The following is a 72,089-nucleotide window of genomic DNA, read 5'->3' on the forward strand; positions in this document are numbered from 1 at the left end:
AACAGAGAATAATTAAGCATTTGAAAGGTAAAGGCAAACTACATGGAGCTGACTGACCTCACTCATACAAACTTAACAATGCTTTTTTACCCATTATAGTTAAACCTAGGGTAGCTAGCTAGTCAGCCAGCTGACACGCTGTAACCTATCTATTTAGAGACGCTGAGGTGATTATCGAAATGATCAAAAACAGTATATACTAAAATGAATGTGGCTAGAAATTTCGCCAAGCAAAAAAACAGAAATAGGTTGCAGCAGTTTATCTCTACTACAGTTTAAAATCCGCGATGGGACTGAATTTAACCCTTCGTAGGTTCGGCGACTTTTCATAGTCCAAATAGCTGTCAATCAAAAGGAGATGCAGTCTTTCGACACACCCTCCAATCATCATGCAGAAGCCTAGGCTTCTGGCAGAAGCCAGAAGCCTAGGGTCATGATTAATCCACGCATGCCATCTCTCAATACTTGACACTGCTTGAATGCCATGTAAATCACACATATATCGGGCTGGACTAACAACGTCTCTATCGCTCCCGTACTGGAAGCTAGATTACCCATACTGAATTACAATGTATCTGAATACAAAGTATCTGTAACAAATCTCATAACTGTAGGCTATGTAGCCAACTATTTTGATTTACTGCAGCAAGAATCACACAGCACTTTAGAATATCTTCACAAAATCACATAGCACTGTAGAACAGTCGCACAATCTCATAACACTGTAAAACGGTCACAATATTGAAGAATAAAAGAACTACAATATCATGTGGTAGTGAACTACAAATATGGCCCAATTTTTTTAATTTTTTTTTTCAAGCCAAGTTATCCTTGCCCTCCGGGCGCTCCATCATGGGACACGCCTACAAAGACCCAACTCTTTGGGAACGCGCATACAATAATTTCCACAACTCCGTTACCTCATAAGTAACAAAAAAACACAATTCGTGCTTAAAAGAGACGAGTTAATTCATAAACTGCCAGTCTATCTTTCCCTTAGTATTTGATTGTGTCCCTCGCTGATCATTAAATGCCAAGCTTGTCGTTATAAACCTAACTGTCCCTTTACATTGTCAAAGTATCCCTAAAACCACTTTACCCTTAAAAGTTGGTCTCTCGCATAAAGCCTTTGACCCTAATAAATTATGACCGCCCACCTACTGTGCTTGGTCTTAAGAAAAGCCCAAAACAAAACTTAATACAGTTACAATTCAAACAAAAATAAAAGTCCCAATAATATCTCTGTTCAAAAGAGAAAAGCCCAACACAAAACTTAATACAATCCAGTTCAACTTACAGTAATACAATTCAAACCAACAAAATATATCTCTGTTCAACTAAAATGTTCAGCTGTAAACATGCATAAAAAAAAAAAACACATACCTTTCCTTGTTTGGTTCACCCCTGGTCTGTATCTGTAAAACCATACTCTCTGTCAACAGATCCTTTACCTCAGATCAAGAGTATGGTTCGTATTCTCTATTAACAGATCCTTTGCCTCAGATCAAGAATACAGATTATATTACATACTTTTTCAATACTTCACGCAACCAGGGTTCTTATACGCTATCAGAGTTTGCCAACTCTGACCTAGACAAAGTAAAAATAGCAAATCAATTAATGACCCAAATTTACTAAACCAAAACTCTACCTAAACTAAACCTAATATTATCTTCCTCCTGTTGAGGCCTAGCAGACTCTGGTCTGCTAAGACCAGGCTCCCAACTGAACGTCACAATATAAGGTTCTCAAATCGTTTACGTTACCAGAGGGACAGCAGGCACACCAAGCATAAAGCAGTCCATGAATGGGGTTCAGGCAGGAGGACTCAGTATAGTATGTACTTGATACTTTATTCACACGGTACAACACATCATTGTAACATTTAATTTGGCATTATGGTTCTGCTTGCATCGGCTCCCTGCCGCACCCAACGGAGACACCGTCTCAACCTCCGAGCAGAGAGCAGCGGCGCATTCCCCCTACGACAGTAAACACAGAACCAAGGGTGGAGGCCGGGGAGGCGGAGGCAGCAGATTAAACAGAAAGCACCCTGTGACGCACTAGCAAAGCAGAGTGCAGCGATTAAATAGAAGGCGTGCCCCTACTGCGTGATATGACGCACTGCCAGTGACACGCTGCTAATGAGGCGCTATGTCTTGCGTCCCCCTGCATGAACCAGCTCCGCTTGTTTTTGGAAAAGGATCCCCTTACCATTTTGTTTTGTGCACCACGGGTTCTGCTTTATACTGGTGCCGCCGTGGGTCTCTCCTTGATCTGGTTTAGCAATCCTGCTGCTCGACAACGCCAATTGAAGAAAGTGTTTTGTCTGTCTCTTCATAAACGGAGTGACTAAGTTCAGTTGAGTTCTGGATTTTTATAAGTATTTATCAATCTGCAGATTGGGAGAGAAAACCAGACCTGTTACAATAAATGACAACACAACACCAGGCTTAGGTCTCAATCAAGTCTCTCTCCGCTCTGAAGGCCGGAGGACCATCTTTTATAGGGCACAAGAATGTAAACATAGATAGTGACAGTCAGGCAGTAATGACGTTACAACAGTCTCAGAGAAAGAGATTCACAGCTCCCAACACATGACCACTCAAACTACAGAGTTCATAGTTGGAGCTCTCCTTGTAGTCATGACAAGGACCATTTAGCCAGTACTTTCTACTGATCTCAAACATCTATTAACCCAGACACATAGACACAATCTACTCTTATTAATAGCAAGCTTACATGAGAACATACTAACTAGTATCCAATGACTAGTTCTCTTGATTAATGAATAATGTAAGCACACAGGAAATTGAAATTTCTTCCACAGCACCCAACGTTAGAAAAAGTGAAACATTGTCTTTGCTCACATTTCCATGAAAGCTGTACACCACTAGGGTACAACAATTGTCTTAGGGGTCATTTTTGACCCGGCAGTTATAAAACCATTATACACACCACAAAAAAAAATTTTTGACACACATACACACACACACACACACATACACACATACAATAAGATAATTACGTTATTTGTGCTACTGATTGAACTCAGACAAAGCTAAAACTTCTGTGTGCAGGTGCAGCATCTCCCCTCCCTACATGACTCAAGCTCACAGACAAAATAAAAACAATTTCAGACAGACTAAACCAAATTTCAGACTAAATAAAAATGTCTTCAAAGCATTGTTTACTAATGGGGAATGCAGTCAGAGGCTACAAAGGTCCTGCAAATGACAGTACTCCCAGTATTCTTTGCTGAAGCCATGACTGCATATTTCAGTGCCCAACAGTGTTAGGGTCTCAGCTCTCAGATCTACAGGTTGTAGATCTGATATTTTCAGATGTCCAGAAGAAACAAGAGTACAATGATTTAGAAGAGGAGGTATTTGAAGAAGAACATGGGGAATAATACAACCCGGAGCATGAAGCAATAATACACCTCTACTTTAGTAAAGAAAACACTTATGACAGGTCTGCTGTAATGAAAACGAAATAGTTGTCCACTGATTAAATGTAGTCTTTCTGCAATGTGAAGAGGTAAAACCTGCATATTCACAAATGTTGTGATAAAGTTTCTTCATGCAAAAAAGATTAGGAGATAAAAATTCAATTGAGCTGCTTTATTTTAGGGGTTTGGTGAAGGTGGGTCATTTTTGACCCTTAGGATAAAGGGAGTACACAGAATGTTAAGACAACACAAGGGTTAACTGTTATAACATGTTTCTGTGGGTGTTTATACATGGTAAAGGTGTTTTGTGAAGATATTTAGCCATTAGAGCCCGTTTCTGAGACTTTCATTTTTGTAATGCTTTAAAGTGCTTTTCAGCTCCTGAATAGCATTTTCAATGCATTTGCATGGTTTTGTTTAAAACTTTTCTTGATGTTTTAACTGTTATAACATGTTTCTGTTGGTGTTTATACATGGTAAAGGTGTTTAGTGAAGATGTTTGGCCATTAGATTCAGTTTTTGAGACTTTAGTGTTTTTTTTGCTTTAAAGTGCTTTTCATCTCCTGAATAGCGTTTCCAATGCATTTACAATGTTTGGCATGTAACTTCTGACTGAATGCTTTTCTTGATGTTTTAACTGTTATAACATGTTTCTGTTGGTGTTTATACATGGTAAAGGAGTTTAGTGAAGATGTTTGGCCATTAGATTCCGTTTTTGAGACTTTAGTGTTTTTTTTGCTTTAAAGTGCTTTTCATCTCCTGAATAGCGTTTCCAATGCATTTACAATGTTTGGCATGTAACTTGAATGGTTTTCTTGATGTTTTAACTGTTATAACATGTTTCTGTTGGTGTTTATACATGGTAAAGGTGTTTAGTGAAGATGTTTGGCCATTAGATTCCGTTTTTGAGACTTTAGTGTTTTTTTTTGCTTTAAAGTGCTTTTCATCTCCTGAATAGCGTTTCCAATGCATTTACAATGTTTGGCATGTAACTTGAATGGTTTTCTTGATGTTTTAACTGTTATAACATGTTTCTGTGGTTGTTTATACATGGTTAAGATGTTTTGTGAAGATGTTTAGCCATTAGATTCCGTTTTTGAGACTTTAATGTTATAATGGCTTTAAAGTTGCTTTAAAGCTCCTGAATAGCGTTTTCAATGCATTTATAATGTTTGGCATGTAACTTGAATGGTTTTCTTGATGTGTTAACATGTTTCTGTTGGTGTCAATACATGGTAAAGGTGTTTTGTGAATATGTTTAGCCATTAAATTCAGTTTTTGAGACTTTCATGTTTTTATGGCTTTAAAGTGCTTTTCAGCTCTTGAATAGCGTTTTCAATGCATTTACAATGTTAGGCATGTAATTTGAATGGTTTTCTTGATGTTTTAACTGTTATAACATGTTTCTGTGGGTGTTATACATGGTAAAGGTGTTTTGTGAAGATGTTTACCCATTAAATTCCTTTTTTTAGACTTTTGTGTTTTTATGGCTTTAAGTGCTTCTCAGCTCCTCAATAGCGTTTTCAATGCGTTTACAATGTTTTGCATGTAACTTCTGGCTGAATGGTTTTCTTGATGTTTTAATTGTCATAACATGTTTCTCTGGGTATTTATACATGGTAAAGGTGTTTTGTGAAGATGTTTAGCCATTAGATTCCGTTTTTGAGACTTTCATGTTTTTATGGCTTTAAAGTGCTTTTCAGCTCCTGAATAGCATTTTCAATGCATTTACAATGTTTGGCAAGTAACTTCTGGCTGAAGGGTTTTCTTGATGTTTTAACTGTTATAACATGTTTCTGTGGGTGTTATATATGGTAAAGGTGTTTTGTGAAGATGTTTAGCCATTAGATTCAGTTTTTGAGACTTTCATGTTTTTATGGCTTTAAAGTGCTTTTCAGCTCCTGATTAGCGTTTTCAATGCATTTACAATGTTTGGCATGAAACTTCTGGCTGAATAGTTTTAGTGATGTTTTAACTGTTATAACATGTTTCTGTTGGTGTTTATACATGGTAAAGGTGTTTAGTGAAGAAGTTTGGCCATTAAATTCCTTTTTTGAGACTTTCATGTTTTTATGGCTTTAAAGTGCTTTTCAGCTCCTGAATAGCGTTTTCAATGCATTTACAATGTTTGGCTTGTAATTTGAATGGTTTTCTTGATGTTTTAACTGTTATAACATGTTTCCGTGGGTGTTATACATGGTAAAAGTGTTTAGTGAAGATGTTTGGCCATTAAATTTCGTTTTTTGAGACTTTCATGTTTTTATGGTTATAAAGTACTTTTCAGCTCCAGAATAGCGTTTTCAATGCATTTACATTGTTTGGCATGTAACCTCTGGCTGAAGGGTTTTCTTGATGCTTTAACTGTTATAACATGTTTCTTTGGGTGATATGGTAAAGGTGTTTAGTGAAGATGTTTGGCCATTAGATTCAGTTTTTGAGACTTTAGTGTTTTTTTTGCTTTAAAGTGCTTTTCATCTCCTGAATAGCGTTTCCAATGCATTTACAATGTTTGGCATGTAACTTCTGACTGAATGGTTTTCTTGATGTTTTAACTGTTATAACATGTTTCTGTTGGTGTTTGTACATGGTAAAGGTGTTTAGTGAAGATGTTTGGCCATTAGATTCCGTTTTTGAGACTTTAGTGTTTTTTTTTGCTTTAAAGTGCTTTTCATCTCCTGAATAGCGTTTCCAATGCATTTACAATGTTTGGCATGTAACTTGAATGGTTTTCTTGATGTTTTAACTGTTATAACATGTTTCTGTGGTTGTTTATACATGGTTAAGATGTTTTGTGAAGATGTTTAGCCATTAGATTCCGTTTTTGAGACTTTAATGTTATAATGGCTTTAAAGTTGCTTTAAAGCTCCTGAATAGCGTTTTCAATGCATTTATAATGTTTGGCATGTAACTTGAATGGTTTTCTTGATGTGTTAACATGTTTCTGTTGGTGTCAATACATGGTAAAGGTGTTTTGTGAATATGTTTAGCCATTAAATTCAGTTTTTGAGACTTTCATGTTTTTATGGCTTTAAAGTGCTTTTCAGCTCTTGAATAGCGTTTTCAATGCATTTACAATGTTAGGCATGTCATTTGAATGGTTTTCTTGATGTTTTAACTGTTATAACATGTTTCTGTTGGTGTTTATACATGGTAAAGGTGTTTAGTGAAGATGTTTGGCCATTAGATTCCGTTTTTGAGACTTTAGTGTTTTTTTTGCTTTAAAGTGCTTTTCATCTCCTGAATAGCGTTTCCAATGCATTTACAATGTTTGGCATGTAACTTGAATGGTTTTCTTGATGTTTTAACTGTTATAACATGTTTCTGTGGTTGTTTATACATGGTTAAGATGTTTTGTGAAGATGTTTAGCCATTAGATTCCGTTTTTGAGACTTTAATGTTATAATGGCTTTAAAGTTGCTTTAAAGCTCCTGAATAGCGTTTTCAATGCATTTATAATGTTTGGCATGTAACTTGAATGGTTTTCTTGATGTGTTAACATGTTTCTGTGGGTGTTTATACATGGTAAAGGTGTTTTGTGAAGATGTTTAGCCATTAAATTCCTTTTTTGAGACTTTCATGTTTTTATGGCTTTAACCCAGATAGCAGGGAGGAATCGGGCCGATTCCGGCAGAATGTTGGGACAATCGGCTGAGAATCGGACTCGGCCGACGGCATTGGCCCGAGTCTGGTCCGATTTCGGTGGTATGAGACATTTACAATGTTTGGCATGTAACTTCTGGCTGAATAGTTTTATTGATGTTTTAACTGTTATAACATATTTCTGTGGTTGTTTATACATGGTAAAGGTGTTTTGTGAAGATGTCTAGCCTTTAAATTCTTTTTTTGAGACCTTCGTGGTTTTATGGCTTTAGTGCTTCTCAGCTCCTCAATAGCGTTTTCAATGCATTTACAATGTTTTGCATGTAACTTCTGGCTGAATGGTTTTCTTGATGTTTTAACTGTTATAACATGTTTCTGTTGGTGTTTATACATGATAAAGGTGTTTAGTGAAGATGTTTGGCCATTAAATTGAACTATCAGCGCCATTGACTACCGGGGGGGGGGGGTTACTTTCACGGAAAGCGGACTTCAATTCCACTTATATTTTAGACAAATATCCATTGTAATTTTTTGCTTGTGTGGGGTTTAAATGGTATGAACTCAGGAAAGGGTTTCACTACTGGGTAGGGATTTGGGATCGGAATAAATTCTAACTGTGGCCTGACAGACCCCGGTGCCTGGCCTGCGGCCCACCCTGCGCGGAGAGCGTGAAGTGTGGACATTGGTGTTAACGTGTGCGCACGACAGCGGTGCCGTGATATATTCTAGTCTTCAATTGAGTGCTGTGAGCTCCTTAGTCTAGTCCTTGGGTGGATGTGGCAGTTTGCAGTGCGATTTGAGAGTTTAAATGTGGACGCGCACTTTGTGGGCAGCAGGTAGCTAAGGGCAGCTCGGCTCCTTTGGGCTGGTTCCATCTCAAACCCCGGTCCTATTGTCACATTTGTGTCTACCCCAGTGTTGCATGCCGCCTGAAGTTTTACTGTGTCAATACCTTTTTATTATGAACTTGTTGTACCCAATAAAGTGTAGTGATTTTGCTACTCCTGTGTGTTCATCTGAATTGTTGGGGATTACACCGAGAGCCCAGTGTTGCGTCATAGAAGGTTGTTGAAATTACTTCTCGAAACCTTACCTCTCTGCGCGACATTGGGTCTTTTTCTGGCGTTGTCGGCAGGATCCCCAACGGTCAGAGGATATGACAGAGAAGCAAAATCCAGGCCCAAGCCAACAAACTGTGTCGGGGGCCCTAGGGATCAGTAATGAGCAGCCACCCCCTGGCCCTTTAACAATGAGTCACGTTATGTTACCTTGGTTTGTTGGTGCCCCCTGGATCCTCAAGTTTAGTGGGGAGGGAAATGTTATCAAGTTTTGTAAGTGGAAGGCTCAGGTTGAAGCATTTTTGCGTGCCCAGGATCTTAATTCCCCACAAAAAGTTGATTTCCTTTTTCATGCTTTAGATGGTCGAGCCCATAGGGAGGCAATGCTGCTGCCACACAATGATGCAGACTCTGACGTGAAGATCCTCCAAGCTCTGTCCAAAACGTATGACGACCACCGCTCCCCTGATAGCTTACGGGCCGAATTCTTTGAGTGTAGGCAGACGGTGGGGGAAGGGGTAGAATAATTTATTCTTCGTCTTCGTGAGTTCTTTTCCAGATGGCAACAGGTTGACTCCCGCCATGCTAGTCCAGTGGAAAGGATCCTCCAGACTCAGTTGGCCCGGGGGCTTCAGGAAGGACCAGTGAAAAGGGAGATCATGAGGCTTTTTAGACGTGCTTCACCTGGACTGACGTTTGAAGAGGCATGCAAGGAGGCAATGGCCGTGGAGCGGGAAGCCGGCCGTGAAGACGAAGCGTTAGCCTGTCAGACCCGCACAGAACCCTCAGAACGGGCCACCTTACAACCACTGGTCCCGGCTAGGGATTTACATCACCTCCGTAAATTCTTACGGGCAGAGTTAAAACTAGAAGTACAAGAACAAATGGCCATTTTAAGTAAGACCCTGGTGGAGGAACTGAGAGGTCAATGCCGGCCAACGGAACCCAGCCGAGACCCCCCTTTGCAGAGGTATCCGCAGGGTGGTGACCGCCCAACCAACCCCGGACGACCTCAAAACCCAGAACATTTTCGGTGGGATGCTGAAGGACGACCAATTTGCAGAGACTGTGGAGTGGTAGGTCACATCCAATGCTACTGCCCTCGTCGGCCTGCTGCCGCGGGTTTTCATCTGCCTCGGCCACTGCAGGGCGAGTGACTGAGGCAGGGCCCTGTATGGCGGTCCCTGACAGGGCCGCGGTAGTGGGTCGGTGCCCTGAAGTAGAAGTTACCATCCGGGGGAAGAAGATCCCCTGCCTTTTAGACACAGGTTCCCAGGTAACCCTTTTTAGCCACACTCTGTTTCAGAAATATTTTGGGGAAGAGGCACTATGTGAGGCAAGAGACCTTCCCTGACTAACACTCAAGGCTGCAAATGGCCTAAAGATTCCATATGTAGGTAATGCAGTGTTGGATTTCATAGTGGGGGGTTTAGAGATACCAGCCAGGGGTGTCGTCATAGTCCAGGATGCTTGCCTGAATACAGAATATGGATTATTGGGCATGAATGTAATCTCGGAATGTTGGGAGGCTTTGTTTCAGAAGGGCCATCCGGGCGAGGTGGCTTTCAAGTCCATGGTTCCCCCATCAGCCGAGAAAGCATGGGAGAAAGCCTTTACCCTCTGCAGGCGAGTGCAAGTTGAGCCCGGTGACGAACAGGGGTGGGGAGCGGCAAAACTCCAGCGACAAGCCCCTGTTTCCGTGCCGGCGGAGTCCGAGATCGTGATCTGGGCCAGTATCCCCCAAAGACTCGATCGGAGTGATTGTCCAGTGCTCATCAAAGACCTCGGGGGTGATGCGGGGGAACAGGAGTGGCGTGTGGCCCGGACGCTAAGTTGGACTCGAGGAGGTAAAGTAATGCTGCGCATTTGTAATCCCCATGCTCACCCTGTGACACTCCCACAGAGACAGGCACTAGCCAGTGTGACCCAAATCAGCTCCAAGGACGTGCGGGCACGTCACTGTCTGGTGCTTAGGGCCACGGCACCACATGAAGTGGAGATGGACATACAACTGGTACCAGAGACACCACCGGTGCCCGAGAACCAACGGGCTGACCACCCAGCACTCGATCTCCGGGGTGAAGGGCTGACGACACCCCAGCAGCGGCAGCTGGCGGCACTCCTACACAAATGGACAGGGATTTTTGCGGCTAACGAAGATGACTTTGGCCACACTGCGGTAGTACAGCACCAAATCCCAACTGGCGCTGCACCCCCGATGAGAGAGCGGTATCGGCCCATCCCACCCAATTTGTATTCTGAACTGCAAACCCTACTACAAGGTATGTTGGATAGTGGGGTGGTGACTGAAAGCTCCAGTCCCTGGGCAGCCCCGGTGGTCTTGGTACGTAAGAAAGATGGCTCATGGCGGTTTTGTGTAGATTACCGCAAACTTAATGCAGTCACCCATAAGGACGCGTTCCCCCTGCCCAGGATTGAGGAGACCTTGACTGGGTTGAAGCAGGCAGAGTGGTATTCAACGCTGGATATGGCAAGTGGCTACTGGCAGGTCGAGGTTGCCCCTGCAGACCAGGAAAAAACTGCATTTGCTACACCAGTGGGACTTTACCAGTTTTCACGGATGCCGTTTGGGTTGTGTAACGCCCCAGCTACATTCCAGCGTTTAATGCAGCGCTGCCTAGGGACACATGTACACGACCACCTCCTAATCTATCTGGACAATGTGATTGTGTATTCACCAGATTTCGAAAGTCACCTGCGACACCTGGAGATGGTATTCACCCGTCTAAGAGACCACGGCCTTAAACTTCAGCCCCGGAAATGCAGGCTGTTTCAACGGGAGGTGAAGTATCTCGGACATGTGGTCAGTGGTCAGGGGGTCTCGACGGATCCAGGCAAGACTGCCGCGGTGCAAGACTGGCCCACGCCCACCACGGTGAAACAGGTTCGCTCCTTTTTGGGGTTTGCCGGCTACTACAGACGCTTCGTCCCAGCCTTCGCCAGAGTGGCAAGCCCTTTACACCGCTTACTACAGGGTAAAACGGGGCATGGGGCGGCGCCTGTGGCTTGGACACAGGAATGCCAGGAGGCCTTTGACAAGCTAAAACAAGCATTACTCTCTACCCCAATACTTGCCTTTGCAGATTTTGCCCAGCCGTTTAAGGTATACACAGATGCCAGCTTGGAGGGCCTAGGGGCCGTTCTAGCCCAAATCCAAGGGGGTAGTGAGAGGGTCATTGCCTACGCCAGCCGCAGCCTTCTCCCTTCCGAGCGTAATGACCAGAATTACAGCTCCTTCAAACTGGAGCTATTGGCCCTTAAGTGGGCTGTGACTGAGAAATTTAAAGATTATTTGTGGGGGGCCCAGTTCACAGTGATTACGGACAATAATCCATTGGTGCACCTGGACACTGCTCGCCTGGGGGCAGTTGAACAGAGGTGGGTAGCGCAACTGGCTAATTACGCATTTGATATAAAGTACAGGCCTGGGTCTTCAAATCAGAATGCAGACTTGTTGTCCAGACTCCCGGGCACACAGACGGCAGATGCCCTGGCTGTTCAAGAGTTACAAGAGGAAGATGTGAGCCTGGAACTAGAGGAGCAAGGTATGGAACCTTCGAAAGACTCATGGCGGGCACGGCAAATGCAGGACCCTGACCTCTGCCTACTGCGGAACTGGCTACGAGAGGGTGAGTTACCCACGAAAGAGTTAAGGCGGAACTTCTCACCTGTACTTTGCCGGTTATTGCAGGAATGGGACCGTCTGAAGGAACAAGACGGCCTCCTGGTAAGATGTATTGAGGAACCTGATACCCAGACACAAGCTGATCAACTCCTGGTCCCTAAAGCCTATACTCGTGAGCTGTGGAAGGATTACCATCAGATGACTGGGCATTCCAGTGCAGAAAAGGTCCTTTCTGTCCTGCGCCGCCGCTTTTTCTGGGCTGGTATGGGTAAGGAGGTGCAAGTTTGGACCCGGGGTTGCACTATATGTGCGGCCAGCAAGCTGGGAAGGGAGCCTCATGCTCCTCTCAAATCCATCAAGACCAGTTACCCGTTCTAAGTAGTGGGTTTAGACTATTTGGCTTTAGGTCGACCAACCGATCAGTATCCATATGTGCTGGTCATCACTGATCTCTTTTCCAGATATGCCCTGGCCATACCAACCAAAGACCAGACTGCAATAACGACCGTGAAAGCCCTTTGGACGTCCTTGATCCAGTCCTTTGGATGCCCGGAACGTTTCCTGACCGATCAAGGGGCAGCATTTGAGTCGGGATTGTTACTTCAGTTGTGCAATTTGTATGGCTGTGTTTAAAGCCCGTACCACCCCCTATCACCCTCAGGGAAATGGTGCCTGCGAACGGTTCAATAAGACGCTGTTGGGGATTCTAAGCTCGTTGGAGCCGGAGATGCATTCGCAATGGCACACACGGGTACCTTTTCTTGTCCAGGCATACAATAACACTACACATTCCAGTACGGGGATGACCCCGCATTATGTGCTATTTGGGCGTCACGCCCGCCTGCCTTTGGACATGTTACATGAGGTCACTCCCCCGCAACAAAAGGAAACTCTGGAAGGGTGGGTTCACTACCATCACCGGTCCCTATGTGATGCTTATACAAGGGTTAAAGAACAGGCATCCCGCCGGCAGGCTTGGGATCAAGCTCGCTACAACAAAGGCCCTCAAGCCCTCCCCTTGCTTCCAGGTGAACGCGTGTTGACCCGAAACTTTAGACGAAGGGCCCAAGGGAAGCTTGATGGTTTCCCAAGCCATTTGTAGTTATCTCCCAGGTACGTCCAGATCAACCAGTATACGTAATCCGGCCCGAAGGCAGGGAGGGCCCCACCCGTACCCTGCACCGGAACAATCTCAGGCCTTGTCCGGCCGACATGTTTCCGTCCCCAGGCCCCTCGGAGACCGAGACTTTTCCGTCACCATGGCCCCCAGAGCGAGTGGGTTTCCCACTGGACTTCTTGCTGTCGTCTCCATCCATTCCCCAGTCAAAAGAAACCCAGCGGAGTGATCCAGATTCCCCCTTTGAGCGGCAAGAAGCTGATGTGGTTAACCCTGTTTCTGACAGCGAGACTCGCCACACTAGTCCTGAGCCCCGGCCAGTATCAACTTCTGTCCTCGGTGCACCTGCCTCCTTGCTATTACCTGAGCCTCGGACCCTAGACCTAGACCCTTTCATCCTCGAGCAGCAGGAAGCTGACATTGTTACCCCTGACCTAGAGAGTGAGTCTCAAGACACTAGTCCGGAGCCCCGGCCAGTATCAACCTCAGCCCTCGGTGCACCTGCAACTGCTTCCTTGTTATCACCTGAGCCTTCCACCCTAGACACTGATGGGGGCAGCCTAGGGGAGGGAACTCAACCGGTAGTTCCTACTACTGCTAGCTTGCGGCATTCCAACCGTAGTAACTTTGGGAGGCGGCCTATCCGCTTTAGGCAATTGTAGTGGTCGGGACGACCACTGGTAAAGTGGGGGGGTAATGTCGCGGGTCATAGGGTGTAAAGGTAATCATTGGGGGAGGGAGTGTTGGGTTGGATAATTGTCACCAGGTGCTGACTCCGGAGGGGGCGTGGTCGCTCGGCGCACAAGCCCAGAAAAGAGGGACGCCGCATGAAGATGGGGGCCGGTAGACGAAGCAGCCACCACACCTGTTGTAACGAGGACTGCGGGACGTTTCCATTGAGTAAAGCTGGTGTAAAGCATATTAGTTGAGTGGCCTGTATTACCAAGCTCTGCTTGTATTTTGCTAGTTCCAAAGAGCGACGCGCAGCAGACCGAACCACGTCGGAGGTTCCAGCTGTCGGCTTGGATTATAGTGGACAGATCGATCCACAAACTGGTGTGGGAGTGCCGACCGGGTGCGGATTACACAGACGCATTATTGGTGACCGACTGCCGGTGCGGGGACAAGGACGCTGGGTCTGAGGTTGGAGGTTGTATCGCAATCGAACTATCAGCGCCATTGACTACCGGGGGGGGGGGGGGGTTACTTTCACGGAAAGCGGACTTCAATTCCACTTATATTTTAGACAAATATCCATTGTAATTTCTTGCTTGTGTGGGGTTTAAATGGTATGAACTCAGGAAAGGGTTTCACTACTGGGTAGAGATTTGGGATCGGAATAAATTCTAACTGTGGCCTGACAGACCCCGGTGCCTGGCCTGCGGCCCACCCTGCGCGGAGAGCGTGAAGTGTGGACATTGGTGTTAACGTGTGCGCACGACAGCGGTGCCGTGATATATTCTAGTCTTCAATTGAGTGCTGTGAGCTCCTTAGTCTAGTCCTTAGGAGGGTGTGGCAGTTTGCAGTGCGATTTGAGAGTTTAAATGTGGACGCGCACTTTGTGGGCAGCAGGTGGCTAAGGGCTGCTCGGCTCCTTTGGGCTGGTTCCATCTCAAACCCCGGTCCTATTGTCACATTTGTGTCTACCCCAGTGTTGCATGCCGCCTGAAGTTTTACTGTGTCAATACCTTTTTATTATGAACTTGTTGTACCCAATAAAGTGTAGTGATTTTGCTACTCCTGTGTGTTCATCTGAATTGTTGGGGATTACACCGAGAGCCCAGTGTTGCGTCAGAGAAGGTTGTTGAAATTACTTCTCGAAACCTTACCTCTCTGCGCGACATTTATACATGGTAAAGGTGTTTTGTGAAGATGTTTAGCCATTAAATTCGTTTTTTTTAGACTTTCATGTTTTTATGGCTTTAAGTGCTTCTCAGCTCCTCAATAGCGTTTTCAATTCATTTACAATGTTTGGCATGTAACTTCTGGCTGAATGGTTTTCTTGATGTTTTAACTGTTATAACATATTTCTGTGGTTGTTTATACATGGTAAAGGTGTTTTTTGAAGATGTTTAGCCATTAAATTCCTTTTTTTGAGACCTTCGTGTTTTTATGGCTTTAAGTGCTTCTCAGCTCCTCAATAGCTTTTTCAATGGATTTACAATGTTTTGCATGTAACTTCTGGCTGAATGATTTTCTTGATGTTTTAACTGTTATAACATGTTTCTGTTGGTGTTTATACATGGTAAAGGTGTTTAGTGAAGATGTTTGGCCGTTAGATTCCGTTTTTGAGACTTTAGTGTTTTTTTTGCTTTAAAGTGCTTTTCATCTCCTGAATAGCGTTTCCAATGCATTTACAAATATTCGGCATGTAACTTGAATGGTTTTCTTGATGTTTTAACTGTTATAACATGTTTCTGTGGTTGTTTATACATGGTTAAGATGTTTTGTGAAGATGTTTAGCCATTAGATTCCGTTTTTGAGACTTTCATGTTTTTATGGCTTTAAAGTGCTTTTCAGCTCTTGAATAGCGTTTTCAATGCATTTACAATGTTAGGCATGTAACTTCTGGCTGAATAGTTTTCTTGATGTTTTAACTTTCATAACATGTTTCTGTGGGTGTTATATATGGTAAAGGTGTTTTGTGAAGATGTTTAGCCATTAGATTCCGTTTTTTGAGACTTTCATGTTTTTATGGCTTTAAAGTGCTTTTCAGCTCCTGATTAGCGTTTTCAATGCATTTACAATGTTTGGCATGTAACTTCTGGCTGAATAGTTTTGTTGATGTTTTAACTGTTATAACATGTTTCTGTTGGTGTTTATACATGGTAAAGGTGTTTAGTGAAGATGTTTGGCCATTAAATTCCTTTTTTGAGACTTTCATGTTTTTATGGCTTTAACCCAGATAGCAGGGAGGAATCGGGCCGATTCCGGCAGAATGTCGGGACAATCGGCTGAGAATCGGACTCGGCCGACGGCATTGGCCCGAGTCTGGTCCGATTTCGGTGGTATGAGTTCTGGCTAAGATGCGGGTATTGAGTTTGGGCCGATTCCGGTGAGAGTTAACTGGCCCGACTGTTATTCAAATAAGAGGGGATGCGTCATGATGCACATGTGCTGCAGTGGTAAATTTGTCAAAACTTTTTGAGACGTACGTGTTGCTGCCATCACATTCAAAACGGCCTTATCTACTTAAAATGATAAATGTCATCAGTTTAAACATTCTATGTTCTGTAAATAACATATAGGTTTATTACATTTGCTAATCATTGTATTCTGTTTACTTTATTTTACATAACGTTCCAACTTTTTGGGAAATGTGGTTGAATACCATTGCTATTTCCAATTCTGCCCCATCATGTCATAGCCATCAATGTTCTCATCTGCAGAAAAATGTGTAGATTTAATAAATGAGACACTGAACTAAAATATAATTCTTTATTTACTATCAACAAGAACAGAAGCAATCATTGGTGATGTGTAATATTAAGCAGACATTCTCTGTATAGCAGACCAACGCTGTGTAATCACACACAATGCAAATGTGTGTTTTAATTATTTTGTTAAGTGTTAATGTGATCCAAATGTGTTGCATTTACTAAGACAATTCATCAAAGAATCTCAGTTCTTCCTTAATGACGCCAATTGTCATTTTGACAAAGAATACATCAGAATCCTCATATAAAGCCACTATAGAAATTGCTGAATAATATTTATACAGTACATTTTCATGCAGAGTTTGCAGCTCAAAGTGCTGTCCATAAACAAACAGATAAGAAAGTATGTGCAGATATGGTTTCAACATGATCTATGCAAGCCCCCCACTGAAGCGTCACAGCTGGCAGTGGACACATCTAGGACTTCAGGCTCCTGGCCATGAACATTCCCTGCTAGCCTACATAATCCAGTTTTACATTCTGGACCAGTGGGTTCTTTCCTGTCCATACCATCTATTTCAAGGAGCTTGGTGCTCTCCCCCTACTGCTCAGAGACCAGGTAAAAGCATGAACCACACAAATGATCATATTCAGCCAATTCTACATACATGAATTTTGTGTATTCTAATACAAGATCATTTCTCATAGGCTTGCTTTCTACAACCATGGCATCAAGTTTCTACAACTTGACTGAAGGAGAGAGAATATGAACAAGTGAGTAATTATGATAGCTTGCTCCATTAATAAAGTACCAAAACATTAAATAACTAATTAAGTAATTCAGACCAGAATTGCATAGATGTTACGGTATGTGCAGTATTATACATATGGTTTGTATTAGGGGTGGAACGGTACATGTATTCGTACTGAACCGTATGGTAGTCACGGTTCGGTGCATGAAATTACACGGAGAATACGGTACATGGTATAAAAATAAATAAAACTTGCATGCAAAGTAATTAATGTAATGCGGAACTACTGTCAGATACTCGTGTTCTTTAGGGACATCTAATCTGTAGCTCTGAAGCACCAATTGGTGCCACCGCGAGTCAGAGATAGGCTTGCTAGCAGCACTAAGGACGAGTATGGCGAGTGGTGGTGACCCACGAGAGATAGAGGACCCGTCGGCCTTTGGTATGAACCGAACCGTGACTTCAGTTTACCGTTCCACCCCTAGTTTGCATACCAATATACATATACTGTAAGTACACAACTATGTGCTGTGAAGAATATTCGTATAATTTACAAGTAAATAAAAAGTGACTAGGGATGTGGTTTGGGTGTAATTTTGTGTGTGGCAGGTCTGTGACTGTTGGTGAAGGAGCAAAGAGTCCTGTACTGCCTCCCAAGATTAGGTGGCAACCAGTCAGTGGTTAGGACCTCAGGAAGACCAGGAGAGCTCCTCAGAGATGTGGACACCCAGGAACTTGAAACATAAATGTAAATTTTATTAGGCTAATACTAGTTTTACAGTAGATCAATATCTCTACATTAAGAATTATTGTGGTCCAAAGTACTTGAGAACACATGTAAACATTATAGGCTATTAGTGACAGAGGCCATGAGTGGAAAACAAATACTTGTATATTTTAAATGCGTTTGTAAAATATCCCCTGTGCTACTTGTGACACAGTACTGGATCATATAACACGTATGGCATTAAAATACGGGCCTAAAATATAGATTTTCCCAATGTAAAATACACTGCAGTGCCAACATGTAAATAAAACCATCATAACAGCAATGGGCACATCATAATCCCTCTTAGTTACAAAACAAGTGTTATATATCTTGTAAATCCTGAACAGTTGTAGGCTCTTACAATCTTAATTGACTGATTCATCCTACTCAGTGTTGTTTTCTCTTATCTGATATATTTGGTTATTGTATACATACATTAGATCACTTGTTTTAATGTCTCTGTTCATATTGGGTAGGCTACTGAAGTTTAACACACCGAAAAATATAGCAGATCGCACCACCACAGCCAAAGCCGGAGCTCACGGGCCGGGACGTCTCGTGGATGGTTTACCAACAAATTCACAATGCTAACGTCTTTCTTTGCAGTTGTTGGTGGTTTTTAACGAGATAAGACAGAAAGATTAAGGCATTGTTAGAATTGTAGTTTTACTGTAGTATAGTCGTTAATTTAATTTAATAAATAATAATTTATATAGCTGTTAAGTTTTTGATAGTTCTTGTTAAGCTAGTGTTCCGACATAGCTCTACTGTAGGTTTGTTGTGTAACCTTTAGCGTAGCTTATAGTAGTGAAGTTTACAGTAGTGTTTTGTATATTTAGCGTAGACTCATCAATTGTATTATAGTATCAGTGTTGTGTAGATTTATTGTAGGTTTTGTATTTAGGTTGAGTATACTCAATATTTTAGCTAGTCCAAGTTAGTTGCTAGGGCCTAGCTAGCAATTCCTGTACAGCAGCTACCAGTACAGTGACCAACTGACAACTGACCAACACCAATCGACAACAATTGCCAGATGAGTAGAGATGGCCTGGGTGTATGCCATGTTATTACGTGAAGTATTTACGGTTAATGTGGAAATTAACTTAAGTTAGGAATTATTTTTCTTATTATAACCATTTGGTAAGGTCGGGTTCCCTATGCTAAGAGTACAGTAAACAATTGTCGCATTGTTTACGTAATTAACCTCTTCCGATCCATGATGGCTGTGTTCACGCACAAAAACAGAATATTCACTGCATTTACGTTTAACTACTGTTTAATTCAAATTACTTAATGATTACATGAAAGTAAAATAAATAAAAATAATTATCTTGTATGAAAGTATTATACACTTAACCAAAGATCACTTTTCATGTGCTATTAAATTACTTTTCTCAGAGCTTACTGTTGTATAAAAAACGCAATTGCGAGATATAATGCAGCCTACTAGTAATGTATTTACAAACTGTTATTACTTTTACTTATAATTAATTGAATGTTAGTGCTAATGCATTTACTTTGATATCTGCTGTTTCTCTAGAGTCTAGACTGTCAACTTTCTGTAATATCAGGAGACGTCCCACTCTTCCTCCTGCAGCCACACAGCTATTCACTCAATTAAGGTGATAAAGGTTCCATAAAAACAAAAGTTATACATAGTTAAATGTTTAAATGTGAAGGCTTCTTAGTGTCCAATCAAATGACTTGGTCAGCTAAACTATACATGTCACTGCCCTTTAGTGATTCACTTCCACTGTGTGTTTTAGAACTCTTGGCATTTGTCAATAATGGCTGAGGAGTATTCAGAATATAGCGTGACTTCAAATATCCAGCGAAGGTGTACTGCAAACGTGGCAAGACTTCTGACATCCATCCAACACGAGCAGTCTACATTAGAAGATACCGTTATTCTTCAATCTAATGAGGCCTCAGAGGAAATGTCCAGTGATCAAGACTTTGAAAATGAACTGTTTGTTGATGCATCAATGGACAGTGCCGGTTTAGAAGGTGGACTGCAGGGTGAAGTTGATGATGATGAGATTGACAATGAGGGTGAAGATGTTGAGGAGATGGTTAATGATGAGGTTGAAGATGTTGAGGAGATGGTTGATGATGAGGTTGAAGATGTTGAGGAGATGGTTGACGAGGAGGTTGAAAGTCCAACAGACCGTTTCAAAGGCTACTTGGTCAATTGGGCTCTTGAATATGGAATTACATTAGTTGCATTAACAGCCCTGCTTTCAATTCTGAGGTTGCATCATCCAACCTTGCCAAAAGATGCAAGGACTCTCCTTAATACCAATAGAGGCTACATAATTGACAGGATTGCTGGTGGCACTTTTTTTTACTTTGGTATTCTAAGTTCAATATCTAGCACACTCGACAAACTTTGGCTGAAACTCCCAAATAGGTATACGTTGAAATTACAACTACATTTTGATGGGCTTCCTCTTTTTAAAAGTTCCTCTATGCAACTGTGGCCCATATTGGGACGGATCCAAGGATTTAACATTAAGAAACCCTTTCTGATTGCACTTTTTGGTGGAACATCTAAACCTAATTCATTGGCAGAGTATCTTAAAGATTTAGTGAAAGAAGCTAAACAACTGCACTCTGGCTTTACATTTAAAGGGAAACAACTCTTTATTACAATCAGTTTTGTAATGTGTGATGCCCCTGCACGGGCTTTCATCAAAGGCATCAAGTCACACTCAGGCTATGCTGGGTGTGATAAATGTACAGTATACGGTGTGCATTTTCAAGGTAGAATGACTTTTCCTGAGACCAAATGTCCCCTAAGAACCGATAGTAGCTTCAATGCACAGTCAGATGAGGAACATCACAAGGAGACATCCCCACTAAGCACACTTAATTTAGGTATGGTAACAGCATTTCCCCATGACTACATGCACCTTGTATGTCTTGGAGTGACAAGAAAACTGTTAGAGTTATGGACTGGCAGCATTGGTCCACTTCAATCCCGGTTATCATCTCAGAGGGTCACTCAGTTGTCTCAACATCTACTTTCTTTAAAAAGCTATATTCCCTCTGAGTTTGCAAGAAAGCCTAGGGTTGTTGCTGAAAGACACAGGTGGAAGGCTACTGAATTCAGACAATTTTTGTTATACACTGGGCCGGTTGTGCTGTACAACCTATTGAGTGAACCAGTGTACAATAATTTCATGCTACTTTCAGTCGCAGTATCAATTCTTGCTAGTCCTTCGCTATCTGTTAAGATGTGCTGTTTTGCTAAAACTTTGCTAGTGTCTTTTGTAGAACACTTTGGCCAGCTTTATGGGGACAAGAATTTGGTATACAATGTGCATGGTCGGATACATCTAAGTGATGATGTGCAACAACACGGTCATCTTGATAATATCTCGGGTTTCCCCTTTGAAAACTTCTTAGGTCAAATTTAAAAAATGGTTAGAAGTCCACACTTTCCTGTGGCACAAGTAATAAGACGGATATCAGAGTTGGAAAACTCGACCTCTGATGGTTGTAGCAGCATTTCTCACCTTTTAACCTTTCTCAAGGTTAAAAAATATCACAATGATGGCCCTATCCCACAACATGTTACCAATACTGTCAGTGAATACAAGGAAATATATCTTGCCAATTTCTGCATCAAGGTTGTCACTGGAGACAATTGCATCAAAAGCAAAGACAGTATAGGTTTAGTTAAAAATATAATTTGCATAGAAGGGGACCACTGTGTTGTGTATAATGAGTTCACTTCTGTCACTGACTTTTTTGACTACCCAGTTAAATCCTCACAGTTGGGAGTCTTTCTTTTGTCAGATATGTCTTCAAACTTGAAATATGTCAAAGTAGATGAAAGCCTTGTAAAGTATGTGCTCTTGCCATTCAAAAACAAATTTGTGGGCATGCCACTTCTTCACTTAGTGGAAGGTTAACAGATAAAATCTGTACTGGTAGTCCAATAGATATTGGCAGATACTCGATTGTATTTTACTATTACATGTAAAACATTTTGGATGCCAGAACCTTTTTTGTAATATGGGAACCTGACCTTACCCAATTTGTTTTAAAGTTTGTAAATAATGTTTACAAATACAACAACAATATTTGTGTGAAAGTGTGAAATTGGTGTTTAACTATTATAAATACAAATGTGTCTTTACAAAAGGTGCATGAGTGTGTCTAAAGTCATTCATGTCATATTGATCTACACTGCAAACCTTTGATTATACTTTACATAAGTCACCAACAAGCATGGGAAAGTAAAATGTCTTTCAAATAATCATAAAATACATGTACCTACCACATCCTATACAATCTAGTGAGCTAATTGTGGGATTAATAAATATGCTAATTACTTCTCAATGTACACAGCATGTTTCACATTGTGGACTTTATCTCTGCGGAGAAGAAGGAAACCGAAGTTGTGCCTTCATCATGGGTCCAGGATGGCATGAGCTACTGGCCGCCTTATTCCTCCACTGAACGCTCCACAAGGGCAGTGAAACGTCAAGAAGCACCTGACGAAACATGGGGTCTGTTTGATGTGAACATCAGGTACACAAGAAGTGAGTTAAACTTAAATTTCCAGTCAACTACTTATAAGTGACATCAACCTACTGAGACAATATGCATCTACATTCTAAACACAGCACATTAAAATATTCTCTTACAGACACGTATGAAGAGGCTCGCCATAAGCTTCCTATGGCAGTGGTTCAATCGGATCTGCAGACGGAGGAGGAGGATGACCGTCCTGCATATATGAAGAGAAGGGGAAGGTATATCAGCTAACAACTTGATTTGATAAGAATAACTTTTCAGTGGATAGGCTCAATATCAACATGAATGTACTTCACTGGTCACCCTTAGAAGTTCAATAACCTTATATTTTGAACTTCAGGGGCAGAAATACGCAATTATTCAGTGACACTGAAAGTGAAGATGAACCAAGTGCCAAGTTTCCACGCATGGACCGGTCGTCAGTCACCTCTAAAGGTTTGCCACCTGCACCTGTCATTAGACCTCCAGAGGACAGAAGAGAAACACCTGGGACCTCCAATACGTTAACAAGGACTGAGCCAAACATTCCACAGCAGCTATGCGATCGTAAGTGTTACTTGTGGCTCCCACACTTGGCTTGTGACACAGCCACCTAGTGCCTGAAACAAATAACTGAAAATGTAGCTTTCAGTTTTATAACAAAATATATATACACTGTATTTACCCAGAAATAAAAGTGATGGGGGTTGTAGCAGCCCTTCGGCTTTCAATAACGGCAGCGTCTCAACGGGTGCAATAGTTAGCTATTTATTCTCGAACCAGCATGAGCACCGTGAAAACTAAAAGTTAAGACACAAAAATAGCTGATTGATTAATCTTACAAGTAAAATACAAAAAACAAAGATGCGCTCACTTAAACATACACACAGTTTAACAAGTTGCAGTAATAGTCAAATAGACAATCTATGACCTTCATTTTAGTTAACATTAATCACACCTCGCTCCGCTAGCCAAAGGGTGCAAGGTTTGGACTTGCTGCTTCTGATTGGCGTGAGGGTCTCTTTGCTTAACAGTACACAAATGTGGATGTAAACAAATCGACTAAACAAAACATAAAGCAAACAGCATTACATTGAACTAATATGCTAAAACAAAAGGATAACATCGTCTCGGTTACCTCACACGTGTCTTTCTTCTATGGAAATCATACCCGTCGAATATACAGGTTTCTGGTCTCACAGCCTCAACACCTGGCACATGAATGACCTGACGATTGGACATTACATTAACATTGTTACATTCTGTTTTATATTTTTGCAGCTATTCTTCGTGAGATATTAACCTCAATGGAGATCCTTAAACAGCAGCAAAGGCAGATTTTGCTGCAGCTGCAAAAGTTGCAGGGAAATACATCAAATTCATCATTGGATGAAGTTCCAGATATGCCCGACCTTCGACTTCCAATGTCTTCACTGGAAGATTTGAAGGGAGTTGAGGGACAACTTTCAGACCAGGGCATAAAAAAGAACTTGGTATGGAGCAAAACATTCTAAACTGTCACTTTGATGAAAAGTAATCAACCTAGCCACAATCTGACCGAGTAGGCTACAATTGATAAGCTTTCTTCAAATTGGTTATATAATCGTCATTTACATTTTTTGTTTTTCAGACCGCATATTTGGGACTATCTGGAGGGATGACCACCAAGGAGAATGTGTGGAGAATACTCTCAAAGCTCCTTACAAATGCCCTGGCTATGAAAATTAATTGGAGAGGGGCCAATGGGAAACAGGCTTTTGAACCCCTTGCCTTAAAACGTGTTGTCATCGGTAAGTTTCATGACCACTGGCTGGTGCAGAGGCACAACGTCACAGAAATAATTATTTGAATCGAACAGGCTGTTGTTTTGATTGTCAGAAAAGAAAGTTCATAACAACACAGTTGATATGACAACACCGTTTTGTGAAAGAAAGAATATAATGAATGGGATATATTTTACAAAAAGCACTTGATTAAAATTAAAATCCATTAACCATGAGGAATATTTCAAGGACTACATTTATTCATATAAACTATTTGAATACGTTACATTTTCTCTCTTTCTAATAAGGTTCTGTGCGTCGTAACCATTCTGGAGTTCCTGATGCGGAAATAGAAAAGTACATCAAGCGATGGATGCAGCTAGCCCCAGACAGAGATGGAGGAAGAAAAAGGAGAGAGCGAGGGAGAAGTGACCAGACCGAAGAGTGATGCATATCCCAGAATACCTGGCACAGCTTTACAAAATAGATTGTAACCGTAAAAAATAAAAATAAATTATTCACTTAGGCAACGCCTATGAGTTTATCCTTATTAAGTAACCTAGTATTATCGATACTTTGTGAAAGGCAATTGATCAGCGTTAAATACGTTGTGGATTGGGATGAATTTGTAGGCCTGTGTGTAAAATGAATAATTGCGTAATATTTTATTTTAAAAATCCACATTTGGGTAATTTAAATGTAGTTATATGTCCATCGGGCCGCTTCTGGGGGGATTCTGGTGAGATGCTGGCATCGGTTATATTCCGGTACACGGAATCGGCCGGATTTACACGGGCCGATTCTGGGCAGTCATTCATTTGATTCCGGCCCGAGTCCGACAGCCGATTCTGGGCCGATTCATTTGGTACTGGCCGGCCGGAAAAGGGCCGCTTCTGGGCCGATTCCTCCCTACTAGCTGGGAAAGTGCTTTTCAGCTCCTGAATAGCGTTTTCAATGCATTTACAATGTTTGGCTTGTAATTTGAATGGTTTTCTTGATGTTTTAACTGTTATAACATGTTTCTGTGGGTGTTATACATGGTAAAAGTGTTTAGTGAAGATGTTTAGCCATTAAATTCCTTTTTTGAGACCTTCGTGTTTTTATGGCTTTAAAGTGCTTCTCAGCTCCTCAATAGCGTTTTCAATGCATTTACAATGATTTGCATGTAACTTCTGGCTGAATAGTTTTCTTGATGTTTTAACTGTTATAACATGTTTCTCTGGGTATTTATACATGGTAAAGGTGTTTTGTGAAGATGTTTAGCCATTAGATTCCGTTTTTGAGACTTTCATGTTTTTATGGCTTTAAAGTGCTTTTCAGCTCCTGAATAGCGTTTTCAATGCATTTACAATGTTTGGCATGTAACTTCTGGCTGAAGGGTTTTCTTGATGCTTTAACTGTTATAACATGTTTCTGTGGGTGATATGGTAAAGGTGTTTTGTGAAGATGTTTAGCCATTAGATTCCGTTTTTGAGACTTTCATGTTTTATGGCTTTAAAGTGCTTTTCAGCTCCTGAATAGCGTTTTCAATGCATTTACAATGTTTGGCATCTAACTTGAATGGTTTTCTTGATGTTTTAACTGTTATAACATGTTTCTGTGGGTGTTATACATGGTAAAAGTGTTTTGTGAATATGTTTAGCCATTAAATTCCTTTTTTGAGACCTTCGTGTTTTTATGGCTTTAAGTGCTTCTCAGCTCCTCAATAGCGTTTTCAATGGATTTACAATGTTTTGCATGTAACTTCTGGCTTAATGATTTTCTTGATGTTTTAACGGTTGTAACATGTTTCTGTGGGTGTTTATATATGGTTAAGGTGTTTTGTGAAGATGTTTAGCCATTAGATTCAGTTTTTGAGACATTATTTTTTTTATTGCTTTAAGAGTACGCTGATTAAGACCTTAACCCGACTTTGGAAATCTGATGAAGGCGTTTACATGATCAGTTTATTGCCATTATTGGGTTATGATTGGCGTATTAGTGTGCATGTAAACCCACTCAAGTATCCTATGCTACATTTGAACATCATGACAACCCAATGTTAATTTTGGCAGCTATTTATGATTTAGTCTTAGTCTTTAGATGAAAATGCATATTAGTTTAGTAACATTTTGTCATTTTAATCCTTTGGTCTAGTTTTCGTCGACGAAAACTCAATTTTATCAAGTTTTAGTCACATTTATTAGCCATATTAAATTCCTTTTCTTCCCTTCTCAGGCCCAGGGACCTCATGTGTTGTGTCTACAACTGCATAATAGTCTATCTTGCAGTACTTAGGTTGTCCATTAGATATCCCTCCTAGGATAGGTCTATAGGATGGGACGTATGTAGGAGGAAGGGATGAATTAACTAACACATAAATGGGCAAATCTCTGTCTGTATGTCCGTTTGCAAAACAACAGAAAGAAACAAAAAGAAACAAAACAGTCTTACTTTGTCTACAGTACTTCTGACAAATAAAACATAACACATATTTACATAAAACACATAACACATATCTCAAACTTTTAACAAATTGCGTGTGCTTGTGCGCATGAACAGTCCAATGTGTGCGTGACTGCGTCCATACAAAAAACTTGAACGAGTTCAAGATGAACTATTTTTTTGTGTGTATGTGTGCATGAGTGTTTGCGGGCTTGTTATTTGTATGTGTGTGTAACGAGGATGTACCTGATGTGGTCTTGCAAGCTCTGTCAGAGGTATCTGGCCAATGTTCACTCCCACGGGGAGTCAAACTTGCCACCCCTCGACTTCCAAACGCAACCACTACCAACTACGCCAAAGACAAGCTAGCTATTTATTGACACAGGTGGCCTGTTAAATGCCCGGTCCCAACACAAGCTCTTCTCCTGCCTGGCGCCCCAATGGTGGAACCAGCTCCCCACCTCCATCAGGGACACTGACTGTCTCCCCACCTTCAAGAAAAGGCTCAAGACGCACTTGTTCCGGGAGTACAACGGCACTTAAGAATGCTTGGCTGGATTTGTTAGTCTCCTCCAGGATCACTACGACTCTTATTGAGTGACTTGTTGCTATTGTAGGTTAGATATAACGAAGTTAAGTCTTGTACTTGCTGTGTAATATTTTACTGTTGATTGTTCTTTTACAGGTACAGTCCTGCACTTTTGTGGTTCATGTTGTTTTATTTGTAACTTGTATAACTACATGCTCTTATGGGTCTTCCCTTTTGGCACTTGTTTAGCTTTTTCACAATGTATGCTTCATGTTTTGGCTGCTTGCAATGTTTGGGACTATCTCGTTGTTATGTTCAGTGACCTATGCTCTTTTGTAAAGCTCTCTCTTGGAAGTCGCTTTGGATAAAAGCGTCTGCTAAATGAATAAATGTAAATGTAAATGTAAATCGCTGAGGAGTGAGTTTCACCGATTCACACCGGTCACATTTATCCCTCTGAAACTGATGATGCTAACCTCGTGAGATCCGGGTCACGGCACCAATGTAACGGACATGGTCTTGCAAGCTCCGTCAGAGGCATACTGGCCAATGTTCACTCCCACCGGGAGTCAAACCTGCCAGCTCTCAACTTCCAATCGCAACCACTACCAACTACGCCAAAGAAAAGCTAGCTATTCGGGTTACATCCCTGAGGAGTGAGTTTCACCAGTTCACTCTGGTTACATGTGCATGGATGTGTGTGTACAAGAAATAAGTTGTTAAACAGAACAGTGTAACAACCACAAAAAACCACACACATGCTTTAACAATTAGATGGGGCAGTCTTAACAGCAACATGAACCCCCCCACCTTGAGTCAGCAGAATGAGGCTACCCATCTCTATTCATTTTGAGGAAAGCACTTCTCTCTAAAATGAGCCTTGCTCTATTTCGCCGACCACGAGTGAGGTCTCCTGTTATACTAAAAACCCGCTCAGCAAATGCTTGGGATGCTGACATTCCCAGAAGGTCAAAGGCAAATGGTTTTAGGGTCTGGTACACAGCCCAAAAGTCAATAGCGCTCTCTTCGTGTATGGGCTGAGAATGCTTCCTCCTACTTTTGTAGCTCTTGCCTGACAGAGGGCTTTGGTTTTAATGGCTGGCTTGTAATTGCTTTTGAGAAGAACAGAAATCTTGGACGCTTTGAAGATGGGGCTGTCTCTGGTGCCTCTCTTCTCTCTTCTTCCTCCGTGTAAGCATCATCGTCCTCCTCCTGTGGTGATATAGTTTGAGCTATGTAATCTTTTGCTCTTCTCAGAAGCTCCTGAATTTGTCTGTTTTCATTTTCAATGTGGGTTTCAGGTGAAACAATTGGATCAAGGAAGCATGCAGCAGTGGCAAGGGGCAAGAACTTTGAATCCATGGGATTAAGGAAGCAGTTGAAGCGCTGTTGCTTCATGTTTGCCTTCATTTTTTGTGCCAGGCCAGCTAGGTCCCTGTAGCCAGTGCCCGGGGGGAACTGGGACAGGTGAGCACTCAAGTCCAAGAGGGCGGGCACCACAAGGGATAGCGACATGGTGTCGCTCTGTAGCATCTTGGTATGCTCTGCGAAAGGGAGGAGCAGGTCTGGGCAGGAGACAGTCCCAGTCCATCCCATCAGCAACCATCACAATTGAGTCCTTCACTTCAAGAAGGCGAGAGATCATCTGGTATGAGCTAGACCATCTGGTGATGCAGTCTGTCTGTGGGAACATAGGGCCTAATTTTCAAAATTTTCAGTGAAAAAAAAATACTTAAAAATGTGGAAACATAGGGCTGTGGGAACATAGGGCTGACCCCGTCATTTTACCATACTGTTCATATTGAACAGACATTATTGTTTACTTGGAAAGATTACTGTATATTTACACTTTTGATTTGTACTTCCATCGTAAGTTTGGTCTTTAATTTAATTTGGAAGTGGCTTTAAAAGGTCTTAAATTTAACTTGTTTATACCTGTAGAAACCCTGTTAAGCCCCCACCCCCCACTCCAAAGACAATTAGTGACCGAGAGGTGCAGACATTAAGTTATGTCATGCATTAAGAGTAGAGTAAAAAATAGAGACTAAATGTGTAAATGGATGTTAAAACTCAGTGCTCTGAGTTGGTACATGTCAGTTTAGGCAAAGGTAGCCTTTTAAACCTCTAGGTTTAAAAACATTCTGATTTGATTGGAACTTTCTCTTTTATACATTTATAGTTGGATTTGAGATTTAACAGACATTTAATTAATTTAGCAAGTTGTTTAACTCAAACAACCATAACACAGTACATGTGGTACACAAAGCTGCAGTCAGATTTGGCGAATATTCTCGCTTGGATGTTATCTTTACATATAGCTGGGTTCTTGTGTCTACAAACAATGAGGATGTGCACACAGCTTCAAGACAAAAAGTTACTGTACCCTACACTTTTAATGTTCCCACCACCCCCCTTTTCTGAATAAAGTTTGATTGATCTGATTTGTTGATTTCTGTTGCTATGAAAACCAGTTTAGCCAAACTAATTAACATTGTTTTTAGCTAGCTTGCATTACCATTCAATCGCTAACGAAACATGAGTAAAAATAGCTTGCTAATCCGGCAGAACTTGTTAATGCAAGAGACTCCGAGAACTTAGCGCGTCACTAGCTTCTCGTCATATCACGCAGTCGGGGTACAGCTAGATGATCAGCGTCAGCGCCCTTGGGTACCTGGCATGTCAAAAATGCAAAGACTTGTGGAAAATAGATATATAGCACCGGCTATAGCACCGGGAGAATTCCCGATGGGGCGAAGCACTTCTGGGCCGGAAGGGTTAAATTAAAAAAAAATAAAGATTTCGGCAGAAGATTGAGCAACACGGTTGGCCAGCAACACGATTGGCCGGCCCCCCTTTTCACGGTTGGTCTACTCCAAATGAACGTCTATGCAGCCCTTAGTGCTGCTTATACACAACAGTGACACTGACAGATCGAAAGCTAGCTAGTAGAGACAATATAAAGATGGAAAACCAGGCAAGAAACATAAATGTAATTACCTCAAATCAGGCAAAAAAAACGCTTGCACGCTTCGCCCGCTCGTTAAGCGTGGAAGTCCCCTAACTAGCATCACATCAGGCACAGAATGTGCATACATTAGCAAGGCGCTCTCTGTGGTGGTGTATACGGGACCGGTTATGATGGGCCAGTGTGGATCAAAGTCCAGGGCCTATTTTTACTCCCAGTCCATCTAGGGTGACCAGACGTCCGGATTTCGGCCAAACAGTCCGGTTTTCCAACCTTTTGTCCGGACCGCTGTTGCGTGTCCGTCTTTTCGCCCTTTTGTCCTCCTTTTTGACCCTTCCTGCCCACCGTCGCAATTTACCACTCGCAAAAGTTTTCCGATGTCAAAGAGAAAGACCTCCTTCTAACCTACGTGGAGTTCAGAACTCCAATTTGCCATAAGAGCAGCAAAGATCAATATCATACCTTCTGTAAGTTCTGTCGCATTGACATTGACATTTGACCCTTTGTCCTCCTTTTTGGACCCAAGTGTCCTCCTTTTCAGGGTCATTCTTCTGGTCACCCTAAGTCCATCCCTGGTTACAACAGCCATGCGAGGGATTTTTATTGTTTGTTAGTTAATAAAATCTTGTTGGTCATCCTGATTTTGCATGTTGTGTAGTTTAATCGGACCAGAGAGTTGGCTGGCTATTCTCGCAAGCAACTGAACATGAGCTCTGCCCTAGCCCAGTTGCCCAAATGACTAGTCTTAATTGTGGATTGACTGAGATTCTGGAAAGAGATCAATTCAAGAAGATTTTCAATATCTGTGGTTTTTCGGTAAAGTTTGAAAACTGTTGCAGTTAAAATGTGGGAGGCATGTTTTTTGGCTACTTCTTAACCTCATGCGGCTGCTGCACCATTTCTGCCTCAGAGTGACCTACGCTGGGAGAGAGGGAAACAGCATGGAATAAGAAAAGCAATACAAAATGGCTGAAAGGGGTGTATTTATGTAAATGTGCACATTGCCTCTTTGTGTCAATAAATAAAATATAATTTGGACTGATGGTTTTTCAAACCTTATTAGCTTCAAGCATCATTCTGAAGTACCATGCGCAATTTCATGCAATTTTACATTGAAATGTCAACCGTTTCTTAACCTTTGTCCCAAAGCTGACCAAAGCTAATACTCTGCCTTTTCTTTTCATAAAATCTAAACTATGCTCATAAGTTCAAATCCCCATCCAGCCTGTTGTTGTTGGCCAAACATGAAGTCGTTTTGCTCTCATTTTCCAACTCTCGATCTTCTAGAATATATATTTGTATAATATTTTGCGGAGGAACCTGTATCGCTGCTTGAAGCTATATTTCATATTTATTTTTGGTGGTAGCCTTTTCAACTAATGTCTGATTTCTCTTTCATCTTTAAAATGAGAATTCAGGAACTGGATTTGTTGCCTGCTGTTTCTCCGCCATTCTTGTGCCTCTTGCTCAGTTGTTTACAATACCTCTGCTGAGCCTAATTGAAAACTACAGTAACATGCATTGAGTGATTGGGCAGAATGTGCGCAGGTAGACAGACAGACACGTAGCCCATCCCAATCATTAGTCTGAGCCCATCTTAATGATTGGTTGTGTTTATTACAGTCTTGCAATGCCCACAGATGTCATATTGATTTAATGTCACTGTCAAACCTTTATATGTATTGGTGTATATGTATGTGTGTGCTTTGTAATATGTTGGCACTTCACATTAACTTCATATTCTCCAGGAGAGTGCTCAATTGTCACACTTCAGAGAGGTCAGGGAATCATTTTTACAGTTCTCCTATATTGGCCCAAATGGGTAAACTGTTTTTTTTGCTTCCCTCTGGAAGATTTGTGTCAAACATGAGTGTTTGTATCTGCCCTCCCCCCTCTTCCCATCTGTGAAGCAGATTGTATTGCCATCTGGTATAAAATGCGCAATATAAAAACATGTTTGATTAATTGATTGAATGTGTGACTTTAAGGACCATCAGAGATTTTAATTTTTGCCTCATTGAAACTTAACCAATAAACAGCTGATCCATTCATGGGCCTTTGATCTGCTGACATGCTGTGAGAAACACAGCACATGAATTAAAAACTGTACATTATTTTTATGTTCCACTTGAGGTCACTGAAAGCCTTACTACTCAACTTACTTTCCATCGGCTTGAGTAAAAAAACTGGTGTCAAACATTTACATTAGGGAAAGACAAGGTCCAAGTCATATTACTTGGTGCATGCTGATTGTTTGTTATCATAACCCATTGAAATCTAACTCCTCACTACAAAAGTATATGTTTATGAAATCATAATCAAAGTCAATTTGATTTGTATAACCCTGTATAAGCCATGCCACGGAGGGCTTCACAGATGCCCACAAATCAGCACCTATATTCCACCTAAACCCTCAAGGAAGACAAGGAAAAACTCCACACTACTGACTTACAGATAAAATTGGAAGAAACCTTGGGAATAGCAATACAGTGTGGGATCCCCTGTTCCAGAGACAGTTGGTGATGCAGAGAGGTGAAAACCATAGGCTGGAGACAATACAAGTATACAATAAGAATACAAATGTTATAATAAATATATTTTTAAGCTAACAAGACTGCATGGCACGCTACTGTCAATACAACTTTTGAATATGTACACACAGGGGAGAATGTCAAATCCTATAATCTTTTACATACTTGTGGGCCCCAGTTTCTTGTTGAGCTGTTCTGTGTACAAGTAGCCTGGCTGCCAGCCCAACTTAGCCCTGCCCACACAGATAATTTAGTCGGGAAGTTGGGTCTGGAGGGGCTCGTATTTGGGACAAACTATATAAGACCAGGAGCTGGTCGGACAAATGAAATTGCCAGGGCGGGCTTTATACTATGATGGACAGATGATCAACAGTAACGTAATCAACAATGTCACGTTTGAATTAGTTTTCAACAAACAACATATTACTTTGCTCTGATTGGTTGTAGGTCTATCCAATTGAGCAAAGAGTCACAGCCCAACAGAGAGTTATCAGACTCATATTCTGACTAGAATTATGAGTATGACAACGTCAGGCTAGTGTACAGGCTTACTGGAGTTGGATTCCTCTGTCTCCATAACAATATCAAACAATCAAAAAGAGCAGGATAACCAAAACATCCATAACCAACCCTTCTTGTGACCTGTAATGGATTTCTTGGTTAGTAGACTTTGCATGGATCATTAGACAGGTATATTACAATAAAACATAAAAGAAGGATTTAATTTGTTGAAATCCTTTATTTAAGTGGTAACCTCTGTCCTTGTTAGCTCACATGCACATTCAATGTAGTTTGTAGCTCAGTGCAATCATAGCAGCTGGGAAGACAATACCAGCTCTGACATAAATACATCGGCAAATAGTGTAGACTTCACTGATATGGGGACAGGTTTTGATTCCAAAAACATTTTGGATGGACTGTAGCATGTCCTTCAACTCATACTGTGCAAGTGCCATGAAGACATGCTGATACATGAGTTGTAAATATTGCAAATTATCAGCCCCATGTCATGATATCAGCAGCACTACTGTACATTTTATTGTGCTGCATTGATAGAGAAACATTGTGCATAAGTACTATTATTACTTGTCTATGAATCAACTCAGAAAGATATCTAGGATACATTTACATTTATTCATTTAGCACACGCTTTTATCCAAAGCGACTTCCAAGAGAGAACTTTACAAAGTGCATAGGTCACTGATAATGGCCGGGTTTCCCAGATTTGTCAAGAAGCTCTTAACGCTGAGAGCTTCTTAGGAGCATTCTAAGCGCGTTCTAGAGCGTTCTTAGAACGCTCTTAAGAAGCTCTTAGTGTCAAGAGCTTCTTAACGAATCTGGGAAACCCGGCCAATAACAACAAGATAGCCCAAAAAACATCGCGGGTAGCCAAAACATGAAGCACATATTGTGAACAACCAAAATAAGTGCCAAAGGGAAGGATAGTGTAGGATAGTTTAAATGTACAATCGTGTTATTGAGTGGAGTCAATTAAATCTGGGGACCTGTTTTGGTGGAACAATAGTTGTTTCTTATTTACACAAAAGAGAAAATAATTACTTTCATATTCTGTTCACCTCAGCATATTGTAGATAGTTTATTTGGTTTGACTTTATGAAAGGGTATGGGACCATAAATGGGTGTTTGTTGTCTGTGTTTTTAGTATTTTTCAAGAAGTTGATTTTTAGCATGTAGTATACCTTGCTATTTGTTTTAAAAGAATAATCAGGTCAGTGCATGCAACTTAGTAGTGTGTGTTTGTGCAAGTATTAGTTTGTGTTTAGTTTGAAATTCACCTTGAACTCGGTTCTAATTCATTACATGTTGTGCCACACTTCAAGGACCAGTTTGGGGTTCCACCTCACTTGGACTCCAGCTATGCGAACCCACAATGTTCAGTCTGAGATTTTTGGTATGTTTACCTTTATTCGTCAAATGCAAACAGTTCCATTTGATGCCAAAGGTTGAAACTATTGATTGTGGGCAGACACTTTTTCATTGTGGCAGGATACAAAACTTTACCGATCTCTCCCCAACATGACCAAACCTGACAATATTATCTTGGAATTTGGAAATCCATTATCAACATAGCAAAGTTCTACATGTTCTGTGTGTTTCAGTAATAATCAAGTATTAGTAACTCTTAAGTAATTGCATTGTAGGACTTGTTGCCATGTATTAGATATTTGAGTACATGGGTGACCCATTACATTTGCTCAGTGCTTGTGTCAGGGTGAGTGGTGGGGTAGGACCCAAATGCAAGGGAGTTGCGAGGCATTTTGAAAACAAAGGTTTAATCTAAGAAACGGGAAACAGAGTACTCACACGGACATGGGTAGAAAGGTGGCCCGGAGGCCGGAGCAGTCCAGGTAACCACCCTGGGTTCACCTTTATTGAAACAGGTAGAATCAATTGAGAACAAATTCTCATTTACAATCATGACCTGTCCGGGAGGCGGCAGCACAGTCCGCACAAGTGAAACAACAAATACAGATACAAAACAGTATGACAAACACATGAGGAAAAGGCACAAACATGAATAAAGACTATATACCTAAATAAACAATCAAATACATTTAAAAGAATAAAATAAATAAATAAAAAGAAAAGACAGATTACTGGATTTTCTTTATAAAAATGAGAGCGAGAGAGACCGAGAGCAAGAGAGAGGGAGGCGAAAGAAAGCGAAAGCGAGCAAGAGAAGCACGGGCCGGTCAGCAGGTACAACAGTCAACTAAGATTCAAGTAGGACGGTGAAGGATGGGGTAGGACGGGCACAGGAAATGAAGAAGCCGTGCACAACCCAGGAGGCAGCACGGTGGCGCTTGGGAGCCCAGACGAGGAGGCGCCTGGGAGCGCGAACGAGGGGGCCCCTGGGAGTGCGGACGAGGGGGCGCCTGGGCACGGGGGCGCCTGGGAGCGCGGGCACGGGGTACTGCACTCTGTAACTAATTCCAAACACATCAGACATATCCATGCACACACACATGCACAGTCTTGATTGTTGGATTATGTGTAAACTGTATTCAGTTGGACAGGACTGCACTCTTCTTATTTTATAATCGTCTTATTTTATATTGTTATATTTAATATTTTACATCGTGTAGTATTGGCTAGTATTATTTCGATACTTTTGTTAATTTTCTACTTTTAATACTTTCTACATCTTATATTTAAAACATGTTTACCATATGCACTAGCCTGGCTGGCAGCCGACCAACAAACAACATATTACGTTGCTCTGATTGGTTGTAGGTCTATCCAATTGAGCGAAGAGGCATTTGTTTTACGAGCTCGGTTGACACACGCCCCATAGTCACAGCCCAACAGAGAGTTTTCAGACTCATATTCTGACTAGAATTATGAGTATGACAACGTCAGGCTACATATGCACCTTCCTGCCATAGTAAATTCCTTGGTTGTGCGAACTGGCAAATAAAGCTGTTTCGATTCTGATATCGCAAAGGTGATACATGAGATCAACATAGATTTACTATTCTCATACTTAAACATGAAACTTATATTGTTTCATAACAAAATTATCCTATTTGTCTTTATATTTTAGTTTAATCAGGCTGAATAAAAACACAAGCCATAAACCCTGCCTGGCTATGGTTGGTTATGGAACCAACAACGTTGGAAGCATTAGTATGCTTCTTCATGTTCATCAAGACAGTCCTCCCTTTGAAGGACAGTGGGCAGACCACCATGTTTTGTTGGGTTACAGTACAGAAAAGAATGAGGCTGGAGTCAAGATTTAATGATAAGCATAATTTACCAAATGATCAGTGTCACCCTTAAGCCACGCCTTAACACACCAATGTTGTCAGTTGTATACGGCGCTACTGTATATAAAATGGGCTAAAGCCTGTAAATAAATGCCATTCGTTTGTCACACTGATAGTAGTTTTGATACAATATTATCATGTATCAAGCCCATCATTATCAGATATGCAATAATCAACAGGCAATTTTAGTCGGATAAACATCCCCTATTTTGACTCACTGTGTGAGAAAGGGCACTGATGACTCAGGAAGCCCATAGGGGCCACTCTTCATTATAGTCTAGGGTGAATAAACCCAATCTACCCATAGCATCCAAAGTCCTCTAGCATAATGGACTTCTTCTGTAAAGGAATTATAATTTGGAAAATATCATAATCACAACTCTAGGTTGCTGCTGTTATTTCAATGACAATTACAGTCATGTACTATCTCTGTCCCAGAATTACAAGCCTGCTGGTAAAAGAATGACTAGAACATCCTTATCTGTCAGAACATGTCAGGCCCTGAGATATCTTAGATTCATGTATGCATGGTATCATCAGCATATCCACCCAAGGAAAGTGCACATGAACAGTATGTCACCTCTTGGAGCACAGGTGATCTCATAAAGGGCAAAGGTTAGATCCAACGCAAATGGTCTGACCAAAGTCCAGATATTATGTGTAACTGAACAACGGCTGCACATGTACATTTATGCTCATGGTACTAGTCATCTGTGTGTATGACCTGTATACGTTTTGAATATACATGTGTATATGTGTGTGACAAAATTAAATCTATATTTTTACAATCTGTTATCTTCTTTGGGATTTGATAAGGCAAAGGAGACACATTGCTTCACATATTCAGCAGTTGATGGCACACGCCGGTCAATGTAAAAGAAGTGTTACTCAACCAGTACTATAGAGACTTTGTGTCATTAACCCAACTGTTCCTTACCCTTGAATTGAACTTTTATTCAACTTTTTAAATGATCAAGTTACCATTACATATCATGTAATTTGACAAACCCAGAAGATCAGTAATAGTTCTGTAATATACTGTTGTCGTTTCTTTGCACTTTATATGTTGTGTGAATTGTTTATCTATATATGTTGTGTGAATTGTTTATCTAATTAATTAATGTGTAGTTTTGTATATGCAACTGCTGGATGTATTTGTATTGTGTATTGATTGGTGTTCATGTTTTTACTGGGATAAAATGCAGCATGGATTCCAAGACAAATATTCCTTGGGGAAAATAACGTTTTATTCGATCTTATCTTAAGTAGATAGAGAAAGAAAAAAAAAATCAAGCACTTTTTTTTTGTTTGGTTAGTCTAGCTACTAAAGACGCTACTTCTACTTTATGTTAAAACCAGAGGCTCTGCTGTCTCTAGGGGACCTCAGTGAGTTTTCCAAGGGTCGTTGAAGGAATGTTGTGGGGAAGAAAACCAAAACAATGTTAGCAGCAACTGTAAATGACTTTACATTTTGTAGGCGGATGACACACTAGTCAAGAAAGAGAATGACTGGCAATGTCTATACATTAACAAAATTGATAAAAGAGTGCAATGTATTTCTCAAACGTGTCTCAAGCAATGGGATTTATTGTAGTCACTATAAGACAGACCTTTTGAACTCTGTGTTGCTTTGTCTGGGCAGCAACAATGACACATTGCAAAATTACCTGGGCCCTTTATAAATAAGTTCACTAGTCTTCACTCGTCTTAGTTACAATTCATTCAAAGAAAGTGAATCAAACCATTTTTGGGTTCATTAGGTAAAGTAGAAAGGTGTCATTTAGAGGGGCAGTCATCTCAAGCTTCAATACCCAAATAGTAGCCGCATATTGATCCTTGCAATTAACTGCTTGGTCAACATAAATTACAAGCTGCTAGCTACAGCTATAATGAATGGATTGACAGACTATATAGACAAAATGATTGAGACAACTACACGTCAAAATCCATAGTCATTAATGTGGAGTTAGGTGCCCCAGTGTAGCTAACAGCTTCCATTCTTCTGGGAAGGCTTTCTACAGGATTTTGGAGTGTGTCTGTGGGAATTTGTTCCCATTCAGCCACGAGAGCGTTAGGGAGTTTGGGCACTGCTTTAGGGTGAAAAGACCTGGGGGTTGCTGATTGCACAAACAAACCTACGTTTTTTCCTTAACTATGACACTTAAGGGTACAATTGTCCTTAGCTCAGGGATTTACTTTACCCGTTAATTAGTATCGTCACGTATATGTGATCGTTCGAAAGCGGGCCCCACAGAGTACCGTCACACATATGTGATTCTGAACATTCCAACCGACTATTTTCCGATAGACAAAAACTATATGACAAACGCTATATTATGGCTTCAAAATTTACAATTAGGAGGCTAACAAGTAACACTAGCAGGTAGTATCATTGCTACGAGTATTATGCTAGGTTGCTAGGTAACGGAAGCTAACTAAAGCTAGCTAGCTTTCGTTTTGAAAAAATAACTCACTCTGGTGGCAGCGTCGGTAATATTTAGAACTCACTCCTCTATAAATGTTAGGCATTAATAAAGTGTGTGAAATTTGGCTTACAAAATGACCATTTATGAATATGAAATGTACCCATCAGTACCCACCCAAGTAGTTGGATACATTAAATACAATCTGCATCAATATCTGGATTGATAAAATAAAAAATAATATCAAAGCTTTTTTATGTTAATTGTGTAATTGTTGTAAACCTGTTATGTTTTGAATATATTTGAATTTTCCAAACTTTAGTCCAGTCTATATTTTCAAATTCAGAATCCCAATACAATCTTAAATTTGGAAAGGATGACGCACATAAAAAATTCTGGATATATTTATTACAACACATTTCTTTCATACTATTAATCGTACCTAAAAATATGTCATGCGCGAAGTATTGTGTAAGTGAAACATTTCTAAGAAGTGTAAAAACACCAATTGGTATTGCATCAAACACAATAGTATATTCTTTAAGGGTTACAGGTATGTTGAATTTGTTCAGAAAATCTGTAAGAAAGTAATGTATTATTGGCATCTAACAATTGGAAAACATAAATGATATTGTTATCAAACCAGTTGGGTAAAAATAATGATTTATTTTTGTATTTAATATCCTTATTATTCCAAATCATATATTTGTGAGGTGAAAATTGGATACTTTAATGGGGATTTAAAATAAAATGAAAAAATGATTTGAAATCATAAAACATTTTTTCCTTGTATTTTCTGCCAACCTTTTCCCAGTCATGATGGCGAGTTTTCTTATTTCATAAGTTACCAATGATTTCCAAATGATATACATGTTTCTGGTAGCTTCCAATATTTATTAATTATTTATATTACCGGGATCCTGAAAGTATTATATCCTAACAAGGCTTTGTTAAATTTCAAAGAACTTTTCCGAGAGCTTTAGATGTACTGATGAATGTATTCATAATGAACCATAACTAAGGTGGCCGAGAAGTGTCAACGGTTTGCAAAAAGTCACAACGCTACGATTTGCCAAAAGCCACAACGCTACGATGTGCCAAAAGCCACAACAAAACGTGAGTCGCAACATAACTGAAGTCAAGCACAACGGATGTTGAAAATGAAACAGGCTTGTTGACTACTACTGCTATTCGTACAGGTGGAAATGGAAAGTTCTTGTCCGGTTTAGGAATAAACTACACTGGACACGACATCATGCACATTTACATTTATGCATTTAGTAGACGCTAAATGCATAAATGCATATCCAAAGTGACTTCCAAGAGAGCTTTACAAAAGTGCATAGGTCACTGATCATAACAACAAGATAACCCCAAACATTGCGGGTAGCCAAAAAATGAAGCATACTTTTGTGAAAACCAAAAGTCCCAAAGGGAAGAACCATAAGAGCATGTAGTTAAACAAGTCACAACCAAACAACATGAACCTCAAAAGTGCAAGGACCTGTGTAAAAAGAAAGCAACAACAATACATTTCACAGAGAGTACAATAATTTAAAGTCAGTTTCAACTAACCAACAAGAGCAACAAGTCTCTCAGTAAGAGTCATTGTGATCCTAGAGGAAAGTAACATTGGGTCCAGGCAATCATTCCTAAGTACCATTGTACTCCCGGAACAAGTGCGTCTTGAGCCTTTTCTTGAAGGTGGGGAGACAGTCAGCGAGCGTAGAACGCATTCAGCTCATCTGGCAGTAGGACAGAGGACTGGGTCTCACTGTAGCCTCTCCCTTTGTAGTCTGTAATGGCTTTAAGTCCACTCCACATGCGCCTGGGGTCAGAGCCATGGTAGCTGGACAGCTGGGCTGTAAGCCCTTTTTGCTGCTTTGATGGCCTTCAGAAGGTCGTATCTGGCCTTCCTGTACTGATCAGGGTCCCCAGAGTTAAAGGCGACAGTGCAGGCTCTCAGCTGTCCCGGACTGCGGCATCAACCTAGGGCTTCTGATTTGGGAAAGACCGGACAGCCTTCTGGGGGACGAAGTAATTGATGCAGTTTTGAATGTAGCTTGAAACAGTGTCCGTGTATTCATAAATGCCCCCATCTGCCCCAACATCATCCAGTTAGTGGTATCAAAGCAGTTCTTAAGAGACAAGTTTGAACATTCTTGTTAAGAGCATGTTCAGAAAACGCACTTAAAATTTAACAATCGTGCGTTATTTTGCTGGAAGAAAACACTCTTAACAACTAAGATCAATCGTTTTTGGGAAACACAGCCCAGATCAAGTAATAAGTAAGGGATAATGTATAGAACGCCGGTCATTATTGGGAAAATAAGCCCCTTCAGAGCAAAGCTACAACCCTCCGCTTCGCGTTGGGTTGCTGTTTGCCCTGTCGGGGCTTATTTTCCCGATAATGACCGGCGTTCTGTACATTATCCCGCTTATTACACAGCTACTTGCCAACAAAATTACTTAACACAGTGTGTCTTTTTACAATGTATTTGTTACCATTCGTAGTGTTGATCAACAGAGAAAAAGTTTGCCAAAGACGTTGAACTTCATAGACGTTGAACATTCTTTAGGCTTCAAATCAGCTGACGTCGCTAAGCAACGGAGTATGCAGGGGTTGAAAAGTTACCGGACTACTTGCGGAGTGCTACGAAAGACGTGAATCAGAAGCAAAAAGGCAAATTTCCTTGACAGCGGTCTGTTATTCATAGCAACGGTCTGTTATCAGAAAATAATTGACCGCAGAACGTTGGGATGCCCCATTCACTAAGCGTTAAGAACAGCCGTGTAACAAAAGAAAAATAAATAATCCCCCCTCTCCGTTATAACCCTAGCGACCTCCGCATCCTTATAAATTATTTGTACAAGAAGGTCCTCCTCTGCAAAAAAACACAATCGCACCACTGCATTCCAGTGATAACTCAGATAGCACACATACGTCTTGCCCACATCGGCCCGATGTATAGAACATACGTCGGCAAGATGTCGTATGGCGATCATTTGCTAATTACATTTATGCATTTAGCAGACGCTTTTATCCAAAGCGACTCTATTTATTTTAGCGCAAAAGTCTCTATTTATCAGTCGATCTACGTTCCTACCGAAAAAACTAGATCTCGAATACAAGCGGCCGAAATGAGTTTTCTCCGCAGGTTGTCCGGAATCTCCCTTAGAGATAGGGTGAGAAGCTCGGTCATCCGGGAGGGGTTCAGAGTAGAACCGCTGCTCCTCCACGTCGAGTGGAGCCAGTTGAAGTGGCTCGGGAAGCCTCCTGAACGCCTCCCTGGTGAGGTGTTCTGGGCACGTCCCACTGGGACTAGGCCCCGGGAAAGACCCAGGACACGCTGGAGGGACTATGTCTCTCGGCTGGCCTGGGAACACCTCGGGTCCCCCAGGAGGAGCTGGTGGAAGTGGCCAGGGAGAGGGAAGTCTGGGCCTCCCTGCTTAGGTTGCTGTCCCCGCGACCCGACCCCTGTAAAAGTGGCAGATGATGGATGGATGGACAACAAACCAACAAGAGCAACAAGTCTCTCAATAAGAGTCATTGTGATCCTGGAGGAAACTAACATAAGGTCCAGCCAAGAACAAGTACGTCTTGAGCTTTTTCTTGAAGGTGGGGAGACAGTCAGTGTCTTTGATGGAGGTGGGGAGTTGATTCCACCATTGGGGGGCCAGACAGGAGAAGCGCTTGTGTTGGGACTGGGCACTCTTGAGCGGTGGGACCACCAGACAGTTGTCAGAAGAAGACCATAGGTGGCGGGTGCGGGTGTAAGGCTGGAGGAGAGACTTGATGTAGTCGGGTGCAGTCCCGTTCACTGCTCGGAAGGTCAGTACCAGAGTCTTGAATCTGATACGGGTAACGTGGGAGCGTCTGGGTAGATTGAAGACCAGACGGGCTGCTGCGTTCTGTATTCTCTGGAGAGGGTGGGTTGCGCATGCTGGGAGACCGGCGAGCAGCGAGTTGCAGTGGTCCAACTCGGAGAGGACAAGCGCTTGAACTAGCAGCTGGGTGGAATGCTCAAACCGGTATCTACTGATCTTCCGGATGTTGTAGAGGGTGTATCTACACGACCGGGAGACCGCAGCAATGTGGGCTGTGAGGGAGAGCTCGTCATCCATGGTCACCCCGAGGTTCCTGGCAGAGGATGAAGGGGTCACCGTCGCTGATCCCAGGGTGATTGAGAGATCATGGGCGATTGAGAGTTTAGCCAGGATGATGAGAAGTTCTGTTTTGGCGAGGTTCAGCTGGAGGTGGTGCTCGGTCATCCAGGCGGAGATGTCTGCAAGGCAGGCCTCAATCCTAGCTGAGATCCCCGGATCGGTCAGGGGGAACAACAGGTATAGCTGCGTGTCGTCCGCGTAGCAGTGGTAGGAGAAGCCATGGGAGGTGTTGATTGGTCCAAGTGAGGTGGTGTACAGAGAGAAGAGGAGGGGTCCAAGGACAGAGCCCTGTGGGACACCAGTGGAGAGCTGGCGAGGGCCTAACAGTTTGCCTCCCCAGGAGACCTGGTATGATCTTCCCGAGAGGTAGAATGAGATCCACTGGAGTGCAATGCCAGTGATGCCCATCTCAGAAAGCCTGTAGAGCAGGATCTGGGGTCTCATTTATAAAACTGTGCGTAGGATTCTTACTAAAAGTGTACGTACGCCCAAAAGCCTAAAATGGCGTACGCACACAAAAATTCAGATTTATAAAACCGTGCGTACGCACATCTGTACGCAATGTTCCCTTTATAAATCACAGATTACCCACAAGTGTGCGTACGTGAATCAGCATTGTACCCCGCCCTGAACACGCCCATTTTTAACCATAAATAGTCAATGCAAAGCACCTCATGAATGCTAATCTAGGCCGCACCGAACAGGAGTCGGACTCACCACCTCTTACATGCCAAGCGCAACCACTACCAGCTACGCCAAAGAAAAGCTAGCTATTTGTTGACGCGGGTGGCCCATTACATACCTGAGGAGTGAGTTTCACCAGTTCACACCGGCTACATTAGCCTATTGGTGGAGCCCGAAAACTCCGAAAATTTGGTGGCCGGTAGATCACCAATTTTAAAAAACTGTGCGAGTGGCGTAAACTGTGCCAGTGATACTGCGAGTCGAGATACAATTTGAAAACAAAAGCGTTTTGTTATGAACAGTAATCTATTAAAGTCTGGACTGATAACGAGGACGTACAGTGTAGCGATTGCACCGGAGCTCAACCACTGTATTTCCAGTTTGTGACATATGAGGATATTTGCACAGTATTAAAGAAATATATTAATACGCTGTGTTCTGCAGTTATCTAAAGGTAGGCTATGTGATGTTATCCTATATTCCATGCAGTCGGGGGAATCTCCCCCTCCTGAACTCCCGTAGTGGACAATCTGATGGTGAGGAAGTGCTGATAAAAAAAAAAAAAATTTGAGTTGGATTGTACAAGGTGTTTATGGAACAAGAATCACTCAATACAAGCGTAAATAACACTGCTGGATGTAATCTTCATGATAATCATGAAATTGAATTTAAAAAACGTGTGTGAGGGAAACAAACTATATAAATATTACGAGTAATGTTCTTCCCACATTCAATTTCTGCAGTCTGACTACAGTACGGTCATCTGCGTCGCCAATTCCAACTGTTTTCAAAATGTGCGTAGGCCTACGGGAGGGTCAGAGTTTGCGTGGAGGACCTCACATTCTCCCGTCAAGTTTGTTTTTTATAAATCACAACCTTTGCGTGGAAAGTGGCGTACGCACATTTTCAGCCCCGTTTTGTGCGTACGCAGGCTTTATAAATGAGACCTCTGGTGGTTAACCGTATCAAACGCTGCAGAAAGGTCCAGCAGAATGATGACGGATTACCTCAAAGCCGCTGTAGCAGACTGGAGGGCAGTGGTGACTTAAAGGAGGGCAGTCTCTGTGGAGTGGCCGGTCTTGAAGCCCAATTGGTTGGGGTCAAGAGGTTGTTCTGAGAGAGAAAGTTTGACAGTTGGTTAGATACAACACGTTCAATTGTTTTTGAAAAGAAGGGTAACAATGATACCGGTGTGTAGTTCTGGAGGACGGCAGGGTTAAGGGAGGTTTTTTTGAGTAGAGGGGTAACTCTGGCCTGTTTGAAGGCAGAGGGAAAGGTGCTGGAGGTAAGAGAGGAGTTAAGGACATGGAGAAGAAAAGTTATGATGGAGGGGGAGATGGTTTGAAAGAGAGGGGAGGGGATAGGATCAAGGGGACAGGAGGTGGGGCGATGAGAGATAATGAAGTCAGAGGGCTCTGACTCAGGGAAGAGAAAGAGTTTAGACCAGGGGTTCCCAATCCTGGTCCTCGGACCTCCCTACCCTGCATGTTTTAGATGTTTCCTAGTTCCAACACACCTGATTCAAATGAATGGTCGTTAGCAGGTTTCTGCATAACTAGATAACAACCGATAAAACATGCAGGGCAGGGACCCTCAGGACCAAATGAACAGAACCTTCACCAATCTCAGTGGCCCTACCGGTTCAAGTTCAGAGCAGAACTGTGTGTTCAGGGTTAGACAGGGTGGCCCAATCCCCTGCTCGGGTAGGCTGAATGTTACAGTTTATATAAATTGTTGTAATGGAAGGTCAGGAATTACGTTAATACATTAATTAACGTAATACAGGCGGCCCAACCGTAACAATACGTGCCAGGGAGGATGGATGGGAGCAGGGCCGGAGTGATGGCATGGCTGCGGGAACTAGGGGTGCTGCAGCACCCCCTGACAGCACGAGAATTTAAAATGATATGACTTAAAAATCCACCACCGTGGCACAGCTCCGCAGTAGCGGACTGGCAATCGGGAGCACCAGGAGAAGAATAACGATGGAAAACCAGGCTAAGAAACGTAGGGTGGGGCTGAAAAATTAAGAGATAAAGAAATCGCCTTCACTAGACAAGATTTTACCAATTGAAAAATTTCTGTTTATTTAACATGAAGCTCAGCTATTTTGCGCTCAAATAAAGGCCAAAAAAATATATAATTAGCGGAATAGCCTACATTATGTGCCGCTAACAATTGTATGGCACCAATAGAGTTCTTCGCGATCGCCAATCCTTTATTTCACACGGATTAGTTCTTGTTTGAGCGATATCGATTCAGCCGACAAGGACTCATTTATTTGCAAGACCTTCTCGGGCCGTACATTGCAAATATCACACGCCGCAGCAAGCTATATGCTTTATTAGCTTATGCTGCTGTATGTGAATATGTAACACTATGTTTTAAGAAATGTCTTATCTGTTGTGCCTGTGCTTTTTATGTTTCACTGTGGGAGAGTGGGAAACGTCATATCGATTCCTTTTTTATGTCTTGACGTGAAGAAGTTGACAATAAAGCTACTTGAAACTTTTACTGTGCTTCAGACTCTCTGCATAGCCTTGAGGTTTTTCGCGTCAGGTAGGCTACATTTTTATACAGTATAGGCGTTGCAGAAAACATTGGCAAAGCCGCAGCATGCGTTGCTGTAAGAAAAGTGTGGGCCTACTTGGCGCTTAACCAGCTGGCATGTCCCAGTCAATGAAATCAAAGATGGATTACAGACAGGCCTACATGCATATACATATATATAGGGTGATATCAGGTAAAATGGGCCATCAGGTAAAATGGGCCATTTAAGGTTTGGGGGTCCCAGCCCTGACAAGTAACAGGGGATTTGATTGCTTTATGGTTGCTATGGTGGGCGGGCCAATATTTCAAACAAGACTGCACCAGAAAGCTGCATGGTAAGTAGCCTGGCATACCAAATCTAACGAAACTATTATAAGGATGATAAATCTTTTTTTTTTTTTTACATGCGCTTAAAAAACTATGCATAATATCTGTCTTGATGGCATCAATCAGAAATAATGTTGTTAGTTTGGTATATGAACATATTTTTTGAAAAAGTGATGTTTTTCTTGGTGGCCCAATTTACCTTAACCCACTGAGGTAAAATGGGCAACATGGTTTCAGCTAAAATGGGCCATCATCTGTGTCCCTCACAAACACACATACACATGTGTTGGAGTGTGTGTGAGGGTGTGTGTGTGTGTGTCACACCATGACCCCCCCAACAGTAATAATGGTAGATAGATATTTTATGTACAGTGAGTATGGCGAATGAGAAGGAAGCGAGAGGAGAGGGGGAGAAGGAAAGGGAGAGAAACGAGAGGAGGAGCAAGGACCAGAGAGGAAAAGATACAAAGATAAAACAGGGATGGAAAGGAAAGCCAAACTATTACAATCTGTGGAAAGAGGAGAGGATGAAGGGGGCCTTAGATGAATACATGGAGGGAGAGAAGAAAGGAATTACAGTGAGTGTGCACCTCTTATCAAGAGCATGGGGTGTGCCGCAATCAACACTGCAAAGACGCATCAGTGGAAAGGTGACTGGCAGTGAACATGTGTCAGGGCAGAAGCCCTACCTTCCACAGGAGGCAGAAAGGGAGCTTGCTGCCACCCTCAACACATTGGCGCAGAGGGGGTTTCCCTTCACAAAACGTGATGTCCATCAAGTGGCCTTTGATTTTGCAGCCAAGAACCACATATCTGGTTTCTTCAAGACAGCAGGGAGGGCCGGATATTACTGGTTTAAGAACTTTCTAAAGCACAACCCAGAGCTTGAGATGTGCAAGCCAGAGGTCCTGTCTGCAGCATGGGCTGCTGGACTCAACAAAGAGGTGGTTAGCAAGTGGTTTAACCAGTACGAGAGCCTTTTGGTTGAGCTGGGTATTGAGGGCACACCGTCACATATATATATGGAACTGTGACTGGGCTTCAGAATCATTTAAAAAAAATTATGGCACATATGAATATGTTTGTTTAATGCAGTTTAAATGTTATGTGGCTGTATAAGAAACTGTGTTTTAAAATTAAAATTGATGATAAATTACAATTTCCCTTTGCAGTTTCACTGGCCCATTTTACCTGAAACTGCTCGTGCAAAAAGCCTTGGCACAGCTGATGTTTCAAGAACTGTAGGGCCTAAATAATTATATTTTATTACATCATTTCAACAAAAAATTATCAAAAACAGTCATAAGTTATCATAAAAACACATGGAAAAGGTATATGGTATTGTTGTCCCAAAGATTTACCAAAAAGTGGCCCATTTTACCTTATATCACCCTACATATATCCTCATGAGTGTCTATGAATTCGTATCAATTAGATACTCTTTGGCCTTGTTTTTATACTTATTCAGAAAGAGTTGATATCATTATTTTCGCTAGCAAGATCTCATTTGATGATTAATTTCCTTTAAGCCTGCCAGCAGGCACATTTAAAGAAATGTGATCTGATTGATTGGGGTAATAAGGCACTAAAGATGAGACTATACATTTGACCAAAATACACAGTTTATCGGCAATTTTTTGGGCCAAGATGCCTGTCTTGCTCTGGCAGCTTTGGCGGTGTTTGACTTAGCCATGATAATATGCTTATTGTCTTCGTAGAGACTCATTATAATAGTTTGCTCAGATGGCGAGAATATCACCGCTCTAACTTTCGTCTTTTCCGCCATCATACCGTTAGAAAATCACGGTTTTGGTGATCGACCTTTCCTGCCTTTTGAAGTAGGACGTGCTCGTGCACTTGCCCTGATAAGTTTAGCCTGATTGAAATTAACCACATGATTTGGATGCGGATCAGCCGTCGACGAACCGATATTTGCGGTTCTAAGTTAGCTCGCTAATCTTAGCGGGCTAAAGGGACAAATGATTAACTTAGCTTCAACCCTTACGACAAACGGGCCCCTGGCCGCCCCCTGCCCCCGGGTTGCCCTCCGGACTCCCCTTAGTCCATCCTGCCTCCCGGGCACCCCCCAGACCTGCCCCACGGAAGTTGGGGTTAGGTCTCTGGAGCCGCCCCTTTCATGTAATGGGGGGTACTATCATGGCCGTGCCCCAGCCTAGGTTTGTCTGCCCTAGTGTTTCCCTGTGTATTGTGTTTATTAGTTCCACCTGTGTCTTGTTGATTGTCGTTCAGTGGTGTTGTTAGTGTTGTTTAGGGCTGCAACAACAAATCGATTAGATAGATTAAAATAGATTATTAAAAGCGTTGGCAACGAATTTCATTATCGATTCATTGTGTTGCGCGATTATTGCACCACTCAACTAGAGAGCATACAATTTCTGGGGAAATTGTGAGGGTGTGCTTGTGGCTTCCCCAGCTGCCCATAGTCTTCTGGTGTTTACATATTATGACTGCAGTTCTGATCATTGTGTTCCCTTGATAATAAGTTTGTAAAAATTACATGCATCACTCAGATGGAGGAGAGGTGATACAGGTTGGTTGGAAGAGAAGGAGGCCAAATGTAGCTCACGAAGATGCAGCGCTAGGTAACTTATTAAATTGTAATCAGATAAACAACTTGTTGGTTGCCCAACAAGAGGAAGACACAGCATCTGCTTCTTCAACTCCTTAATCCTCTCAGGGCACCTGTTGCACCGGGTTAGAAAGACATCAGCATAATGTAGCTAATTTTACACAATACATTACGGATTAAAAAATCAACACCCATCTTTGCTATATTTAAAGGGTCAATTGTAGGCTATGGGACGTCAATATTACAGTTAGTCCAATTATGTGTAGGACCGTGTTTCTCAAGTGGTGGGTCCCGACTCCCGACCCAAGTGGATCGCAAGTTGGTGTAGGACTTATTAATTCATAAAACCATCTAAACTCCATATATTAATGTTTTCTGTTATTTAAAAGCAAGCTCAGACGTATGCATGGAAAAGGCATCTTTGTAAACCATCCTGGTCTGTTATGTGTAAACTGAACATTTCACTTAGCTACTTGACTTTAAATAATCACTTTGTATTCTACCAAACACAACAAAGTTGACTAGACTAGACTATCTAGATTTTTTTTTTGCTAACTGGCTACCACTACAGCACTAGCTGGTGGCTGGACGATTTGTACAGTACCTCCCAGAAGAGGTCTGGAACGGAAGACTAACAAGGTAGCAAGTTAGCTGTAGCTAGGTCTAACACTTGGTAACACTGCAGATAGTAGCAGATGTGCTGGGGTAACAGCTAGAGCTAACTCCTCTGTGAAATAGCAGACCACTGTTTCCGAAAGTAGATCTACTAGCTTAGCTCTAATAATATCAGCGTTGTAGCTATAGAGCTATCATATTTAGCTAGCTAGCTAGCTACATTTCACAAACGTGTTTCATATCACAATGTAAAACGAAAACATTTGGCAGACCGGTGTAAAAATTGACCTAATCTCTATGACTTAAATGTCATTGCAAGTTTTTCCCTTCTCGTGATATTTTCAGGCATTTAGCCTACTCATATTGCATTCATTCATTAATAAAGAACCCCCTTTGAAGCTTATTTTAACAACGACGTTACCAGCAGTAGCTATCTCAGATGGAATCGCGATTAAAATAGTACCATCAGCTAACTGAAAATATGCCCCCAAAAACGTGAATAAACTTGACATTTAGTTAGGGGAAAATCACTCATTCATAAAAATGTCAGTGGTAGCGATCATTGTCAGTAACAAGGCAAAATGCGATACAGCCCTGCTGTGTGGAGAACCTGCCCCGGTAAATTGTAGGCTACTACTACTGTACTACTGTCTTGGTAGCGATTGCGTTGGTTTAATTCGATTTAACGTTTCTTCCGTTGTACGGTCTAAGCTGAAATGAATTATTTTCATGAACAGATTGACAAAGTTTAGGCTGTGGCAATGGAGTTCAGGTTAGTAGTCACTAGTCAGATAGGTTCACCTATTGAAATACTTTTGAAGTAAGGGGTAGTGCCGAACATGAGCCGAACATCAGTTTGACATCCTACGAGCTGTTAACAGCTGTGGAGATGTTTTTTTTTGCTAACGCTACAGTACTAGCGTTCTTCTAGAGACTATGCTACAGTACAGCGTTGCAGTGAGCTACACTGGTTTGAAACCACAGGTAATGATAATTTCACCAACAAATCGTTTAGTTGTAATCTAATGTCATAATAAATCCTACAACGAAAATGTATTTGTGAGGAATGTTTATTTTAACGATTGAAAACAGATGCATCATAGACCGCAGTATGTGTTGCCCGGGCAACAGAGGCTAATGTCATGATGCGAATGCTTCAGTGAAATTGTAGACTACCGTTTCCGAAAGTAGATGTACTTCCTTAATAATATTACCTTATATTGTACATTACACATCACAATTGTGTGTCAGATCACAAAGTAAAATGAGCAAATAGTTATCACCCAGGCCTCTTTGTTTGTGGCGTTTCTGCAGCTGCCTTGCTGTAAAGAAGTTAGCCTAAGCCTAGCCATCTCCTAGAAGTTAACGAGCTGCTAAACTAATGTTCTGCTAGAGATAGCAGAAAACACGCGAGTTTTCGTGATGTTAGTGACGTTAGTGGCGTCAGTGACGTTAGTGCGTCAGTGACTGTGGCTAGCAAGTTAGCCACCGTTAGCTTCACTTTTCGTCACAAAAACGTAATTTCTACTAAAACGTGCAATGGAACGTAAATCCAGATACAAGCAACTCAATCGTTACCAAGACGAAACTTTTGACACCTAGGTTGCCTATGTAGTCCAAATATTGACAAAGTTTTACGGGTGGGAAAATAAATAATAACTAGAAAAGGCTGTTCCTGCGAAACAGCAGTGAGAATGCTGAAAACCTGAATGGGGATAGCTGACCATGCTACAAAAGCTGAAAATTGTGAAAATTTTCAGAAAGTTATAAGCTGAAGCTTCAAAGCGACCGAAAGGTATTTTAAATAGGGGCTGGAGCCGGACGAATGCATAAAACTACAGAAAAGAGAAGAAAAATGATAAACAAAGTGAAAAAAATCAGAAAGAAGAGAAACAATGCATAAACATTTGAACATTTAGCAAAAAAAAATTGGCTGGAGTTTCAAAAGGCCTGAAATGTATGTTAGAAAGGACCTGCAGCAAGATGAAGGCAGAAAAGTACAGAAAAGAGGGAAAAAATGCAAAACAAAAAGGGGAACATTTCAGAAAGATGAGCTGCAGGAAAATGTGAAAATTGAGCAGAAAACCAGTTGCTCAAGTCTGGGTTGAACTAATTTGAAGGTAAGAGGACAAGACTGGAATGACTGGAACTTGCTGGAAAAACGTAGCAACCGCTGGTCATTGGCAACAGACTGGCAACATTTCTAACTTAGAATCTCAAAACGGAGGAGAAACTAATCATGCGTGCCTGCACACCCAGTCCTGTTAAGACACTTAATTTAAGATGACATCAAAATAATAATCCATAGTGCAGGGTTGCCGATGTTGTCGTTGTCCCTGGTGAGTTTTTTTTTAAATAGTAAATAACAAGATCATGCATCTAACCACCGGATAATTTCTTGCAAGTGTGTCAAAGTGGAATGTAGATCTACTACTTCAAATTAAAAACGGAGAATATATTTAGAGTAAAGACAAGTTACTTTACATCTGTGTTCAATATCGTCAATTAAAAGTAAAAGCTTTCCAGTTACGAAGCGTTTGTTCGTAGGATTAACGCCAGCTGCAGCAAACACTTAGCTAAGCTACCCCATCCGTGGTTTGGCTGTTCGAGACGGTCAGCTATGACAGTCGCGCCTCGATTTTTGCATATTTCTCTAAACTTGCTAAAATAAAAACGATCCTGCTAGATTATGTACACTTTAAGCTCAATGAACATACCTTGTTTTGCCAATTTGGTCGATTGTGGGGGAAAAAAAGTCGAACCGTTTTTAGTTATGGAGATAGCCATCGCGCTAGCTCGATTATGAGAGATGTAGCCAGAATCCACACCTCAAACAAGTTAACCTAGACGCAAAACTGTACGTCCAATCCAAAAAATAAGGATATTTTCCGAGACCCAAGACTCTGCCGAAACCATTGATATCCTTTAAATGTCTGTGTGGTCAGAAATACAACTCCTTTGGCAGTTTCCAAAACGTCACCCAATTCTGCTTTCATGGTGCGTGTCTGTTTGGTTTCCACGGTGATGGCGCAGTTGTGATCACTAACAAGCTGGGTAGAGAGAATCACAAATTTAAGTGGAATCTACACCTCAAACAAGTTAACCTAGACGAAAAAACTATACGTCCAATCCAAAAAATGAGGATATTTTCCGAGACCCAAGACTCTCCCGAAACCAGACATGTCATTTATGTCATGTCTGTGCGGTCAAAAATACGACTCTACCGGCAGTTTAAAAACACGTCTACTTTCGATATTCTCTGACAAATTTTACCCACCTCTCCATTGAAGTTAGTGAGAGAATTTGAAAGGCTGCTCTCTCTTCAAGGCTCAAAACTGAAAATCTGTAAATGTCAGCTCTTTAGTAGTTACATTGGGTGAAAGAGGACAAGTTTTCCTACATTTTAAGGTATAACTTGTTTCTGTAAGTTAAACTATATGAACGTCAGAGGAATTTGTTTGACAATTTAGTTGAATACCAGAAAAAGAGCAGCTAGCAGAGTGTGCCACTCTGCTGGCTGCTCAATCATAAAAATCAAGAAGGAGCTACATTTTAAATTTGCACAAAAACCTTAATTCTTAAAAAATTATAAAAGTGAGAAATACCAGAAGTCATAGCCATCATCTCCTGAAGGAGCTGAACGTTTTGATACAAAAATTGTAGGAATCGGTGAAAGTATGCAGGACTAGTTAAAGGCCAAAAAACGGCAGAAGAACTGAGAAGTTGAAAAGCAATAGTGTGAATGCTTAACAGCATTCTTACAACTAGAAAAGGCTGTTCCTGCGAAACAGCAGTGAGAATTGTGAAAACTGGGATAGCTGACCATGCTAAAAAAGCTGAAAATAGTGAAAATTTAGTAGAAAGTTATAAGCTGAATGTCTTGTGAACATTTTAAAGGTTGAATGGTGTCTCTATCTGAAAGTATGCTGAAGTAGTTAAGTTTGAAAGAGGAGGACTGAAAGTATGCTGAAGAAGTTAAGTTTGAAAGAGGAAGCTTTTTTAATGATTAGAAAGGATTTACCATTACTTTTAAAGGGAGAATAATTTGCACAAAATCCTTAACATTTTTTTTAAGTATAAAAGGGAGAAATACCAAAACACAGCACACATCTCCTGAAGGAGCTGAACGTTTGTTTTTTTATATATAATTTTTTTTTATTGCTGAAAATACAGAAATGAGAAAATACCAGCAAGCTGAAAGCTGAAATGAATTTCAAAAATGTGTGAGTCACACAAAAGAGGCAGTGTGGAAGCTGAACTGCATGATCTAACAAAGCTAAGAGCTAAAAAAGCCTACAATGAGGGAGAAGCTGAAAGCTGAACTGTTAAACAGAGAAGAAGTAGGCTAGCTAGTCATAACAAGAATATTATCGTTTTAACAGCTGAAAATATAGTTGAGATAGTAATAGTAGTAGCAGATGTAGCCTACCATTGAGTGCATTTACTCGGCTTTCTTAGTAGGATTCAAACATACAGCAGTAGGGCCGATACAAGAGGACATGGCGACACTTTGTTGCAGAAGGATGATGGTGCAAGTTTAGTCCGTGAAGCATACAACGATTAATAAAAAAGAATCATGTAGACGTGTTCATTGAGTAATCGCATAACTTATTACACATGTAAACGGAGTAATTGTATTATTGGCATGAACCGACAATTGCTAGTAATCGGGTTTGATGAATGATGAACTTTATTGGTTCGTTGAGAATAACAGAAATTTGCCTAGCATCCATACCTCAAACAAGTTATACTAGACGCAAAACTACACGTCCAATCCAAAAACAACGGATATTTTCCGAGACCCAAGACTCTGCCGAAACCATTGATATCCTTTATGTGTCTGTGCGGTCAGAAATACAACTCTTTTGCAGTTTCCAAAACAAACACCAAGGGGACTGCCAGATAAATAAAAGGCAGGGAAGGTTAATTTCCTGTCCTGATTACTTCTGACTATCATTATGTGGCTTTTCTTTGCATTATATTTTATATCATGATCTATGCCATACTGAGAGCACACCCTCAGCGTCTGTTGCAGCAGGCTGAGTAGGACCAGATCATCTGAGTACATCAGATGATTGACAATAGATTCACCAACAAGACAGCCTGTATTTGTCTAATTCAGCTGGCTTGATAAGTCGTCCATATACACATTAAACAAAAAGGGAGATAAAATTCCTCCTTGTCGAACTCCACCAGAACACTTTAGACAAGATACTGGCCAATGCAATGGGTCGATAGTTGTCTATGCTGTTGAGTTTACCAGCCTTATCTTTAACAACAGGCACTAACAGTACTGACATAAGAGTTTGGTAGAACACCATGAACCATAATTCCAGTGAGACACATGGCTAGTAATGGACTGAGTCTATAACTGGCATTTTTTTGATGCTCTGCAGAAATGCAATCCATACCACAAGCTTTGTTGTTGTCTAGCACGTGGATGGCATCATAAATATCAACTGATCTAACAATCAAGTCTGCAGAGATACCTTTATATTCATTATCAATTCTCACGGTGTTACATTTAACACAATTAAATCGTTTACTGTAGTGCTCACGCCATAGATCAGCAATCTTCTCTGGACAACTAACCCCCTCGATATCAGAAGGGAGGGGAGTTCTGTTATTATTTATGATCTTGACCTCCTTCAGTAAGATTGTTATTCTGCATCTTTCTGGCCAGCGAGTCTGCTCTCAGTGTTTTCATTTTTTCTTAATAAAACGAGTGCATATTTAAATCTAGCATTTGTGAGTTTTTAGTTATCAAGCAGCACTCCCTGTCTGGGTCTGCCTGCCGCTGACCAGACTCTAAAGGCTTCTCAAGCAGCAGCATGTTGCTCAGACACAAACTCATTCCAGCCGTGTGTTAGGGGCCTTACTCTTGTAATTAATAAAAGGTTCACTGGAAGCATAAAGACATTTGACAATATCATCATACATGGCACAGAGCTTTTCAGCATGATGTTTATTGTTGCAGTTCATATCCGTGCACATTAGGGCATCCCTAGGCAATTCAACATCACTAAGTAAGCTGTCAGTTAATAGAGAATGTCTGTGCATAACCTCTTTGGTCAATTTTGACCAGTCCAGTTTTCTTGAGGGAGCAGCATTACCCTTGTTGGCCAACAAGGGTACACTCTCAACATTTAGCAGCACAGCAACTGGTATGTGATCAGTGGTGGCCAGCCCATAACACATCTCTATATTTTTCCAGTGAGTCATGAGCATCGGCTGTGGTCACAATATGGTCTAGCCAGGAAGTTGTGTGCTACGCTTCACTTACATAGGTAAAACTTGTATCAGGCAATAACACTTGATATAATTAATTTAGTTTCATTACAGAACCGCTGCAGATGTTGTGCGAATAAACACTTATCTGACATTTCAGCATTAAAATCACCCATGACATAGACACAACATGAACTATTGTCCTCTATGAAGGACTGAATAAAAGCTAACCTGTTCTGAAATTCATCCTCATGGTCATAGGATTGATATGGTGTGTACACATTTAAAATAGTACATTTCTTTTCATTATGATTAGAATCCAACCCAATAGCCCTGTCAACGTTAAGCCGCACCACCTTTACCCTTGGGTCATATTTTATGTTCCACAGTATAGCTACACCACCAGCTATCCTCCCACGAACCATTCTCATGCTGAGATCGGTAGTGGATTCTCCAACACCATGAAAGTTCTTGTGTAGGGAGTTCAATTTGTCCAGATCTTGCTTGGCCATCCAGGTTTCTTGAAGGCAGACAATGTCACTCTCGTCCAGCAATGTGTCCACCACCAAACGTCTTGATCTATCAGCAGCAGTATGTCCTACTTGGAGGCCACGAGCGTTGTAGGATACAACCTGCATTAATGATCTACCACGGACCCATCAGGGCAGCTGGCAGGTGTGTCTGTCTCCCTGGTCTCTACAGATAGGCCTACATTCACCCCAGCATCATGACTGAGCTTCAGCTCAGTACCCTGAGAGCGGGGGGTTTGCTCTGGTCTAGCTTTTTTGATAGTATAGATCAAGAGTAACTACCAAACCACAAATGGCCCACCATTACACATAGGTGGCGCTACAGGCCACGCCCTAAAGCACAAAGATACAAGGCTTTCTGGAATGGATAGGCTCACCAAGCTCCCTCCCTTCACTTCTTGGCTTGAAATAAAGGCTCTTGTGGATCTTGATGGTATTGCATTTCAGATTTGGTATCCCATTGGTAATTCTGCAGAATTGATTTTTTCATACAGTTACAATTTGTCAAGAATAAATGTTTTCAATGGTTCGCAATGTTTGGAGGAATCCGCCATTACTGCTTGTAGTTATATTATTAGGATTCCTCCGTAAGGAGGTAACCTATTGTTATTGTTAGTTTTATTAGGGGCCAAGCAGCGAAGCTGCGAGGCACCTATTGTTATTGTTAGTTTTATTAGGGGCCAAGCAGCGAAGCTGCGCACTCATTGGGGACAGTCCCCTGGTCCAATTCACAAAGTTTCATGTCCCATACTCGGGCACTCCAGCGCCACCAACGGGTCAAAGTTGGACTTGTGTTTACACACGCAACTTTTGAACCGTATGACCCATTTCCAAAAATGAGATACCGTTGGATTCCCTGGATCAAGCCGAGTTCTATGCACACCATGGCGTCAATTTCCGGTTATATCGAGTTTCCGCTATTTCCGGTTTTATCAAAAACCTTTGAAAGCCTACTCCTCCTACAATTCTTGTCAAATCTTCTTAAAAATTACCAGAGATGATCTTCAGACTAAGCCGCACAAAATTTATGGTAGAGCATTTTGATCCCCACAACCGTTTGTCCGTGAAAGCCAATCAAAGTCATCAGGAAAGCCACCAAACAGGAAATGAAGTAACATCTCAGCAGTTCTTTGAGACAGTGACACCAAATTTGGTATGCCTACTCGGTACCTTACTCTGAGGAAGTCCTCCAAATATTGTGTCATGTGACTAAAAGGGGGCGTGGCCGGAAGCATAAACGTGTTTTGGCTAATAAGTATTTAAGTGTTTACCTTAATAAAGTAATTTCTTTGTCTGTTGATGTCTTGTGAGTTATCAAGCTTGACCATCGATAATATTTCATAACAACCGAATTGACGCGGCCGCCATTTTGGATTTAATGGAAAAGTGTAAAAACCTTTTACACGCCCCAAATTCTGTCCAATGTTTACAAAATTTGGCACAGATGATCTTCAGACCAAGCTTCAAAAAGGTGTCAGATGGATTTTCCATTTTCAAAACCGTTTGTTCGGTAGAGCCGATCAAAGGCGGCAGCGAAGCCGCAAAAGACACGTGAGAGTGTAACTCAGCAACCATTTGTGCGATTGTCACCAAACTTCGGTTCCTTCGTTCCCACGAGGAGCAGAGGAGGCGTGTGGTGTTATACCAGAAAAAAACACTTTGAACACTCAGTACTCTTGAACGCAAACAGATATTTCAACCAAACTTGGTGTGTTGCATGAGTGCAACAGGTTAATGTGACTTAATTGTTGCGCAGGTGCTATGGAGGCCATGTCCTGCTCTGGACTGCTTGGCCCCTCCATTGCTGCTTGCAGCTATATTTAGGGGCCAAGCAGCAGCAAAGCTGCTGTGGCACCTATTGTAACTGTTAGTTTTATTATTAGGGGCCAAGCAGCAGCGAAGCTGCTGTGGCACCTATTGTAACTGTTAGTTTTATTATTATTAGGGGCCAAGCAGCAGCGAAGCTGCTGTGGCACCTGTTGTAACTGTTAGTTTTATTATTATTATTATTATACTTAGGACTAGGAGTCTATGGCAGCCCATAGAACCGATTGGTGCGAAGTTTTGAAATTTGGCACACTGATTTGGAACGGTCTCCTGATTATCGTCACCAAGTTTCATGTCGATCCCTGAAGCACTATAGCGCCACCAAGGCGTGAAAGTTGGAGGTGCGTTTACGCCCACAACTTTTGAACCGTGAGACCGTTTTTCTTAATTGAGGTATCATTGGATTCCTTGGATGCAGACGATTCGATTGAACCCTGTGACGTAATTGTCATCAGGATGGTTTTTACGTCATTTGTATTTTAAGAAATGCCAACTTTTTGAACTCCTCCTAGGCCGTTAATCCGATTTTCATGAAAATCGCAACAGATCATCTTCAGACCATGCCGTCAAAAAGTTATCAAAATTGTATTGATGAGTCAAACCGTTCACGAGTAACGCGCAAACAATTTAGACAAAGAGCACGCCAAAGCGGACGTGAGGCCTTGTCTCTGTGACGGTTTACCGAATGGAGTCGAAACTTTGGAAATGTCATCACGAGCATGTCATGTAATCATCTTCCTACTACAATCACCTTGATATGTCAAAATATGACTGAATTACAGCTGTTTATTCTTGGGTCAAATCTGACAAAGCTCGCCGCGGGAGTAACGGCTTCCTGTTTTTTATAATGTAACCGAACACATGATTTTCCAGCAGCGAGAATAGCTCACTGGGATACGACGTGCTGCTTTGGAACGCAAGGTCGTAGGATTGAATCCAGCCACAGTCGTCAAGCATGTCGTGACACTGGATTTTCTGTTTAGCGAAACCAGGTATGCCACTGTAGCTGTCTATTAGTATAATCGTATTAGTAACAGTAACATTTCATTGTCATGGTATTTATAGTCGAGAAGAAGTGGATTTATTGTGCTTTGTAGATACAACGCAGCTACATCTAGCCAGTGCATTTTGTCTCAAAATGTCATGACTGTTTTATGATTTGTTTCTTTAGCTACTGAATTTCCATATCGAATGCTGCTTGGCCCCTTCATTGCTGCTTGCAGCTATATTTAGGGGCCAAGCAGCAGCGAAGCTGCTGTGGCACCTATTGTAACTGTTAGTTTTATTAGGGGCCAAGCAGCAGCGAAGCTGCTGTGGCACCTACTGTAACTGTTAGTTTTATTATTATTATTATTATACTTAGGACTAGGAGTCTATGGCAGCCCATAGAACCGATTGGTGCGAAGTTTTGAAATTTGGCACACTGATTTGGAACGGTCTCCTGATTATCGTCACCAAGTTTTATGTCGATCCTTGAAGCACTATAGCGCCACCAAGGCGTGAAAGTTGGAGGTGCGTTTACGCCCACAACTTTTGAACCGTGAGACCGTTTTTCTTAATTGAGGTATCATTGGATTCCTTGGATGCAGACGATTCAATTGAACCCTGTGACGTCATTGTCGTCATGATGGTTTTTACGTCATTTGTATTTTAAGAAATTGCTACTTTTTCGAACTCGTCCTAGGCCGTTGCTCCGATTTTCATGAAAATCGCAACAGATCATCTTCAGACCATGCCGACAAAAAGTTATCAAAAGTTTATCAATAAGTCAAACCGTTCACGAGTAACGCGCCAACGATTTTGACAAGGAGCACGCCAAAGCGGACGTGAGGCCTTGTCTCTGCGACGGTTTACCGTATGGAGACGAAACTTTGATAATGTCATCACGAGCATGTCATCTAATCATCTTCCTACTACAATCACCTTGATATGTCAAAATATGACTGAATTACAGCTGTTTATTCTCGGGTCAAATCTGACAAAGCTCGCCACGGGAGAAACGGCTTCCTTTTTTTTATAATGTAACCGAACACATAATTTTCCAGCAGCGAGAATAGCTCACTGGGATAAGACGTGCTGCTTGGAACGCATGGTCGTAGGATCAAATCCAGCCACAGTCGTCAAGCATGTCGTGACACTGGATTATCTGTTTAGCGAAGCCAGGTATGCCACAGTAGCTGACTAGCAGTATAATCATAATATTAACGATAACGTTTCATTGTCAGGGGATTTACATTTATACTTAGGACTAGGAGTCTATGGCAGCCCATACAACCGATTGGTGCGAAGTTTTGAAATTTGGCACACTGATTTGGAACGGTCTCCTGATTATCGTCACCAAGTTTCATATCGATCCCTGAAGCACTATAGCGCCACCAAGGCGTGAAAGTTGGAAGTGCGTTTACGCCCACAACTTTTGAACCGTGAGACCATTTTTCTTAATTGAGTTATCATTGGATGCCTTGGATGCAGACGATTCGATTGAACCCTGTGACGTCATTGTCGTCATGATGGTTTTTACGTCATTTGTATTTTAAGAAATGCCAACTTTTTGAACTCCTCCTAGGCCGTTAATCCGATTTTCATGAAAATCGCAACAGATCATCTTCAGACCATGCCGACAAAAAGTTATCAAAATTGTATTGATGAGTCAAACCGTTCACAAGTAACGCGCAAACGATTTAGACAAAGAGCACGCCAAAGCGGACGTGAGGCCTTGTCTCTGTGACGGTTTACCGTATGGAGTCAAAACTTTGGAAATGTCATCACGAGCATGTCATGTAATCATCTTCCTACTACATTCACCTTGATATGTCAAAATATGACTGAATTACAGCTGTTTATTCTTGGGTCAAATCTGACAAAGCTCGCCGCGGGAGTAACGGCTTCCTGTTTTTTATAATGTAACCGAACACATTATTTTTCCAGCAGCGAGAAAAGCTCACTGGGATACGACGTGCTGCTTTGGAACGCAAGGTCGTAGGATTGAATCCAGCCACAGTCGTCGAGCATGTCGTGACACTGGATTTTCTGTTTAGCGAAACCAGGTATGCCACTGTAGCTGTCTATTAGTATAATCGTATTAGTAACAGTAACATTTCATTGTCATGGGATTTATAGTCGAGAAGAAGTGGATTTATTGTGCTTTGTAGATACAACGCTGCTACATCTAGCCAGTGCATTTTGTCTCAAAATGACATGACTGTTTTATGATTTGTTTCTTTAGCTACTGAATTTCCATATTGAATGCTGCTTGGCCCCTTCATTGCTGCTTGCAGCTATATTTAGGGTTCCTCCGGTAGGAGGGAACCCTATTGTTATTGGTGGTATTATTATTATTATGTTTTACCCATGGGAGTCAATGGCAGCCCCTAGAGCACAATAGTAAAAAGTTGTGAAATTTGGCATGTTGAAACTGCAGACCATTAGTAACTACCATACCAAACATGGGCCATGTGAGACAATAGGTGGCGCTACAGGCCACGCCCCAAAATGTCAATTTTTTAAGTGATGCCATTTGCAGGCCATAAGTCCCAAAATGCTGAAATTTATTACAGATACCTTATTTCTCATGAGGAACAAAAAAGCCTCTAGAACCTATAACGGCCGCCATATTGGATTTTTCTGTACAATAAACGTTTTTTCGCTACTCCTCCTACATTTTTGGTCGAATTTTCTTCAACGTTGCCAGAGAGGATCTCTGGACTGAGCCTCACAAAAGTTATCAATAGGATTTTTGATTTTCAAAACTGTTTGTCCGGTACAGCCAATCAAAATCATCAACAAAGGAACCAAACAGGAAGTTGGGTCAAATCTCAGCAAATCTTTAAGATATCAACCCCAAACTTGGTATATCGGTGGAAGACACTACAACATGTTCTTATTTGAAAGATTTACTTAATATCTAAAAGAATGACTGATATCAAGCAAATCAAATTTATCGCTAACGCTAAAATAATGCTTTACACATCCACCGGTCTAAAACGGATACTCTGATACTATCACTAGTTTATATGAAGACTCTTGAGAATGTTTAGTATTCAAATCTGAAAAAAAGATGAATGTAAGATGAAAAGTAGATTTTTGGTGAATATTTTAAATATACATGCTTGGCTAGTTTCAGAGCTATTTTGGAGAAATCACTCTCTCCCCTCCTCCTGCCCGCGCCTGCTCCAAATCCTCACACACACTCAGCTTTCCCTTGACACACGCGCGGGCTTGACAAGACGCACACGCAACATCTCCAGAGTGTGGGCTGACCAAGCCCCCACTCATTCCTTAGTTTCTAGCAAAGGCCTTGTGGATCTTGATGGTATTGCATTTCTGATTTTGTATGCAAAGGTAAAAAGTTCTCAAAATCCTGAAACATTGATGGTATAGGCCATGAGTAACTACCACACCACAATGACCCACCATTATCCATAGGTGGCGCTACGGCCACCCCCCCAATTGTCAATTTTCAAAGTGATTCCATTTGCATCCCATTTGTCCCAAAATTCTGAAATTCATTACATATGCCTTATTTCTCATGAGGAGCAAAAAAGCCTCTCGAACCTATAACGGCACCCCCACAAATCTGAAAAATAGTTTAATGTAAGATGAAAAGTAGATTAATTGTGAGTATTTAAAATATGTATGCTCGGCTAATTTCTAGAGCTTTTACCCCAAATCCTGTCTGTAGTTTGTTTAAACAAATGTAGCCTTTTAAACCTCTAGGTTTAATTCTCTCTTTTATACATTTAAAGTTGGATTTGACATTTAATCATTTAGCAAGTTGTTTGACTCAAAAACCATAACAGTACATGGCCCCAACAGTACCAAGCTCCCACCTTCACTCCTTAGTCTAGTAGACATTTTAGACTAGTAGGCATTCTGTGATTAGTTTGGCCACAGCTAATTCTACTGTTAAAAGAAACAGAAGGTCTTCTTCTTCAGAACTATACAGTTGAATCAACCAAACACAGCTTGGTCATGTTATCATCTTCTTTGGCACATCTAAATTAAGGACTAGACTTTTAAGAAAGCATGACCAAAGCAATTTGTTGAGGGATGGTTCCTCCATAAACAGTTGCCGACAAAGAATGTCAGACAATAACTTTAACATAGTCTTGCATTAAGAGTAGAGTCAACAAATTGAATAACTGTGCTGATGGTTGTTGAAACTCATTGCTCTGAGTTGGTGCATGTCAATTTAGGCAGAAGTCCATGTCTGGTGATATTTGACAACCTCAAACAGCATGAGTGTGCTCAACAATCTTTGATTAAACGCTGCAGACAAACAACTAGACAAGGAGGTCAAACAAACGCTGAGTGTAAAATTGAAGCTGCGCGTGTCTCTCCTTTTTGTAGAAATCTGAAGTAGCATGCCAAAAAATTCTTATATTTTAGCTTTCAAACAGAAAGCTGTGCAGAAAGCACTCACAAGCAGCAACAGACCTGTAGCACGCAAACTTGGGGTTGATGAAAGGCACATTGACCCAAGCCGAGGACTTCAAGTATCTCTGGGTCTTGTTCACGAGTGAGGGAAGAATGCAGCGCAAGATCGACAGGCGGATCGGTGCGGCGTTCGCAGTGATGCGGGCTCTGCATCGGTCCGTCGTGGTGAAGAAGGAGCTGAGTCGAAAGGCAAAGCTCTCTATTTACCAGTCGATCTACGTTCCTACCCTCACCAATGGTCACGAACTATGGGCGGTGACCGAATACAAGCGGCCGAAATGAGCTTTCTCCGCAGGGTGTCCGGGCTTTCCCTTAGAGATAGGGTAAGAAGCTCGGTCATCCGGGAGGGGCTCAGAGGAGAACCGCTGCTCCTCTGCGTCGAGAGGAGCCAGCTGAGGTGGCTCGGGCATCTGATCAGGATGCCTCCTGGACCCCTCCCTGGTGAGGTGTTTTGGGCACGTCCCACTGGGAAGGGGCCCCGGGGAAGACCCAGGACACGCTGGAGGGACTGTCTCTTGGCTGGCCTGGGAACGCCTCGGGGTCCCCCAGGGGGAGCTGGTGGAAGTGGCCGGGGAGAGGGAAGTCGGGGCCTTCTTAGGTTGCTGCCCCCGCGACCCGACCCCCGGACAAGCGGTAGATGACAACGACGACAACAGCATTTTAACCCCGTTTGTCCAAAATTTCTAAAAGTTGGTACGCATGCCTCATATTGCTCATGGGGAACAAAAGAGTATCAAGAACCCACAATGTCGGCAGCATGGACATTTCTCTACAGTGACAATTTGTGAAGAATTTTTGAAAATGACTTAAAATCAGCCATTGATCCAATTGTCTTGAAATGTTGTGTACATGTGTGAAATACATGTCTGTGTCATGTCAATTTGGTAATGGTTTGCAATGTTAAGGAGGAAGCCGCCATTGCTGCCTGCAGCTATATTTAGGATTCCTCCGTAAGGAGGAAACCTATTGTTATTGGTGGTTTTATTATTTGTAATTCTTGTACCATGGGAGTCAAGGGCAGCCCCTAGACCCCATCGACAACTTTTTGTGAAATTTGGCACACTCATTAAGGACAGTTTCTTCTATACCTACACCAAGTTTCATGTCTCCCATTAGACCACTCTAGCGCCACCAATGGGTCAAAGTTGGACTTGTGTTTACACACGCAACTTTTGAACCGTATGACTCATTTTCAAAAATGAGGTACCATTGGATTCCCTGAATCAAGCCGAGTTCAACGCACACCATGGCGTTAATTTCCGGTTATAAAGATTTCCCGCCATTTCCGGTTTTATCAAAAACCTTTGAAAGCCTACTCCTCCTACAATTTTTGTCATATCTTCTTCAAAATCACCAGAGATGATCTTCAGACCAAGCCTCACAAAAGTTATCAAAGGAATTTTGATCCTCATAACCGTCTGTCCGGTACAGCCAATCAAATTAATCAGAAAAGCCGCCAAACAGGATGTGAAGTCATGTCTCATCAAATCTTTGAGATATCAACACTAAACTTGGTAGATCGGAGGAAGACACTACAACATGTTACCATGTGCAAAGGCAAATTCATATCTCTAAAAATGATTGCTATAAAGCAAATTGAACTTATCGCTACCGCTAAAATAATGCTTTACACATCAGCCAGTCAAAAACTGATACTCTGATTCAATCACAAGTTCATATGAAGACTCTTGAGAATGTTCATAACACAAATCTGTGAAAAAGTTGACTGTAAGATGAAAGGTCGATTTTTGGTGAATATTTGAAACATGCTTGCTTGGCTAATTTCTAAGCAAATTTCCAATGAATGTCTCCCCTGCTCCTCCCCGCGCGTGCTCCAAAATCTCACACACGCTCAGCCTTCCCTTGACACACGCGCGGCCAACACACGCAACATTTCAGGAGAGTGTGGGCTGACCAAGCCCCCACTCATTCCTTGGTCTTTAGCAAAGGCCCATGTGGCTCTTGATGGTATTGCATTTCCGATTTTGTATGCAATGGTAAAAAGGTCTCAAAATCCTGAAACATAGATAGTATAGGCAAAGAAACACTTTAACAAAAAGCCCATGTGGATCTTGTTGGTATTGCTTTTCCGATTTTGTATACAATGGTAAAAAGTTATATAAATCCTGAAACATTGATAGTATATAGACCAAAAGTAACTACCACACCACAAATGGCCCAACATTACCCATAGGTGGCGCTACAGGCCACGCCCTAAAGCACAAAGATACAAGACTTTCTGGAATGGATAGGCTCACCAAGCCCCCTCCCTTCACTTCTTGGCTTGAAATAAAGGCCCATGTGGATCTTGATGGTATTGCATTTCCGATTTTGTATGCAATGCTAAAAAGGTCTCAAAATCCTGAAACATAGACAGTATAGGCCAAGAAACACTTTAACAAAAGCCCATGTGGATCTTGTTGGTATTGCATTTCCGATTTTGTATACAATGGTAAAAAGTTCTCCAAATCCTGAAACATTGATAGTATAGGCCATGAGTAACTAACACACCACAAATGACCCACCATTATCCATAGGTGGCGCTACGGCCACCCCCCAATTGTCCATTTTCAAAGTGCTGCCATTTGCATCCCATTTGTCCCAAAATTCTGAAATTCATTACATATGCCTTATTTCTCATGAGGAACAAAAAAGCCTCTAGAACCTACGGCACCCACACAAATCTGAAAAGTAGTTCAATGTAAGATGAAAAGTAGATTCATTGTGAATATTTAAAATATGTATGCTTGGCTAATTTCTAAAGCTTTTTCCCCAAATCCTATCTGTAATTTGTTTAAACAAACGTAGCCTTTTAAACCTCTAGGTTTAATTCTCTCTTTTATAAATTTAAAGTTGGATTTGAGATTTAACAGACATTTAATCATTTAGCAAGTTGTTTGACTCAAAAATCATAACAATAGCAAGCTCCCACCTTCACTCCTTAGTCTAGTAGCCATTTTAGACTAGTAGGCATTGTGTGGTTAGTTTGGCCACAGCTAATTCTACTGTTAAAAGAAACAGAAGGTCTTCTTCTTCAGAACTATACAGTTGAATCAACCAAACACAGCTTGGTCATGTTATCATCTTCTTTGGCACATCTAAACTAAGGACTTGACTTTTAAGAAAGCATGACCAAAGCAATTGGGTGAGGGAGGGTTCCTACATAAACAGTTGCTGACAAAGAATTTCAGACTTAAACATAGTCTTGCATTAAGAGTAGAGTCAACAAATTGAATAACTGTGCTAATGGTTGTTGAAACTCATTGCTCTGCGTTGGTGCATGTCAATTTAGGCAGAAGTCCATGTCTGGTGATATTTGACAACCTCAAACACCATGAGTCTGCCACTGGGCCTATTGAAAAGGCTCTTGTTTTCATTTGCAATGCAACTATGGGGTGCCAAGCTGGGCCTAGTTGTACTGTTAGAAAGGCCAGTTACATTAAACATTATTGTTGTTATATAGTTTTCTTCCGAGCATTGCATGCACTAATAAAAGCAATGATGCCCAGAAATGTTTTGTAGGAGTTGCGAAAAAGAGAAGCAGAACAGTGGAACACCATCCCAACTCAAAATGTAGTAGCGTAGAATAGAAAAACTGGGTGTACAAGCATCTGCTTGCGGAATGAATGCTCCGTGCCATGTTTTAGAAAACTTGAGAAGTCTCCCTTTATTCGTGGTGTGTGTCCAGTATATAACGTCTCGCCCTGCTTTATCCTACCGCCCTGCTCCCCGGCCCCTTGTAGTAGCCTCATCTCCATGCCCATAACATTACGCCATTAACTAGATCCAGTAACATGACACTGGGAAATGGGTGCTGAAGTGGAAAGTCCCCAAAAACAGCATAAAACAAGGAAAATATTAATCCACCAGTCATTTTTACATTTTAAATATGGAGGCATCTATTGGAACTGGTGGTAACTCCTTTGTTGTACACCCAACAAAAATGGGGCTACTTTACATATAATATATATATAACTATACTTATAGGCCTTAATGTAGTTGTCGTCCTACCATTGCATACACGTCCTTTACTAAAGTGTATCTTCACTTTCATAAAATTATTATTGTAATCAAAGCTTTTAAAGAATGGATCTCTGCATGATGGGCCTGACCAGAGCACAGGTGGCCTGACAGAACACGCTTCAAAGTTGTCACTTTCAAAAGGGTGGCATTTTAACCCTGTTTGTCCAAAATGTCTAAAAGTTGGTACGCATGCCTTATATTGCTCATGGGGAACAAAAGAGTGTCAATAACCCATAATGTCGGCAGCATGGATATTTCTCTACAGTGACAATTTGTGAAGAATTTCAGAAAATGACTTAAAATCAGCCATTGATCCAGTTGTCTTGAAATGTTGTGTACATGAATGAAATACATGTCTGTGTCATGTCAATTTGGTAATGGTTTGAAATGCTATGGAGGAACCCGCCATTGCTGCCTGCAGCTATATTTCTTTTTTTTTTATTCTAGTGCCATGGGAGTCAATGGCAGCCCCTAGACCCCTTCGACAACTTTTTGTAAAATTTGGCACACTCATTAAGGACAGTTCATTCTATACCTACACCAAGTTTCAGGTCTCCCATTAGACCACTCTAGCGCCACCAACGGGTCAAAGTTGGACTTGTGTTCACACACGCAACTTTTGAACCGTATGACCAATTTTCACAAATGAGGTACCATTGGATTCCCTGGATCAAGCCGAGTTCAACGCACACCATGGCGTCAATTTCCGGTTGTATAGATTTTCCGCTATTTCCGGTTTTATCAAAAACCTTTGAAAGCCTACTCCTCCTACAATTCTTGTCAAATCTTCTTCAAAGTTACCAGAGATGACCTTCAGACCGAGCCTCACAAAAGTTATCGAAAATAATTTTGATCCTCACAACCGTTTGTCCGGTACAGCCAATCAAATTCATCAGAAAAGCCGCCAAACAGGATGTGAAGTCATGTCTCAGCAAATCTTTGAGATATCAACACTAAACTTGGTATATCGATGGAAGACACTACAACATGTTACCATGTGCAAAGGCAAATTCATATCTCTAAAAATGATTGATGTAAAGCAAATTGAACTTATCGCTACCGCTAAAATAATGCTTTACACATCAGCCAGTCAAAAAGTGATACTCTGATTCAATCACAAGTTCATATGAAGACTCTTGAGAATGTTTATAACACAAATCTGTGAAAAAGTTGACTGTAAGATGAAAGGTCGATTTTTGGTGAATATTTGAAACATGCTAGCTTGGCTAATTTCTAGGCAAATTTCCAATGAATGTCTCCCCTGCTCCTCCCCGCGTGTGGTCCAAATTCTCACACACACTCAGCCTTCCCTTGACACACGCTCGGCCAAGACGCACACGCAACATTTCAGGAGAGTGTGGGCAAGCCCCCACTCATTCCTTGGTCTTTAGCAAAGGCCCATGTGGCTCTTGATGGTATTGCATTTCCGATTTTGTATGCAATGGTAAAAAGGTCTCAAATACTGAAACATTGATAGTATAGGCCGAGAAACACTTTAACAAAAGCCCATGTGGATCTTGTTGGTATTGCATTTCCGATTTTGTATGCAATGGTAAAAAGTTATAAAAATCCTGAAACATTGATAGTATAGGCCAAGACTAACTACCACACCACAAATGGCCCACCATTACCCATAGGTGGCGCTACAGGCCACGCCAAAAAGCACAAATATACAAGGCTTTCTGGAATGGATAGGCTCACCAAGCCCCCTCCCTTCACTTATTGGCTTGAAAAAAAGGCCCATGTGGCTCTTGATGGTATTGCATTTCCGATTTTGTATGCAATGGTAAAAAGGTCTCAAAATCCTGAAACATAGATAGTATAGGCAAAGAAACACTTTAACAAAAAGCCCATGTGGATCTTGTTGGTATTGCTTTTCCGATTTTGTATACAATGGTAAAAAGTTATAAAAATCCTGAAACATTGATAGTATAGACCAAGAGTAACTACCACACCACAAATGGCCCACTATTACCCATAGGTCTTCCCTTGACACACGCGCGGGCTTGGCAAGACGCACACGCAACATTTCAGGAGAGTGTGGGCTTACCAAGCCCCCACTCATTCCTTGGTCTTTTGCAAAGGCCTTGTGGATCTTGATGGTATTGCATTTCAGATTTTGTTTGCCATGGTAAAAAGTTCTCCAAATCCTGAAACATTGATAGTAAAGGCCAACAGTAACAACAACACTTTAACAAAAGCCCATGTGGATCTTGTTGGTATTGCATTTCCGATTTTGTATGCAATGGTAAAAAGTTAAAAACATCCTGAAACATTGATAGTATAGGCCAAGAGTAACTACCACACCACAAATGGCCCACCATTACCCATAGGTGGCGCTACAGGCCACGCCCTAAAGCACAAAGCACTTCACTTCTTGTGAAGATTAAAGCACTTAACTTCTTGGCTTGAAATAAAGGCCCTTGTGGATCTTGATGTTATTGCATTTCAGATTTGGTATCCCATTGGAAATTCTGCAGCATTTATTTTTTTATACAGTTACAATTTGTCAAGAATATACATTTTTCAATGGTTCGCAATGCTTTACACGTAAGCCAGTCAAACAAGTTCATATGAAGACTCTTGAGAATGTTTAGTACACAAATCTGAGAAAAAGTTGACTCTAAGATAAAAGGTAGATTTTTGGTGAATCTTTGAAACATGCATGCTTGGCTAATTTCTAAGGAAATTTACAATGAAATGTGTCCCCTGCTCCTCCCCGCGCATGCTCCAAATTCTCACACACTCATTCTTCCCTTGACACGCGCGGGCTTGGCAAGACACACACGTAACATATCAGGACAAGCCCACACTCATTCCTTGAATATCAGCATAGGCCCTTGAGGACCTTGGTGTCATTGCATTTCCTACTTTGTATGCAATAGTAAAAAGGTCTCTAAATCCTGACACATTGACAGTACAGGCCAAGAGTAACTACCACACTTTACCCAAAGCCCATGTGGATCCTGTTGGTATTGCATTTCCGATTTTATATGCAATGGTAAAAAGTTTTTAAAATCCTGAAATATTAATAGTATAGGCCAAGAGTAACTACCACACCACAAATGGCCCACCATTACCCATAGGTGGCGCTACAGGCCACGCCTTAATGCATAAAGATATAAGGCTTTCTGGAATGGATAAGCTCACCAAGCCCCCTTCCTTCACTTACTGGCTTGAAATAAAGGCCCTTGTGGATCTTGATGGTATTGCATTTCAGATTTGGTATGCAATTCTGCAGCATACATTTTTCTATACAGTTAAAATTAGTCAAGAATAAACATTTTTCAATGGTTGGCAGTGTTTGGAGGAATCCGCCATTACTGCTTGCAGTTATATTTTGTAATTCTTGTACCATGGGAGTCAATGGCAGCCCCTAGACCCCATCGACAACTTTTTGTGAAATTTGGCACACTCATTAAGGACAGTTTCTTCTATACCTACACCAAGTTTCATGTCTCCCATTAGACCACTCTAGCGCCACCAATGGGTCAAAGTTGGACTTGTGTTTACACACGCAACTTTTGAACCGTATGACTCATTTTCAAAAATGAGGTACCATTGGATTCCCTGGATCAAGCCGAGTTCAACGCACACCATGGCGTTAATTTCCGGTTATATAGATTTCCCGCCATTTCCGGTTTTATCAAAAACCTTTGAAAGCCTACTCCTCCTACAATTTTTGTCATATCTTCTTCAAAATCACCAGAGATGATCTTCAAACCAAGCCTCACAAAAGTTATCAAAGGAATTTTGATCCTCATAACCGTCTGTCCGGTACAGCCAATCAAATTCATCAGAAAAGCCGCCAAACAGGATGTGAAGTCATGTCTCAGCAAATCTTTGAGATATCAACACTAAACTTGGTAGATCGGAGGAAGACACTACAACATATTACCATGTGCAAAGGCAAATTCATATCTCTAAAAATGATTGATATAAATCAAATTGAACTTATCGCTAACGCTAAAATAATGCTTTGCACATCAGCCAGTCAAAAACTGATACTCTGATTCAATCACAAGTTCATATGAAGACTCTTGAGAATGTTCATAACACAAATCTGTGAAAAAGTTGACTGTAAGATGAAAGGTCGATTTTTGGTGAATATTTGAAACATGCTTGCTTGGCTAATTTCTAGGCAAATTTCCAATGAATGTCTCCCCTGCTCCTCCCCGCGCGTGCTCCAAAATCTCACACACACTCAGCCTTCCCTTGACACACGCGCGGCCAAGACGCACACGCAACATTTCAGGAGAGTGTGGGCTGACCAAGCCCCCACTCATTCCTTGGTCTTTAGCAAAGGCCCATGTGGCTCTTGATGGTATTGCATTTCCGATTTTGTATGCAATGGTAAAAAGGTCTCAAATCCTGAAACATTGATAGTATAGACCA

General features: G+C 41.5%; 1 long non-coding RNA gene and 1 pseudogene across 1 annotated transcript; one reads left to right on the forward strand and one right to left on the reverse strand.

Moving 5' to 3' along the window:
- Window positions 1-19,557: 19,557 nt before the first annotated feature.
- Window positions 19,558-22,283, forward strand: LOC146286363 (uncharacterized; annotated as a pseudogene).
- Window positions 22,284-22,538: 255 nt separating this feature from the next.
- LOC146286364 (uncharacterized) lies at window positions 22,539-52,833 on the reverse strand. Its single transcript, XR_014758486.1, has 3 exons — window positions 52,368-52,833; window positions 44,576-44,681; window positions 22,539-23,521 (listed from the first exon to the last, which is right to left on the reverse strand). It is a non-coding gene; the product is annotated as an uncharacterized LOC146286364 (long non-coding RNA).
- Window positions 52,834-72,089: the final 19,256 nt, after the last annotated feature.

The sequence above is a fragment of the Hypomesus nipponensis genome, chromosome 6 (genome assembly GCF_054491055.1).
Source record: "Hypomesus nipponensis isolate SF chromosome 6, ASM5449105v1, whole genome shotgun sequence".
Taxonomy (NCBI): domain Eukaryota; kingdom Metazoa; phylum Chordata; class Actinopteri; order Osmeriformes; family Osmeridae; genus Hypomesus; species Hypomesus nipponensis.